The sequence below is a fragment of the Anabas testudineus genome, chromosome 8 (genome assembly GCF_900324465.2).
Source record: "Anabas testudineus chromosome 8, fAnaTes1.2, whole genome shotgun sequence".
NCBI classification, from domain to species: domain Eukaryota; kingdom Metazoa; phylum Chordata; class Actinopteri; order Anabantiformes; family Anabantidae; genus Anabas; species Anabas testudineus.
In genome coordinates this window covers 13,090,306-13,151,253 of record NC_046617.1, presented here as the reverse complement: position 1 = coordinate 13,151,253, position 60,948 = coordinate 13,090,306, and the positions used below count along the sequence as shown (strand labels likewise).

Below are 60,948 nucleotides of genomic sequence, written 5' to 3'. Positions count from 1 at the left end.
ATAACATTGTAGGAGGGTCATTGATTACATGGTTTTCTTTGAAAGAGCCTCCCTTTGACAGATCTTACTTCCTGACTTGCTGGAATGAGTCCAACCCTATCAGTCTCATAGCACAAGAGGATTAGCGCTTTATCCCGCATGATTCTAAAGAAAAGACGTCCATGCCGTAGTATGCAGACCCAAACCATTTCTACAAGCTGTCGAATGAGAGTGATCTTTACCCATGTCACCCTAAGATTGTGTTGTGACCCCTGTTTAACTTCACTTTGCCCATTCCCATGGCAAGACCAAAAAAAAACCCCCAAAAAAACAGATGGAAGCCTGCACGTTGGCTGTACATGAAAAAGCATGAGCTGCCAACATGGAATCCAACCTCAGGTTTCCTGGCTGATAATAACCAATTTAATTCCCAGGCGCATGTAGAAATAATAACGCCCAGGAAACATGGGCAAGTGGGGAAAATAAGGAGAGGAAACCAACCAACACGCTTGTGGCGATGGCCACGTCAGTGAAAGGACACGGCCCCCACCTAATTGTGCTACTCACATCGTCATTGAGAATGAGTTGGTGTATAGCTACAGTACTGTAACCTTCTCTGTCTTTTTGGTCTCATAGGCTCTTGCTCTCTATCCTGCTGCTGGAGCTTGGGCACTCAGAGCCACATAAGGAAACATTTGTTCCCGGTCTGGTTGAATAGAGCCTTGTGTTGGAGGTAGTCAAAGAGATACAAGGGGATAGGACATCCAAACAGTCCAACACAAGAGCTTTGCTCTGAAGCCCCTCTCTGTCTGAGCCGGGCCAGTAATGAATGTCCTTTAGTCTTAATCACTCTCAGAGCACACACTGGAGATATGACTGACTCCATTGTCCTCCTCTCTATGTTTTGTATGCTGAAAGCAGAAGTTGTGGAGGTCATCACTACCGGTAAACTTTAGATCTGTTTCACCGTCACCAGGTGGTCACTGTGCTGCTTGTTGGCAGCCTATGTCTTTTACATTTTACAGTTGTCCGACTGTGTGAATGTGATCTAGTCAATTTGTTTATGCTGGTCAAAGTATCTGAAGCTTTTCTGCCTCCTCTGTATTCTTGTTTCCCCTGGATTCCCTGATGCATTTTTCTTTTCTCCTCCCATCTGTGCGAGCAGTGTTGAAAATGTTTTTTATGCTCTCTGGTTATGATTATCCTTGTCACCCCAATCTGGAAAACATTTGTGCGCGCATTAGTGCATACCTACATACACACCCTGGCATGAGTCAAGACGTGGTGGAGGAGGATGCTCACAAGTGGACACACACAGTGAAGCCTGCAAACGCACATGCATTGAAAACTGAATGATAGTTATGCATTTTAATTTCAGTCTGCTGACAAATAGCTGAGAATAGAAGCAGCAAGGAACTCATTTTATTGTTTACATTCATTACATAGTTTTAGATAAGAGGTAATTATTTCTTAATTACATGTTTAAGGTAATTGATTATTTATTAAACGTGCAAAGAGAAAACCTTTGTGCAAGAAGAGGTCAATTCAGTGAACCTAATATAAATTTTTCATTTCTTTATTTCTTTCTTTTCGGCTTTCTTTCTCTCTTTCTTTCTTAAAAGAAAAAAAAAACCCTTCACACAGCAGTGGTGGCTTAGGAATGTGAGACAGGAATGCTGTTGAGTTACTATAAAGGGGGTTGATCACTGAAAACAATGTCTTTGTGTTTTCATCTCCAGCTCTAGTCACGCAATGGCGTGTATGCAAACCTTCAGCAACTTTTCAATCCCTGCACACAAAAAAAGCCATCAAATACCTGCAATTGACAGAATCGCGTGCAATACAGGTACTCTTGGCTTGTGCTGGAGCGCTGCCAAATGAGGAATGAAGGAAAAGGTGGAATGGATTGTCACCTGCTTAAAGTGCTGTGCGCACTGTGTCTTGTGATTATAGTGTGGTTGAGGTTGATCACTTTGCATTATAAGATATATTATTACAAGACCTTTTATGGTGAAGGGGCATCTGATAATCTTAATTCAGTAAAGATGATTTGAAGCAAGTTCCGTGGGAAAATTCTGCAAGTTCGCTTTTGTGCCTTTGAGTTCCCACAAATCCACTCCGTGTTTTTAGGTTTAAAGGAAGCTATGATCCCAGAAATACAAGCAAGCCTGGAGGTGGTTAGAACATGAAAGTGAACTAAGAAAGACAAGAGATTCATTCATTGGAAGGTGATTCAAAGAACCGACATCCCTGTATCTCTGTACAGCGACAGATGATCATTATTACTCACTCACAATGCTCACACAGGGCTCACACGCAAGCTGGGATCAGACTGACAGATGATGAGTGATTGCTGCTGCATTGAGCTGTGTTCGTGAGATGAACTTGACTGTTAGTTTATATCATAGTAAAAACATTAAGTAACAATAATAATCAGAACCATAAATAATCCTAATTCGAAAACATGATTCTATACAATATATGAAAAATATAATGTGCCGGTGTTTTTAAAAATCTGAGATTTGCTGGCTGGGGTTGGAAGTATTCATTTATTGGTGCACCTTGTGGTAGCACTGCAGTTCTTGTTGAATCTGAAAATGGTAATTTGTATATTAATATGGTCATTTTAGTGTAATTTAAGATTAACAGTTAAACCCATTTTTACCAAAAGAAATGAATTCTGCACACTCCCAGTTATGATCTTTTACCATTATGTTTTCCTTAATGAAATGGTTTAATCAGACCCTTTCTTCCCCTGCGTTCTAATAATTAGCCCCACCAACGTGAAACTCCACATACCGTCATGCCTTGCGCGCCTACGTCGACTGCGAGCCGCATGCTGCTCTGCTCCTCTCAAACTATGGCTCAGTGCAGCGTCGGAGGTTGAGCGAGGTGCATCGTCTGAGCGGCAGAGCTGTTTGGAGTAGGAGCAGGAGCAGGAGCCATCACCGCGCTGGGAACATGAGGACTAACCAGTTTACTTTTTTTTTTAATTCTCACTGGGGATTTTCTCACCGATTCATCTGCTTGATTTGCAAAAACAAAAAAAAAAAGTCCACACAAGGAGTCTTTGGACGCGTAAAGAGGATTTAATTCTGACGTTCCAGCTCTGACACATTTGGAGTTATTCTTGTCATTGTTGTTATTGTTGCTGGTTAAACTAGATCACGATGGCAGCAACTGATGCGTTCACCAGTCCACCAGCTGTGGTCCGTCCTGTAGGATTTAAGAAAACTCTGTCCATGACACGGGATGAGCGGTGTCCATTCCTCCTGCTGCCCCAAGTCCTTTGTCGGACAGACGAGACTCTTGATTATGTCACGCGTGTTCAAGCGTGGCCAGTGTCACGGATGACGCCCTCATATGCTTTTGGAGATTTGTCGAAGTGAATTTTGGCACTAGGAAATTATATTGTGTTTTGGGAGCGATGCTCGGCGCACGTCCAGCAGTTTGGATAATGACAGCGCGCATCTCCTCATCCAGCAGGTATGTGGTAACATGTAGAGCTAAGAAGCGGACTTGGGTTCTGTTAGAATGTCGTGCTGTCAGCTCAGATAATCAATTTAAGTTCTTTATTTTTTTTGTGGTGGAGCAGGGGGTGTGGGTGTCTAACAACACGTGCAACTTAGCCGGTGTCTTCTGTTTGTGGACCCCTGTGAGGAACAACTTTATTTCACCAGCTGTTATTTCACAAATACAATAAATTGTGTGACAGTGGCAGTTTGGACCAAAGGTTCTGTCGTTATCTCCTTTCACACCCACTTGGCCTACATCTACATCTACACTTCAAAGTTACACATAGAGAAACAAACAAACAAACATTTTCCCCATGAGCTTCTTCAGGGCATCCCTTATAGTTAGACAGTTTATGACTAATCTGTAACCGTGTGCTCTGCTTTACGCGTTTACGCACACCTGTTCACTGTTCCGTTATTATCAGAGTTCATTACGCGCGCACCCCCCACCCTCAAAACGGACTAAAATGGTTTTAGTTGCATGCATAGAGCATATAGCATTGTCACAGCATGATGTCTGCAGTGGACCCCCCCCCCCCCCCCCCCCACACACCCACACACACACACACACACCCTCTCTTCTAAAGTCACACCTTCATAGCCTTCCCCAGTTGCACTATGGCATCACCATACACCTGAGGTGCCAGGTGTCCATAGTCCTTTCACAGTGCCCTGACCTGTCATAAGCTGTGAAAGACCAGCTGCAGGAAAATAAATGAGCAGTGGGGATACAGTGTTCAGGAATCCAGTCAGAGTAAATCGGTTAACTTGTACCTCAGAGGGGGCTGTCATCTGTCCAAGCTGTTACTACCTGACACGAGACACGTACAGGAGATCAGATATGTGCTGTGGTGCATGTGATCACACTCACTAGTGACTCTTATATGGCCAGGATAATAGGACCGAAGTATCTTTACCTGTTCTGCAAGTTGAATTTTCCATCTTTATCTAGTGATACTGAGATACAATGTCCTGATCCTGATCAAGTTTTCTGATGAAGCTTCCTCCTTCTTAGCGCTTACTTCAAGTCCATCCACTTCCTTAGCAATGAAGAATTCTATCTATTGTTGGGACAGGGGACAGAGCCCCACTATATGTCTGTATACAGCGTAGAGCACAGACCAAGCACCCCCCACACACCCCCTCCATTAAAAATCTTCTCCAAACAAGACCCCCTTTCTCCACTGAAGAGGGACCCTCTGTCTAATGCCAAGTGACTCTCATGGCCAGCATTGACAGTGGGACACTTGCTTCACAAAAGGCGCTGAAGTGTCAAATAAACTCGGTCAGAGCCCCCGACACACAAGAATTCCTTTATCTGGCACCCTGGGAGGCAGACAAAGACGGACTTTGTGTCAGTGAGCAGGCCTTGACTAAACACTGGGACTTTTTTTAACTCCTCTTCTCACAACTTCTGCCTCTTCTTCCTCCTCCTCCTTTTGTGATTTGAACGGCGGAGCGGGAGCATGACGTGACCCCTCTCGCCCAGCATCTGTCCTGCACACGGCCAACATCACCCCCGTGTTGTGTAGGCGCCATACAAACACAAATGCACCCATGCACGCCCATTTGCATACTTCTACGACGATGACGATGTTAGACATCTAAGCAGCCGTAATATTTCAGTAGATGTCCTCTTGATGGGTTTGTTTATGTCTTGAAAATAGGAATGTGCCTTCTCCCAGGGCAAATGTGCTGGCTAGGCTGTCATATGATATGCTTGTGGTGAACCGCAGTAGAGGGCCATATACACACCAGGGTCAGACTTGCTTAACAACCCTGTATTTACTCCACTCAACATTTCCGAGGAACTTTCTCATCCCTTGCAGTTTTGTGAGTTTAGATTCAGCTGTCCTGTCGTGTGTTTTACACTTAATATATACTTAATATTGAGCATTAGCCAATTTCAGACCTTGAGTCTGTGTCACATTTGCAGTTAAAGCCAGTTTCCATTACCTTACCATGGAAGGTAATGTGCATTTGGGTGTGACAAGCACAATTCAAAATAAACAGGCTTTTTCCACACTAGAGATGCTCTTCAGTGATTCTATAGAGCTTTACAATTCAGTATTACATGTGCTCCGTATGAAAGTGAGCTCAAAGTGCTTGAAAATGAGTTCACACTACATGGACAACTGTGAAACAGCCGCACCACACAGACAATTATGTGGCTCAGAGGTGGAGCTGGTCACAGCGATCAGGCCCCCAGGCATGCTAACACAAGCTTGCTCTGAGAGCGATAGTCCCCAGCACAGTGGTTAAGGTAAACAGATCAAGTTGCTGTGGTTGAGTGTGTTAATGGTGTGTTTATGAGCTTAAGTTGAGTGGTGATTTATCATGTCTAAACTCAGGGCTCACCTTGGCAACGCTCAAACTCAGCATCTACATGTGTGCGTGTGTGTGCATGTGATCTTACACACAGGTGACAACGCTGGCTGAGCAGTGTGACCTCCTGATGAACCGTGTCTCAGTGTCATGACCATTTCCGATCGCTGGGGGGGAACGCAAAGTAACAGAAACATTTCAGTATGCGTTAATGGAAAAATGTTTTTTCTTGTTGCTAATGTGCCCCCCAGCATTACCTCATGATGTCTGCAGGGCTCCAAGCTCGATTCACTGGATAACCTTCTAATGAGCTTCATGAGAAACATTAGCCTGTAAAAAAGCTGTTATATTTTCATATAGAGCACCACTTACACTCAGTCGGTGTGTGTGTGTGTGTGTGTGTGTGTGTGTGTGTTTAGAATAGGCTCTAAAGTTTGTCTGAACAGGAGAACTGTCATTTATTAGTAGTGCAGGAACAATGGGGAGCTTGTCTCTGGGGTGGTGGAGGCCAGAGGGGGGCCGGAGGGAGGCTGTGGAACCAGGGGAGGGTGGCCTGAGATTGGGCAGTAGCCTCTGACCAAGAACAAACCCCTGTCTGATGGAGAGAACTGCTGACCCTTCCTGAATAAAATGGCACCTTTGTTTCGAGGTGTATGTGTTTGGGCCTATGCGTTTATGTGTGTGTAAGAGGGAAAAGGAGAGAGGGTTTGAAAAGCTGGGAACACTGTGTAAAGTGTTTTTTTTTTTCTTGATTTGTGACTTTTTTTCTCTTAGCCACAAGATTTCAGATTCACACAGTATTCAGCTGTCAGCAAAATGTGTCACAAGTGACAAGCTGTATTCTTGTAGCTCTGGAGAAAGACATTGTGTGAATAATATGTAAGCTTCAAGCGTCAACTTTTATTAGTTCAACTTTCCCATAAATGTATCAGGAAGTGGTTTTATTAATAAACTCATTAGCACGCCTTTTATACTACACATAGCTCTATTTTTCTTTGACGCCATGACACCAGATCAACAATTCAAATAAGGTTAGCTGCTTTGTGTTCTCCTCTGGCCTGTTGCCACTGCAGGCGTGGTGCTTTCCTCCTATGCTACAGCAAATAATTGTCCGCTCCCTAGTGATGCTCTGGTGCTCTAGTGATGTGGCAGAGTTGCTGAATTGATGGGAGGAGAGAGGAGGAGTAATACCAGTGCATAATGGCAGCAGATTGTTGATTTCCTACAGGGAAACCACAACTTAGAGGGTGGGGTGTGTGAGTATATGGTTGTGTACGAGAGGTGTTTAATGCTTTGGGATTTTTCAGGAAGTGGGAGGTTTGGAGAAACCATGTAATTGGCGAACATGAATCGAGGGGTTTGCCCTGTGTTTGACCTTTTATTTATAATTTGGTACATCCTGGTAAATCCTGCTATACCTTCTGCCCCTGACCCCCTGTGTAAGCAAAACCTCACTGATCTTTGCAGGAGCACAGATAAAAGCGAGTAGAGTGGAGACGGAGAGAAGAGAAAGGTGTAACAGGGGATGTGCAGAGAACAGGCTCTTTTTTCCCACCATGCCCGTAACACACAAAGAGCAAACAGCAAAGACACACAGTGCAGCACAGGGGCATCTCTGTCGGCCTGGACACAGACAGACAGCACTCCATTCAGACCCGGCCGCAGGAAGGCTGCATGCACCACCCACCACACTGGGAGGACGCTGTGAATCTATGAATGTAGTGAATAAGAGCGGCTAAGAGCAGCACATGCAGGCGAGGAAGACGCTGCAGGAGTTCATGAGATTCATGTCAAATTTTGCCATCATTCAATATATTGAGGGTGTAAATTTACCTGCTGTTAGAGTTTATTTTACTCGTTTCCCTCGGTGTCTGTGCATGGGGAGCAGACCTTCGTCTGTCTGGTTGACCTTTCCTCACGTCACCTTTCTTTTGCAACCCTTTCTGGTTATTCCCTCTCTTGCTATTTTCATTCTTTTGTTTTGGAGGGAAAAATCCCCGTCTTTATGTTCTGCTTTCATAAATGTCACATTCCACCAAACCTGTGACCATGTTCGACCAGGACTTAGCTGGGTGTGGGTTGCCATGGCAGCTTCACTGCATTTCAGTCACACCTACCACCACCAAGTAAACCATCCTCATTCAGGGGCCGAGTCTTTTTTTTCTCTCCCCATTTGATCCATTCTTCTGCTGCTCTTTGCTTTTCTTTCGTCCTCAGTGGGGAGGATAAAGGATACATTTTCAGTGTGAAGAAGAGCGTGAAATTTCCTCTGTGACCTCCCTGGGACACAGCAGACCACCAGGCTCCTCAGACCACTTTGTGTGTTTGTGTTCAATCTTGCGCTTGTGTAGGAGATCTGTGTGGCGCTGACAGCTTTTAGTGCGCGTCTGTTTTTATTTGCTTGTTGTTTGTTTGTTAAAGAGACTGAATGAGGCCAAGTTACACTTATTTTACACTTATAAAAAAAAGTGCAATTGAAGTGTATTGTTCAGTGTCCTGACCTCAGCTGAGGCTGGAGGAGTAGCAGTATATGCTGCTGTGTTAGGATATGTTAGATCGTGCACTTTGTGGTCAAGCTTCCAAAATGAGATCTGACAGACTTAATGAGAAGTGGAAGAGGTGGCTGTCAGCGTCAGTGACGAAGCAAAGATAAGCATACAGAGCTTAAATGCTGAAATGAGTGAAGGCTGTCCAGACATCAGGCTGATACCACAGGGCAGCACTCATTCAACAGGCTGCAGAAAAGAGGTAGACGTTCGCCTTCGAGAGTCGATTTGTTATGACTTCCTAATGGGATGCAGAATTTTATAATTTTATAAGTAATGATATTAACCGATATTATGATTCAGTGAAATGTTTATTTAGCAGAAAATGCCATAAAGAAATCATGGCCTTGTTGTGATGCAGTCACTCCTTTGGTTTGAAAAAGCCTTTGTACATTTCTGAAACTCTGCTGCACCCTTGTGGACAATGAACGCAGTAACAAGAGTGTTTCTCTGTGTGTGTGTGTTTGTGTGTGTGTATGTGTATACAAGGTATCACTCATGTGATGGGGAGCTAAATCTGACTAGACGCTCACTTGTGAAGAGCAGATGCTGGTCCCTACAAGAAGATAATTTAACTTTACAATAATAAGCTGGTTCAGGGTTGCAGTACAGTTTGTGTCAGAGAGTGTCAGTTTTTGTGATAATATAATACCTTTAGTAATGCATCCTACGCATGAATAAGATGTGAAGCTCAACAGGTCTAGTTTGTTTATGTCTTTCACATCTTCTTTAACTACTAGTTAAAAGATAGGTCTTTAAAAAACTAGTTACTGTCAGACTTTGTTGACTGAGAAAGTTGAAAGTCTTGAGGTCAAACTATTTTAATATACAGTATTGATATGATTTGTTTTCTTTTTCTTTACAGCCCACAAAATATCTGTCTAACATAAGACTGCAAAAAAACAGATATCTACTATAGCAGATTAGCATGTCATCACATCTTTCACTTGCTTAAAATACATTATAAATTAAAATTTATAATGTAAATATAAATTTACAATAAATTGTTAATAATACATTTGTAAAATCTCAAATGGACTGATTTGTGTCTGAGTCTTGAGTAAAAATCCGACTGTGATTACAAGTAGATTGCGTCACAGCACATAAAAGTAGTCTTAAGTTCGTCCAGTAGGTGGCGGTGTGGCAACATGACACATGACTTCCTTGAGGAAAAGTAAAAGCTACTTTACATATCTCAGTACTTGTAACTCTTCCTGTAATTGATGGAGTAATGGGTGCTAAAGAGCGTAATTGTTTTCTTATTGCTCCTCATTGGAGCTCTAAGCCCTCTGAAGATCAAAGTTGCTGTGTGTACCAGCACTGATGAACTCTTTTCTGGCCTCACACATTGATCTGTCTATTGAGTCGACTGTTGTGCAGCATATCATGTTTGCTGCCCAAAGCAGGCCAAGACCAAATATTTGACACATTTTCCAGCAATTTTGGGGATTTAATACAAAAAAAAAAAAAAAGAGTTTAAAGAACAATTTTAACAAAACAGTGTGACCAACTTTCAGCAGTCCGTCTGCTCCATCATGATCCAGGAACTTGGCAAGTGTGTGAGCTCTTTGTTGACTTCACTCCTCCACATATTGCAGAACACAGACTGAATGACAGAAACATGTGGCTGAGGTTAAGAGAAAGGAGTGGCAGCTTATTACTGGGTGAAAGTAAACAAGTATAACACCACCTAACAGTTCAGTTCCCACAGGTGTCCTACATGTGCGTCTTACTTCAGGTGTATTTGGACACGTTATGCCCAAACCACAGCTGTAGCTCATAATTATTCTAGTTTATTGTGTCGTGTTGTGTTGGACCACAACCCGTGTTTACAAGTGTTAATAAATGACGGTTTTAGTTCATCTGCTCGTGATTTTGAGTGAATTTCCTTTTGCATATTGAATATCACAGTTTCTGGTGAGAGGTGCGTCGCTCGTTTTTCTAGAGCCAGTGTTTCCTCTCGTCTTGAGCACTGCATTATTGAACATTTACCAATTTGCCTTCAACAAATCAAATCAAATTTCGCAGCATGCAGTTATTTCAGTTGTTGCCATTTGGAGATTATGGGAAAATGTGTCATGGGAAGAAGTTGTAATCATAAGTGAATTGTTCGTTTGTGTAGCTGTGCGCACTGTACTGTAAGCAGCTCCACTAAAACATAATCAGTAGGTTACAGTTGGATTATAATAATGACAGTCACTTTGGCTGACTGCTTTCATGGTGGTATAATGCCTTTATTAATTTTTTCCACACACAAAATAGTCGCAAAGTGGTTTGTATCCAGTCTTGTTCACACCTTCAAGCTGTAAGGGCAAATTCATTTCTTCATGCTAAAGGTCAGAGTTCAATCTCTGCCCTACTCAACAACCTTCTATAACATACAGTACAGAACAGTCCAATATATGGTCAAATGTTTTGCAATTTCCTCAGTGGAATGAGTGATATGTTGTGTTATTTCATCCCATCTTCAAAGTGAGAGCTCTATATTTCAGTTCAAACCATTCTTTAAAAAATAATGTTGAATTTTTCCTTTGATTATCTGTCCATGTTACTACAGAGCTCCACTCTCTTCAGGGTGTGTGCAAAATATTTGCGCTGCAGTTGACCGCTGGTTGTGTTATCCACACGGTGTCTCTCTTGCATAAGACTGTGTGAAAGGGGAGCCAACTTCCTCTGCAGCAGATTGTTCTGAGATTTTGTTTTCTCCAGCATTCAGAGTTGTATTAAAGATTTTTTGTATTTGCATGTCTGAGAAAGCAACTTCGTTATCATATCGAAAATCTGCTTATTGAATTTCTCAATAGCCTTTTTTCCCCAGTGAGTTTTATCTTTAAATTACTACAAAAAGCTGCTACAAATTCAGTGCAGACAAGATTTCTTTCTCTTCTCATGCCATGGTTTGACCACTAGATGGCACTGTGGCAACATGAAACATGGCTTCAGTGAAGAAAGTCAAAGCTGCTTTGTATGTAGCACTAACCCCCTCCATGGAGTAATGGGTATAAATTAACATCACCATCTTCTTATTGCCCATCATTCGAGCTCATCGCCCTTTGAAGTTCAAAGTAGCCGCGTGACTTTGTGTGTACCGATGGTGATAAACCCAGAGTAAACTTCAATAAATCCAACTGTTGGCTTTGGTCGTCCGTCACTCCTAAATCTCTTCTTGCCCTTACAGCTCGGAGTCACCTGTTGCACAGCGTGCTGAGGGAGCCAACACCAGACGTTACAGAATGATTCCCATTTTCATTTTAGCCGTGTGGTACTGTACGTCAGTAACAGGGAGAGAGAAAAACAAAAGAGCTGAATGGCTTGTGAAAACAACAAACAATGTTTTTGTTTGTTTTTCTTTTCTCATTTTAAATAATGATACGGAAACTTGGCAGGAACCTGAGCAGTTTTTTTGGCTCCGCTCCTCCTTTGTGAATAACACACATTGCAGAACACAGAAATGAATGAGAGGAACATACAGGTGGCATGGTTAAGGAAAAGGTGTGGCAGCTTATGATTGGGTGACAGTAACAGCACAAGCATAGTGCCACTAACTGTTCGGTTCCCACAGGTGTCATGTTTATGTGTGTGTGTGTGTGTGTGTGTGTGTGTGTTATTTCAGGTATATGTTGAACGCATTATATCCAGGCTAAGTTCATGGTCATTGTTTTTCATTGTTCCATGCATGTGGATCTAAAAAGAGCTTAAAAGAGGAGTTTTCTATGTGCTCAGATCTGTATTCAACCACTGCTAATTCAACTCCTCACAGCTCCTGATTTAGTATGAATTTTCTTTTTGCTCATCCCCATAGTTCTAGTTTCTTCTCAGTGCTACGTGCTGCTCGCTTTCGAAGGGAGGGCTGAAGTGTTACGCTTATCTCGGCGTGCACACTGCATTGTTGAACGTTGACCAATTTGCCTTCGACAAATCAGATTTCAGAATATGCAGTCATTCAGGTTCTTGTCAGTTGGAGATTATGTGAAAGAGTGTCATGCGAAAAAAAAGTTGTAACCATCAATTAAATGTTCCTAATTGAAACCACTTCCACATGCAATGTATTCTATATTAATTGCTTCATGGCCCATGCATCATCTTGTATTGTGTGATGCACCATTAAGGCCCTATAACTAATTTCAGATGGTTTTCTGAGAACCAAAACAAACTCAAGACTATATATCTTTACCTCTTGTCCCTTCTGTCACTTTATGCAGCTACCATTAGCTGTGAGCTCTGTCTGTGCTAAAAAAAACACTACCTCTTCATCCATGAGAAGTCTCACCTGACTTACAACAGAAGGCCAGCATATAACCCAGGAACATGAAAAATACAAGAAATGCATTTGCATATCAGTACAATTATGTGTGCTTTAAACAAGGGAAACTGTACAGTAAACACTTGAAGAGCTGTGCTGCAGAATTGCACACAGCCTTCTGCAAAACAAGATTTCACACACTGTGTGCAGGTTTCCTCTTATCTACTCTTTGCTCTCGTACCAAAACCAAAATCAAATTCTATGGGCTTATCAGAGGCATTTAACCACTATTTCGGCTCCTGTTTCTTTTTTTATTTCTTTTCTATTTATTCTAAGTGAAAGTGCAAGCCTGTACTGCCCACAGTTTACTCTCAGGTTTTTGTGGAGAGCTTGTTGACATAAGCACCTGCGTCAAATCGTGTTCCTTTTCAGACGTGCATTTGCTAACCCACAACAGGGCAACCAACTGCTGATCTGTGGCATCTCTTTTAAGCTCTCCAAAATTACTCATCTCTTGATAATAATCAATCATCTAAATCCTTCTGCAGCTTTTGATGACAGCTACTGTGGGTTTGCTGATCTGAGAACCTGACCTGGCGTGCCCATGGCAGACAGGCATGACAGGCAGGTAGTGTGGGAGCTCACTTGCCTTTCCATGTTTTTTTTATTTTTTTTTCCTCAAGCTGGTGTTTATTGCAGACAATATGTTGAGACATGGCAGAGCTAGTGGAGTGAGCAAGCCAAGGTGGAGCATTTTTAGAGATATGGAGGAGGAAGTCTGAGTGTATATCTGTCTAGTCAATGCCTCAAGTAAACCTTCGTCTACTGTTCAAGTTAATGATTAACTCTGGAGTTCACTGTCTTTCTGTACTTTACTGGCACCGGGGACGTTAGAAACAACAAGTTCATTAGCTGCATTTCCACATTTTAAACCTCACATTGCATTTTCAGTATATTCCAATAACCACATTTTGCAGCTCTGCAATCAAACATTACACGGTGAGGCTCTAACCGTAGCTGTTTCTTATTGCTCTGTGTCATTGCTGCTTGTGGTTGACGTTAATGGGGTGTTGTTAGTGGCAGCAGCTCTTTTCCAGACCTTCTTAGTGTGCACAGAACCCTCTCCTCTCTCTGCTCAACACTTTTTCACCCTGTCACTTGGTAACCTTGATGGTGAAGCTGGGCCTCCGTGTGCAACACTGGCAACACCCCAATTAGAAACCAGAAGCAACCCTGTGCTCAAGCAAGGAGCACCCTTACCTACTGATGCTCCCCTGAGTCGGTGCTGCAGCTCTATGAACAGTATCCCCAAATGGGATGCACATGTGTTGTGGGTGTGGAAAGCTGCAGGAAGGGGAGCTCCACTTGTAGTGTAGCTGGAGTAGAGACAGAGATGCATGTGCACATAAACACCTTATACTCTGCACAGTGAGGATATTACCAGCGGTACGTGGCTGTTGTAAGCGTAGGTTTCAATGTGGTGTAAGGAGGGGAGCTTGTGTGAGGTGGGTACTTATGTTTGTGTGTGTTCCTCCATTCGTTTACAAAGCCTCCACTCCTCCACTGTGAACTCTGCCAACCTAGCCTCTTCCAGACATCTGTCTCCCTCTCTCTCTTACACACACACACACACACACACACACACACACACACACACACACTCACACACAGATACATGTATGCCTATGGCACCTTTTCATTGCCTTGTGTCCCAAAAATGCTAAATCTGAAAAGGGATAGTACATCTTCAGATATATTTACAACATTTCTAAATTCAGGAAGTACTCCAGTATTCGTGCCTTATGTGCTCTGCGTGGCCTGTAAAGAGGTCAGAGTAGCTGGTCTCATTGAATATTATTACCCAGAGGCGTGATGGAGAGCCTGGTGGCGTTGAGGACAGGGCAAAGGTCAGAAAAACTCAGGTGAGGTTGGATTTTTTCCTCCCCTCCCAGAACAGTGGCGCCATGGATCAGAGTGGAGACTGGCCAGTGCTATGGAAGGTGGAGTCCAGTCGAACCAGTGAAAGAAAGCAGGCAGTAGATTGAGAAAAGGTTGTGGAAAATGTGAGCGAGGTGGTCAGGGACCTGGTGGTTACTGATGGCAAGCGTTCCCCTGCAAGTTGCCAGCTTATCGACTTAACGATGTGAGCAAGCGATGGCCAGTCCCTCTTCCCCCCCGGGTCTCCGTGTCCTTCATGCCCGCCAAGGCAGCGAGAATGGCAGCGGCACACCAATAAAGCCCCACATGGTACTGATTGAGACGTATTAAAGCTCCCTTTCCCTTGCATGCGCTCACTCATTGATGAATCTTGAAGATCAAAGAAACTGGCACAGCCCAGCACGTTTGATAAAGCTCAGCCTACTCAAACTGTCTCCATGTAGGGTTCTTTAATCATTTTAAGAACAGGTTTGCTAAAATAATATAAACACTGTCCGAGAGCTAAGCTGCTTTTCCGATACAGAGTTCAATAAAACAATTAACTTTTATTTATTTTTTGCCTTGTTTTGGTTTGTTAAACCTTGCCCGCGGGGCACTGGAGGGCAAACTATTTTGCCAGTCCCCATCCTACTGTAATTTTCATCCCACCTTCTTTATCACCTTCCACCCCCTTCGGTCTCCTCTGCTCTTTGACGGAGCTGTTTTGGAAGGAGCTCCAGGGGCAGCATTCATTTAAGAGTCAGATATAAACAGGCATTAAAATGTAGCGTGGTCCTAATTAGCTGAAGCTGCTCGTATGTTTGGTGTGATTGTGTAATGTTTATACTTCACTGTGTGTGTGTGTGTGTGTGTGTGTGTGTGTGTGTGTGTGTGTGTGTGTGTGTGTGTGTGTGTGTGTGTGTGTGTGTGTGTGCATGCTGTGTCAGGCCATCTTGCTAATCGCTGTGCCAGAGTTTTATTGCTTTATGCAATACTGAAGTGAGACAAACAGAGGACATTGACACTGGCAGAAGTATGAGCAGACGTCTTTCACAGTGCCATCAATGACTTGCTTTACATATTTGCTGTTTGTTATGTCATGTTATTATTATTATTTTTGTGCCGTGGTGTAGTTTAAGCTGCACAGTGTAAATAGTTTGCGTGTTTGTGCACCAGCACCAATCATCTCCTCATCCTGACTGTTCTCAGGTCTATGTCAAGGCTGATTATGAAATCAAAATAACTCCCTCCTCTTCTGTAAAACCTTCTGTCCCTTTGCTGTACAGTAAAGCAATGACATTTCAGTCATAAAGGAGCTACAAGAGCCATAAAGCACCTTACGATGTCTGGGTTTCTGCAGCCAGGCTATTAAGCTGTAAAGCCTTATTGTAAAAATCTAGATTGAACCGATATAGTTGACCAGAGCGCAGCAAAGATAAAAAGCTCATACTTTCATAAACCTACAGTGGGCTTGGTTGTTACCGGTAAGCACACAGAAAAATTCTTTGAATTCCCCGGCCTCACACCCTAACTCTACTTTTGCCGCCCTGCAGCCAGTGACTATAGCTACATGGGCTGTTTGTGGCACGTCTGACGTCACGGAGAGGTCAGGTTCTCAAATGTGCAAGTTCTTGATTTCCCCATCCAGTTTATAAAGATGTTTTACTTTACAGTTTGTACATTGGACTGAATCTGTAGATAAGAAAGAACAGTGTGTGGGAATAGGGACTCACACTCAGACACACACTTACACTATATTCAGCTATTGCTGTGCAGATTGGCCCTCACACTTCACACGACTGTCTGACCATACTGGAAATCATCCACGTGCACAAGCTTGGACGCACCACCCTCCTGCTCTTTTCCTTTGTCCCTCATTTCCTCTATCTATCTTTTTGTAATTGTGTTCCAGACCCAGACATGTCCATAAATAAACGGGGTCTCCCTCTCCTCAACCAGACCCAAGCTATGTTTATGTTCAAGCCTGTGTTGAGGGGGCCATGTGGACCACTGGGCCTGCCTCACTGCTTCTCTCTGAGCTCAGGTGGAATCAAGATGTGCCACCAAACACCAGCATCTGCTTAATGCTCTAACATAAGCTTAAAACACAGCTGCTGGGTCATTGGAGATATATATTTTTAACTTTTATTGAAGATTAAACAATCTCTGAGTTCAGCCCCACACCGTTTTATTATAACAGTGCAGTCTCACCATAGCACTTACAGTATAAACAATACAGCCAGGACGAGAAAAAAATCTAGATCCATTTGTACTTTTAGTGTAATGTCAGTTTAAAAGTTGTTCCTGTCCTCACATTAATTAGTCCTGTTAAATGTTCTTTTATTCTCCTCTCCTCCAAGATGAATACACGTACACAGTTCCTAGCCAGAATTTCTCACACAAACTTTACTTTGCAGTCAGAAAAGCCCAATCTTCCAGTTCCTGCTTTCCTTTCGCACAAGCTGTAAAGAAAGTGAGAGAACATTTTCAAGACAGACATTGGAGGAAGTTTTTGGTTTATTTACATTACCTGGATTTGGTCTCCTGGTCTTCATTTCATTTGCTTCATGAGCCAGCTATTAAAACTAATGAACACTTATTACCCGGAGTTGGATCCTGAGGTCCTTGCTAAACATCCCCTCTGTAGCTGTTTGTTTTACTTGTACCTGATTATTCAAACAGAGCAGTAAAACATGTGGCTGAGCCTTTGCCTCTGGTCTTTACAGGTTGTCTCATAAACAGTCTGATCTATCGTATGTGATTGGACAAGAGGGCCACAGCTTTTATATGAGCAAACACAGGTGGTCTTAACTTTTCTTCAGTAATCAACTTGGGCCAAATTTGTTATTATTTAGGTATTTAATGTACAATCTGATATCCTCTTCAATCATCAGGATAGTATGTTGTTTGTAAAAAAAACAAACGCTGCTTGCCTACTGGCCAGATGGAAGTCTTTTATTAACTGTATGCATTGTTAAAGGTCATCTAGTTAAAGGGAATGACACAGTTTTGTCATTTGCTCTAATGGAAGTATTTGTTTCACTGTAACTGTACCAGAGTTACTCAGAGAATAATATGCATGCCTCAACCTTACACTTTAATCATTCATTAAATACGAGTTTGCGTTTTAAAAGATATGCTTCATGTTTACAGTGTAAAATCTGCCAGCAGTTTCACCTCGTGGCCTTTTTTTTTTTTTATCACGGTTTCAACACCACCAGGATTTGCTTGCTCGGTGACTTTATAATTGTTTGCTAATCGCCAGGTGTCAGATTGAAGATTACAGTGACAACTGACAGATGCACTAGAGTGTGCGTTTGCGCATATGATGTGCTTGTGTATGCTTGTGTATGCAACGTCTGCAGTGTATCACTGCAAATCTGTAATGACAGTGGAGAGAGCTAATGAGTGACACATAAAAGTATGAACTTCTCTCCCATCCCAGACCGTAATGCTGCATAATTCAGCTTGGAACAGCTCAGGTATTGTTTAAGGAAGGAAAGCGCCCTATCTTCAGACTTCTCTTCTGACACTTGCGGTTATTACTGTGATGTGTGTGTATGGGAAGCATGGTCAAATAAACAACATGTGAGTCTCTCTGTATCTGTACCGACCTGTGAAAAAGAGATGAAGCTCCACTTTCATACCCCCCCCCTCGTATTTTGCTGCTTCGCCACCCACAAAGCTCCTCCCACTACCCCGCAGCCCCTGTCATCGCCAGCTGGAATTTCCCTGGAGTCTGAGTTATCCATTTTGAATTGTTAATTAAATATTGTCAGAAGGCATGCCACTTGTGTTTGCCTACTACAAGATAAAAGAGAAGTGCACTTTGAGAGAGAGAAAGAGGGGCATGGAGCGAAAGAAAAAGCGTAAGCTCTGACAGGATTGAGCGGTAAGAAAATGAGAGGCAGGTTGAAGGTGGGACAGACTGAAACAAAACGTCTGTTTTTCTGCCAGTGACATTACCTCTGCACCCCTGAGGAGGAAGCATATGACTCCTTTTTTTGCTGAAACTCTATATGGTGAGATTAAAAGGTAGGGCTTCACGGGCTGCAATGTCTAGGTCAAAGCAATGGTCCTGACACTCTTGTATTACATTTGACTTAACGTGCTATCATTGTAAAAATCTGTAATTAGATATAGAGCATAAGGCACCACACCTATAAATCTAGCACCATTATAAAAACCTGTGTTGGCTTGATACTCGGACTCCACCTACGTCAGTGGCACAGCTGGCACTTTGTTACTCTGTTACTCTGTGTGTGTGTGTGTACTTGCAGCTATTATCAGTCCCTGTTGTACTTAGTCATTCTGCAGCTTTGCCCTTAAGAGTTTGGAGATCTCACAACAGCATGGAGCCTACTTTTACAACCCTTTTTTCTTTCTTTGTACTGAAAGTCAAAGACTATGCAGGCAACTTAGCAAACAAGGGTAAGAACAGATTAGGACATTACAGCGTGGCTTGATGGCAAAATGTTTAGTACACGAATGGACCCAGGGCAGCTTTGTAAAGCACCATGAAGAAGCAGGAGAGATGTGGGCTGAACATTTTATAAGAACATTAAAGACAGAGTGGACAGAGTGTCAGGTCCTCAGGTTGTCCTGATTGGAGCTACTAGTGGAAGAAATACTGGGTGCACCCCAATTCCCTTAATTACATACATGTTTCCCTTACTTGCATATTTTCCTTATGTCTAACTCTGTCCCAGTAAAGACGCATGGAGAAATGAGAGAAGAGGAAATGGGTTTTTGGAGACATGAGAAGTCCTTTTCTTTGAACTGTCATCTGCCAAAATGTCTGTTTGTGAAGACGGCAGCTCAGCTGGATCAGCTGTCAGTCAGACTTTTCAGATTTTTGTGTTCACTTTTGTTTCTTTGTAAATTGTTTTATGTATAAACATCTGCTCATTTATTAAAACCTGCATTCTGTATTTTCACTGTCATCAGTTTGTAATTAGACTCAGATAGGGGGTGTGTCGTAAGCTTATGAGTTTTTAATAACAAGCTTGTTTATTTATCATTTGCATTGCATTCATTGGTATTCTGTCTTTGAATTCATCAATAATCCAGATTATGCAAATTGTATGCATTTGTAGAAATGCATTCTTAACTCTTTCAAACAAATGTAAATGATTATATTATAGGCTTATAGGCTTAATTATGGGATTTTTACCCATGTTCAGGCACTTTTGCCTCAATGACAGTATTATCCATAGTAGGAAATTACAGATGTTAAAGAGAAATAGCCTTTGTCTAGTGTGTAAAGTAAGCTGTTTATGGCTTCTTGTCACTGAGATCTACAGATCTACATGATCCAGATGATGGATCTGAAAACAAATAAAATAAACCTCTGGGGCAAGTCATGATCGAGAAATGATTAGTCAAGGGAACTGGAATGTACCCACTGAATCCTCACTACGGGGGTCTTCCTCTGTTCTCTCCTAGATAGAGGATGCTTTTTGGTGCCTGATAGCAAATGTTTTTCTTGGATGCCTCACAGAGTCTTTGCTCCTTTTCCCCACACATCTGAAGATGTATTTTTATCACAGAGCAGACAGCAGGGGCAATCCTTTGGTGTTGTGCCACCCCCTTAGTTGACCATTTACTTCCTCTTCTTGTTTTGTTTTGCCTCTTTTTCTTTACCCACCTTTTTCAGCTAAACCCCTTCTGTATTTCAAAACCTACTTAGTAGAAAATTAGACCATTTTGGATGTGTGGAAATGCACATTTGTGTGGCATTCGTGTACCAAAGACCATGTGTTGACCATGTGCTGCAAAAAAAGTTGAGACTAGAAACCTCACATCCCCGGCTGGTGTTGTTACACGAGTGATTCTAGAGAGGGATTTCGGACGTCACAATCAGAAACTTTGGTAACTGTAGCATAGCTGACCATGGCATTCTTGACCTTTGTCTAGGGTGCAGAAACAAATAGCACAGCAGCATCTTGTACAGCAAACACACACACACACATACAAAGTTTCTGATCTCCTTACGGAGATTAGACACAAATAACCAGGCTTATGACGCTGCAGAAGGGTGTGATTAACATCCATAGAATAATGGTTTTAAAGCTTTTGGCCATCTATTTCTGTCTAATTTGGGAAAACATATTTCACAAGACTAGTTAAAGTAGTAGGAGCCCTGAGTTTTTCATCTACCTTAAACTACTTGTTCAAGTTTAAGAATTGTTCTTGAGTTGTTGCCCATAATATTGAGTTAATATGAGTTGAATTTCTCTTCTATCTAAGGAATTCAAACTCAGCACGCACTCTTTCAGAGGTACACACCCTAACGAAACCGACTACACATCTAATCCATCTTAAGTCAAATGAGCGGCAGACCATTTTTGCTGTGAAGTTTGAGATTCAGCTGGGGGTGAAAGAAATGCTTTCTGTGTACACAACACGAACGAGATGTGCTCTGGAACAGGCTCCATGCTGTGCAGCTTGGAGAGGAGAGAAGAGGTGAGGGAGAGGGGAGGAGGGTAATTGCCACATTAAGGGGAAGGAATTCAAAATAAATTTAATCTCTCAATCCCTTTCACCCCCCAAGAGACTTACAGTAAGCATGCTCCGTCTTGTTATGAGACACAAGGAGAGTACAGAGGCAGTGAAATGGAGACGGTGAGGCACTGACCGAGGAAACTGACTGCTGAATAACGAGAACGAGGTAGAGGAAGGTTCACACAGAAGGGGCACAAAAGGTGAAAAGGCTCTGTATCCATGCCTGACTGTGTGATGTATCTATGAAGTAACATTTATGGCCTTTTCTGTCAAAACCACATGTGAATCCCACAGTGCCTCATTTTTTTTTTTCCAACTAGGGAGTTGGTCAACCAGTTGCTGTCTTGGAAGATTCATGCAGTTCTTTATTATGAAAATAACTACAGGTGGGCAGATTCACCTCAAGCCACGTTGAGGCTCTGACAGCTTGTGAGGTGCAGAGGCAAGGTTAGAGGTCTACTGCATTCTGCCGTGCTGTATGTCATCGTGTGGTTTGGGCTTTCTCTAGGACATATGGTGCGGCGTGTTTTTATAATGTAATCATTACTTCTCCTGCATCAACACTGTTAAAACTTTCTGCATGCTAGGGCAAGAATTCAGTCAAGAGCCCTGCTGACCGAGACACAGCAGAGCATAGACAATGAAACTAAGGCCTTGGCAACACACACACTGCACACGGACACACACCGGTACACATATTACTCCACACAACTTTTGTCAGTACCCAAAAGCGGTTTATTTCTCTCAAATTGCATGACATTTTCCCTGGATTTGTTAGGCCAAAGAGATGTCGTTTATAACTCTCAGTGTCTTTATATAATTAGTTCAAACATTGGTCAGTGGTGCATATATGCAGGCCCTTATGAGTGCTTTTAATAGTGTGGTAGGTGTTTACTTGGCCAAATGTAGCCTGTGGTTTTCTGAAGTGAGTCATCTTCACTGTTAAGAAGGGATGGTGAGGTCACCTGGAGGTCTGTCTTCTAGGAGCAGTTTAAGTGACATCGTATTGGCTTGTAGGCAGTAAAGTTAATACATTTGCACAAGCCTGTAATTATGGCCTCTCCCCATGCGTCACTGATGTATATGCTCGATTTCTACACTTATTGACTGTATCTGTAGTTGAAAAGCAGGTCACTGCTCTTCTCGTGACTTAAAAAAAAAAAGCAGCGGCCAAAAAAATATGACTTGAAATAAACAGGAAGCACTCACACGTTGCCTTTTTCACTGAAAAGACAGATCCCCTATAATTATCAGCCCTTGTGTCTGAAAAATACTTCCTGCAGAAATACCACCTAACCTGCTGCTGTGTCACAGGAGAATTGACAGCACCACTGAATGGGATTGTCTCTGCTGTATCCTCTCGGCTCGTTAGGGAAACACCAGCTTGGGTTTCACTATGCTGACAGGCTGATTGTGTGATGGGGGCACCCTGCGCATGAACATGCTATCCCCTCGGTTGCTGAGTGAACACTGTGCTTTCTGTTGATGGGGACGACGGGCACGCAGATCACGTTTCCAGCAGAAGCAGGAAGTGAGGATTGGAGGGTTCCTGCTACCAGGCCCCTTCTTTCCTCTCAGTTCTACACGGAGCCAAACTCAAACCATGTGTGTTCTCACCCTGTGGACATCCGCATACAGCCAGTCTGGTGGGTTGGTTGGCAAGTGCTGTGGTCTTCTTAACAACATGTGATCTCAGGAAACATTCAGCCCCTCCATTTTGCCATTGTTATTTGAATCCCACCTCTGTGTAACTCCTGGGGTCTCTTGGGGAAAGTGGTAAGTGATTCCTCTCCGTGTCCGGTCTCCAAAGACACACCCCCTCCCCTTTTTGCGCTTTCATTCAAGGTTAGGCACACGATGGATGTGATTGGGGAAGTACAGTAGTCTGTCCTCAGGGATAAAGGTCATTTCCTGATACTCAAGCTGCCATGGGTTAACTAGGAGCAGATTAAGAAAAATGACTTAAACTCACAATGACAATGGAGGAACTAAGCCTCACATAGGTGCATAGTTACACAGTAATTATATGAATTGTTAAGTACTTCTAACTAATATTAAGCCTGTGGTGATATAATCAATACAGTTGAATTGTATGTATGATTTCTTTTTCATATTGGAAATAAGGTCTTAGGCTCTTCTAACATCTTGTGCTTCCACTCCACTCATCACTCCTTCAACATGCACTTAAGTGATTAACAGTAGGAGACAATATGGTAAAACACCTCACAGACTTAGCTTCAGCCATCTGTTTCAATACAAACACTTTCTATCTTTGACAGCATCAAGCATTGAAGAATATGATAGAAATGTTTTCATACCTGATTTTGTGCAGTGTCGTCAAAGTCTGAATAATTTAGTCAGTTGTGGCATGTTCTAGCATGGGAATGCCCCTAAGATGAGCTATTTATGTTGATGGAAAACAAGGGTATATAAGGCTGATTAGGTGAAATACCTGTGTCTGCTCTCAATCCATCCATTTCAAAATGGCTGTTTACAGAAAACACTGACTGTAGAAGGGATAATCTGTGAAAAAATTTACGTGCCACTTTATTCTTTCCTTTACTCATTCTCTCCCCTATTCTTCCTCTTACATTCCCAGGACAGAAAAAAACTAATTTAATGCAAAAAATACTTTTTGCATATTCTTACAGGTCTCCTGTGTAGGCATACATGCTGCCCATTGTTCAAGGCCGTATTCCTGCCTCATTCTTTCCGTCAGTTTCATGTGAAAGTCACTCCCGATCCACCTCCTGCAAGCCATTTTTTTCTAATGAGACACATTGTATGGACACCTGTGGGCTACCATTTCTATTGGAGGGGTTATGGGTGGGGGCGTGGCAGCATTGCCAGCTTTTAATCGAGACTCGTTGACTAATCGCCCAAGGATTAGGCTCTTAGACAAGGCCTCTTTCATTCTGACACTCCATATACCGCAAAGACTGAGTGGAGATGGAGAGGGCGGGGGGAATTTTTCGGGGGAATGGGGGAGGGAGTACAGATGGCATACTGTACCTGGATGTGCTTTGTTTGATCATGCCTGAGCCCTCTGCATGAACACACACACACACACTTATCCTGAGGCTGGATCTTTCCCCAATTCTCTCGCTGGAGACACCTCTGCATATTTCTCACACCAATCACCTTCCGTGTTTCTAACCGAGGAGCGATTTTAAACAGTAAAACAATTGTATCATTTCACTTTATGCCTTTTGAACACAATGCTCACCATACAGAACGAAGATGACATGTTTTTTGGGAGCCTTGCCCTTTCTTCAGGCCACTTACATACAAACATCACTTGTTTGTAAGTGGAAGTAATACATTCGTGCACAGATCCTCTCTGACTGAGATTGAGTTTAGCATGCCGTGAACAGTTTGTGTATGTGCATTTGGGAGTGGGCTGTGGGCCTGTATATTGTTGTATGTAAATGAAGCAGGGAGACGCCATCAGCGTTCTGTGGTGTAACACTGTCCTGATGTTGCCCAGACCCCTCTGCTGTGAATAGCAGGGTTTGATGAGGTCCTTTACAACATACAGTACACATAGGGAACACCCGCAGACACAATTTTAGGCTCTGAAACAGAGAAAGAAAAAGAAAACACACATGCACAATGCCCTGTTTTAAGCTATGGCACATACAGTATATATTTTTGAATCTGCATCTATATTTAGAAAGTTCAATTAAGGATTCATTTTTGCTATGCTATGACCATCTAGCATCTCCTCAAGTGTTAATTAAGTTTCCAGTGTAGATGGTGTCTGATCTGATCTCCTGCTGCAGTTCAAGGATATTCTTTCATGTTCAAGGTCCTTTGCAAAAGAATGCCTAGATTTTCCAGATAATTTATTTCTAGTTTCTGCCAATCAAAGCTGGAAAGGTGTGACATGCAGTTTTTCTGCATTCTCAGTTTGCACAGTATGCATCTAAAGCCTGAGTGAGTTTCAGGTTTCACACACCTCTCGGTGCAACCTGCTACACACTAAGCCCTCTTTGAATAGAACACGGCACAGAGCAAGCACAGGCCCAGGACAACTTTGTAACATGACAAAAGAGGGCAAACAGCACAGTGATTCTTGTCTTTTTCAAAGGCTTCTGCTGGGGTAGCACGTTCCAGAGGTCCTCCATTGTTACTTGATTAACTTTGCCTCAAGTGTCTGTTTGCCCTTAGTGACCTTAAACTTGTCAGGATCTTCAGAAGTTTTTCTTGTGTCTGATTTGTTACGGTGACAGCTTTTGTAAAGGTCACGCATGTGTGGCAGGTGGACCGGGCTCAGGTGTGCAACGTCAGTTCCATGTTTGCTTAGTGGTCTTATGTGTTCTCAACTGTGTACACTCTCAAGTAGCCTTGGCTCAAGCAAACATGGACGAAGAAACGTACGTGAGGAAGCCATTATGATTAAATATCAGGCTCTTAGAATCATAATCTGCTCCCTGAACCTGGATTAGGAAGTTCCTTTTCTTTTGTTGAATTGTACCGTTCAACTTCTGAGGATCTATTTCTCTGTGTTTGTTCTCAAATACGTACCATGGCCTGTTGTTTGTCCAGTCACAGGAGCAGCCCGGCAGCGGCTGCCAACCTGGCTCGGCAGTTTGTGTGCTGTTTCACTCAGCTGGTGTGGAAAACGATAACAAAGGAAATAAATTAAACAGCACTAAGGCATTTGTGGTTGAGGAGATAGAAAAGTGAGACATACTTTACAGAGAATGGGAGGGGCAAGCTAGAAGCTGAGACGGCAGGATATGAATAGGTGTGTGTTTACGTGTGTGTGTGTGTGTGTGTGTGTGCATGTGTGACTGTGTATGTTAAAAAGCTTTGTTTACGAAGCACAGGGCTGGGAACTAAGTGCTGGGCCCTCCAGGTGTGTGTGCCGGTGGTTGTTGGGGCTTGCGAGGCCCGCTGCAGAGGTGGCTACGTGACAGTGGTAATGATAGGTTGTGGCGGGTGTAGACATGAGTGCATGTGTGTGCTGCCGCAGGCAAGTGTTAGCTTGGCTCCTGATGACATACACGCACACACACACACACACACACACACACACACACACACAAGCCTGTGCACAGAGTTTACAATGTACCTTAAATCAGACTTCACGCCCCACGCAACACGAGCAATTAGGTGCATGACATCAAGACAAGTGAGCACTTGCCAAATGAGGAGGGCCAAGTTCTAAAAGGCTGGGGACACATAATCCTCAACCAACCAGCTCCTTTCTAAAATGCGGATGCTTCAATCAGATGACTGAGGGGTCAAGTTCAGGTTGAGCTGTAACCTAGCAGAGAGGGTCAAGTGCCACGGTCTTGTCTGATTGCGTCTGACCTGTTGACGTAACAAGGTTGTCTGAGTTTTTAGCTCCTGTATCCCAGGTATGAACAATTGAATTAGTTTGTATTTACTGGTTATATGTGCTGCATCAGGTCATTGTATCAAACTGTCACACATACAGCTCAGACCCATAAGTCCCTTAACTACCAATTTATATAATGATATTTGTTTGGACGTATAACCTATAGTTTCAAGCCTAGTTTTGCTTTTCAGTTGGCAGTGTGAGCCTAAGCAACCTAATAAAAAAATGCTGCAAGCATTAAGTTTATTAGTAAGATAAAAGAAAAAGATCAACAGTTCTAAATGTTTTTTTTCTTCTAATACATATACCAACTTGTTAAGACATATTTAAAATAGTTTTTGCACTTCTCAGAGCTAAAGTACAAATGGAAAAAAAATTGTAGCACCAGCCAAAGATCAACAAGTGGATGCTTTTATAAAGGCACATGTGCTCAGCTCTGCAGATGTTACAATTAGTTTCTTGACAAGCACATACCTGGAGATCATTAAATGGGTTCTTTGACGCACTACCATCTCCTTTCATTTACAGTAATGCTTAAAGATAATAGTGCTGCTTGACAAAGATGCTCATTGTTGTGGCTTGCAGCAAGGCCTTGCATCTTGGGGAAATGGAAGTATAGCTGCGGCTAGCCGCCCCGTACAATAAAGCTCTCAGGAGAAGCCTTTCAGAGCTGAGGCGTTCCGCAATGGTCTCACCACTGCAGCCGCATCCGTTCGCCCAGTTCTGTGCTTCTCTGTTCTGTGATACCGCAATATGCGAAAACACATACACACACACACACACACACACACACAGAGGAGAGAGATAGAGAAACAGGGGAGACAACAGACAAGCTATTGTTTTGTCATACATACTATGAACGACTCATGTCTGAATGTCTGATCTTAAAGAATGAACTGCAGTTTTGTGTTTGACAGTTGAGTCACTGCTACATGCTTTATGTCAAGATGACTCTTCAACATTTCAGCAACAATTAAAAGAAACATATAGGTTAATGGCATGGCAGGCTTTTAGAGAGTACCCAGTCATCCTGCCTGGAAATGGCATCTTGCCACATATCATAAGAGCAAAGTAATAAAAATTTACTCCATGACAGATGAGCAGTGGGAACCCACGCGTTTTGTTTGGTAGCTTTTGTCCACAAAGACCGGACCCCACCGTCAGGTGCGCCTGTATAAGTCCTCGTGGGATTATTTTTCTATTAGATTTTATATTCTGAATTGAACTCTAATAAGACTGAGTTCAAAGAAGTAAAGAGGATATTTCCTGCTGTCTCAGGGCTTAGTGCTAGTTCAAAGATATCCAACTGTTGACAGCAGCTGGTCTTGACTGTATAAAGAAGCTACTACTGAACCGCTTTAGTCGATCCCCAACAGTACAACACTAAAGATCCCCCCCATGCTCTGTAGTAGAAGGCTTTATGATTTAGACAGTAATAAGCTGTTTGGAGGGGTATCAAAGCTACTTCCATTTCTGACTCTTGTTGTTTCTGTTGAGTTTATTTCATTTTCAGAGACACCAGTGCCCAGAGGCAGTGTCAATGCTTATATTTGTGATTTTGTTGGCAAAAGAACAATGCCTTAGTTTAGGCAGTGCATTCCTGATTATTGACTCACTGTGGTATGGAGAAGGATTAGTGAGCGCTTTGGCTTTCTGATTCTTCAGCTTTGGCTCGTGAGCAACACCTTGTTGTATCTATGACAACAGGCATCACAAGGAACAGCGATTTCACCACCAACTGGTTCAACAGAAAGTCTGTGCTGGTGCTTGTGCAAGGAGGGTCACTTAAGAGTGGAGAAGTGGGAAATGTTTGCTTGACATAGCTGAATGCAGCTGAACCTTTGCATTGAGTACTTGCAATGTTTTTTTTTTTTTTTTTTTTCCCTACTGCAGAATGAATTCAGAAGTTAGTATCGTGTATGTTCAGTAGAAATTGTTTGATAGGGTAGAGAGATGGTGGTTTATAGTTTCTGCAAAAGGAGCTGGTCCCATTCTGACAGTCCAAATCACCTGTGTCCGGCTAGCCCACATGTTGTCTATGGTGAGATGGCCCGATAGCTGGGACTGAGGCAGCATTGTTGATGACCTGCTCCTCAATCTTATCAGCAGGAGCCCACAGGACCCATATCAAGCATCCTGGAAAAGACTTGCACTGACATCATAGCCTCTAGGGTCTACCCTGGTTATATTTTGAATCTTGGGAACATGCCTCTTGGTTTCACAATGTCGCATTAAGAAAATGAAACAAGATAATCTTACATAATCTTGGTTTTAATTTGAACACTTTACTAGCTGTTTTGAATCTAACAACTAAAATGAAACCCAAGGTGTAAGCTAAGGCTTACTTGGTATCGAACGTCATATCAATCACTATAAATAAAAATAATAAATAAAAGTTTAGGGCTGCTAAATGTTGGATTTTATAAATCATTTTGGATATAGAATTAGCTCAGACTCATCCTATTGTAAGGATTATAGACTCGGCGCTCATTTTTTAGTAAGTTCTGTCTTTCTTTTACATGAATAGTCCAGTGAAGGATGTCTGAGTTTGATTGAATGCTGCATTCGGTTCAGCATGGTTGCGTTGCAAGTTGTTAACTGAATTTTGTTGTTGAATGTTGTACAGTATGTGGGAAACATAATGCTCGCAAGCTCTGAAGCAGCGGTGTCATGTTCGGCATGTCATGTTTAGGATTTCTTCTCCTAAAATGCTTCCTAAAATGCATGTCTCAGCACTGGTGATTAGTTGTCAAACTTACTTTTCAAACTGTGTCACTAACAAGCACTGATAAGTAAGGTATTTAGGGCATTTAACAACCCTGTCATGTGTAATTAAAGGTGATATAGCTTGGCAGGCCAGACAGCTGACAAATATGCCAAGTGGGGGAAAACCCATCAGTTTGGAGCCATCAGAGTTACTGAATGTTTCCACACTCCTGTTCACCTATTGTGTGTTGTAAAAAATAATAATTTCCAGTGATCTGTGTTTTGAAAGTTTTGAATTTACTGTACTTTTGACTACAAGTACTGTAATGTAATAATCCCACATTCAAAATGTTACTTTAAATGTTATCTGCAAAGTAAGAAATGTAAAAGTACTCATTATGCAGCAAGACTCATTTTCATAATAATTACATTGTTTGGTTGTAGTAACAATAAAGTAGGCAGAAACAATAACACAACAGCTATTTTATATGTACAAAGCTTATAGTACAAAATATTCATAAAGTAAGTAAAATAATAGTAATAAAAATAGACCAGACTCCTGAAAGTAAGCATGGATAGCTGCTAAAAATAGTGCATAACTGGTGAAAGAAAAAACACCAAATATTCTTCGTGATAGCTGAAAAGTCAGGGGGACGTAACGTAACTGGAAATGACAGCTGAGTCGATTGTTGTGGAACTGGACCTGGCCTTTTCAGGCGCCCACAACAAGTGGTTTTGTTTGTCACTGTCCCTTTGTTGGCACTGTCAGGTTCTCATGCCTATTAGGTTGCTGTAGACGAATGGGCACTGCCCCGTGTTGTGCCATTGGCTGGCACTTGTCAGATGATCACCTGCTTGCTCGACGGGAATCTTTCTAGATTGCTTAAATAGAGAGACGTGCAACCTTTGTCTTTTTACATTATAGTCTTACAGTGTCAATAGATTACATACCTGTTATGTTTGTCTGCGGTCACACTAACATACCAACCATATTTTCTTTTGGATTAATGTGAATAAACATTCATTTTCTGTGAGAATGTATTGCTGGGAGTGTAGTTGGATGTGTTAACCCTGCCATGCTCATAAGGAAGTTGTATATATTATTTTTCTGATGGCTCATCCCTGTGTGGGCACTTGGATACTGGCTCTTTGGAAACAAAATTTCCCTGCCAATAATGAAGTGCTGCAGGCTTTAACCATAGACTCATGGTGTAAGGCAGCGTGGGAAGTTTGGTGAACTTCCTGACCCCACGCACCACCACATCACATTGACCCTCATCACGTGACAAAGGAATGTTCCGCATCTTTTGTTTTAACGTCCATGGCACTCATGGAGTTGAGAGCAATTTTACATACTATAGAATAATCAGTAGCATGGCATTGTGCCTCCCCATTCTGCTCCAGTGTTGTTCCTAAACAGGATTTGCAGGCAGCTCTCTCCTGCATCTTTTAAATCACTTCAAGCGCTACTGAAGCCTTTTTCAACCAAAGCGGGCACCAATCTAATGGCATCATTTGGGCCTGCACGCATCGAGAGAATCAAACCCCTTTTTTGCAACGCTTAAGGTTTTGTGAACAGGGGAAAACAAAAGGCCGGCCCAGTGAAGCGCATCTCGGCTGGCGGGCTGAATAGAGGGGCCCCTTTCATGGCTGTTTATGAGCACCCCTCTTCAAAAACACACATACAAATCAAATCCAGTTCTCCCAGTGGCTCCTCTGATACATGCATGATAGCAGGGAGAGGAGGGAGCAGGGTGCCTGTGGTGCCTCTCTTCCTTTTCTTTCTAGATTGCAGTTGATGGAACTCGTGAACTCACCTTTTACTGTCCAACCCATCAATTTGTTTTGGGTCTATCTATCCAGTGAGAAACTGTTTTAGCTCAATCTCTTACACAATTAGTTTCACTAGATGTTTATATTATAAAGAAAGTCTAGTATAGATGTAAATTTCCTGATTACTTTGTGTAAAAGTGTGCACATGTGCACGTTCAGGGTTACCGGAAAACAATGAAAAAGAATTGATGCTTATGCAAACGTATCCATGGGTCAGACATAGGAGGAAAAGAACTGACAACATTTGAACAAATTGTGCGTCATTCCACCATGAAGTAGATCTTCTGGTAACTATACCTTTTCCGCTCTGTGTCATATCTTGTTAAACAGGTAGGGTTTGATGGACAGGAGGAATTTGTTTGTAATGGCAGGCTATTCTGTGGGTGTTCTTAAGCAAACAGTGTGGTGCTATGTCCTGTTTTTATGAGTTTCACACGTCACTGTTCAAACTATCAAACAGGCTGGTCCCCAAGAGTACATGGAGGAGAGCAAACAGTGTATTAATACTTCACCACTCTGACCTTCTGCTAACTTTATACACACATAGACAAACACACACACACCTTTAACTAATGCATACTATGCTGTGCAAAACATGTGTGAGATGCAACTGAAGAAAATGGTGTTGCTGTAAACCAAATCCAACTTTTGTTTCATATTAAAGTGCCTTAGCATTTGAGGGTAATTGATGGGAGCGTGTGGAACAAGCTGATGCTATAGTCCAGCTCAGTTTTGCTCTTAGTTTACAGCTTTAACAATTAAAAAAAATATATATATAAATCTCTTTATTGTAGTTGATGATGTTTCATTGTCATTGCATTGCACACTGGGTAATGGCATTGCTTTTTTTAATGCAACACAGGTCTCATAAACATGGCTGCTGGGTGCTGTGTGTCATGTTTAAGTAGCATATGAGTGCCCCATTTTAGGCTTTGTGTGCTGGACTAATTGGGTGGGAATTCTGTGGGAAACTTTGAAAGCTCGTAAAAAGATGTATTTTCAAGTGCTCCCCCAAATTCCTGCAAAGCGCGCTGAAACAGTACAATGTCTATTTTTATTAATGGCATGGAATAATATAGGGGAAACGTGTAGCGTTCCCTGGTTGGTGCAGAGATCAGTGTGTCTCTGGCAGATTTAGTTTATGTAAGCATGTGTAATGTAGTTAGTACGTGTCTGGACTTGTGTGTCATTTCAGCGTGCCTTTACAGTACTGCCAAGCTCCCTGCCATTTTGTTCTATTATCCAAATATAAAGGAACCAAACAACACCTACTGCTGCGCGAGATCCCTCTGCGATCCTCTCTTTTACTGTTCTTTTCTTTTCCGCTTGTTTTAAATCTGTCTTCGATATATGAGGCATTCCTGTGCGGTTGTGTAACATGATTTGAGATGAATAGGGAAAGCAACTGAGACAGAGAGAGAGAGAGAGAGAAAGGGAAGAAAGACAGAGGGAGAGAGGTTTGTCTTGCTGGGTTTCATGTCCTACAGTGTGCTCATATTTCTCAGCCCGCTTTACAGTTGTGAGTAGTTGGCTTATCGTTGGCCTCCTCAGCTCTTTCCGTCATGCATGGCCTACATTAATCTCTCTTGTGTACTGTAAACCACCCTTAATAACGCTGCACACGATTTTAGCAAACATCTTAATAACGGCCTCCCTCATTATCAACCCACACGGGGAAAAATTAGTGATTGCAAGTCACCTCTGTAGCGTGGTTCACAAATAAGTCAAAGAATAAGACGACAACGACGACGAGTGTATGCACCTTTAAAAAAATAAACTTTTTTTTATTAATGAAAGGATGGACAGACTATTGGTATTCTTCATGGATTGAGTCTAAAGAATCTGCCATGTAAAAAGTGTATGTAAAGGTTTCTGCAGCTTATGCAGAGACAGCAACGATGAGAGTTAAGCGCAGGTTTGAACATAGGGTGTTGCTCTAGAGGGTGCTGTTTACTGAGGAAATGTGCTTGCCTCCCCCTTTCCCCCCAATACTCACTTTGATAAAATCTTAATCTTTTCACTTTCTAACAAGCATAAAGTCTTGAAAACATACTACTGTTAAAAATCTATGAAGGCAAATCTGTTGGTTTATATTTTTTAAGACAGTCAGATAGAAATCTAATAAATAAAATGACATTTTCTGCTATAAAATATTTTAAAGAATATGTGGCATTGCGCTGCAGGGCCTCTTTGACATGACATTAGGCTGTCCCCACTATAATCCCTCTGTGTGTGTGTGTCTTGCTCACCTGTGGCTCCCATTCCACACACACAACAATGTGCAAACGCCTGAAGATGTTTACACAGATTTCACACAGCCAACAAGGGCAGATGATGAGCTGTCAGGCAGATCTCCCCTGGAATTGAGATGGGGAAGAATGTGTCTGTGGCGATAGTTACACCTGTGCTGTCTGTGGTTTCCTGCGGCATTATTGCAGAGTGTAATCCCTAACATCGCCCGTGTTTATGCTTGTGTTTTAGTTACAAGCCCGATAACTTGCATGCTTTAGAGCTTAGATGGGACTTCTGCTTCACCTACTCCTCAGTCTGGCCCAAGGGCATCCTCCCCAGCCTGCCACACACAGTCTCCACCCCAGTATGTATGGATGCAGTATACAAACACAATAGTTTTGAGCGTGTGTCATCAGTTACTCACTATATATTCACAAGTAAGCATGTATAGAAATTAGGAGTCTTACAAGTCTGTGTTCTTTTAAAGGTTGTTATGTAAAAGATGGTGTTCAAACTCCGTTCTAAAATTAGAATGTGCAAAGCCATATTTCTGTTGATTTGGACTTGGATTGCCGTAATAGGATCATTTACAGGGAACATTAAATTGGGGTTGTTTCCTGATGTACTCTGAATATTTGAGGAGGTCCTTTTTTGCGTGTGTGTGTGTTGTTTTATATGGTTAGTATTTCGTCACGAGTGACGCCGGCTGCACCGCTGAGGTCATGAGTGGGGAGGAGAAAGTTCCAGTGCCAGCGACTGAACTCAATTTTTATTTTAGTGAATCTGCTAAATTTAGAGCCCAGCCGTGGCCAGTAATTCGTCCCGAGCTCCCTGAATGACACACCTTTCGAGAAATGACTCTTAACATCTGCTATTTTTATCATGATCCAACATTTCCCCTTGTTTTTCTCCTTTTCTTTCCTCTCTGTGTTTCGAAGAGAGGCGCTGTAAAAGATGCAGTTCTGTTTTTCATTTATAAGATTTGTTGGGTGGATTATTAAAGAGAGGATCCTAATTCCCACTAAAGGACGGATATGCTTCAGCTGTGTTTATGAAAACACTGTGCTCTGACGTTAGTAGCAGTAGAGAACCAGTAACAGGTCCTCTCTGCTAACACACCCTCCTTACACCACTGCCCAGTGAAAGGTCTGTTGTAATGGTGACATTTCAGCTCTTCAAAGTTTCATGGCCAATTGCATAATGACATTTGGTTTGGAGCAGAACAAACCATGACAGTGCATAAAGTTAGAAATGACAACATGTGCTGACTAAGACATTACATAAAACCTAGCCTAACATATGAACAGTATTGAAACCTTGCGGTTCTTCTACAGTCTGATGTGACATTGATGAGATCCACCTGTCGCTCGGCTGTTATTTCTGCCTCTGACCCATTATTGTCAAATGGCGCGCTGCTCCACCGTTAAGTGGCCAGTGTTTTGGATTCTGGTCCTGTGGGTTGAGGCTTTGAACCATTTTCCATTCATACCTCATATTACATGCTCCAACACCGTTTTACCTAAATGAATCCAGCTGAACTAATGGAGAATGAAGACTTAGGCAGATTTGGCAATGGAATATTATATGTACGTGTGTGAAGTGACATTTGTCTTCTTTTTTTCAGAGTTAATCCAGATTCTTGGAATGAGACTTCGACCTTCTTTCCATGGATCCTCTGGTGAGTATTTATTTCTATGTGTGTTTCAGTGCTACAGGTCTGTTTTCCAAACCTCTGCTGTGTACAACATCTTCTTAACAATGTGTCCCTGTTGTTGTACCTTAATTGTCATAAGATGATGCTATGTACTTATCTATCTTGTTTGTCCAGTATATTTACTGTATGCCATGAAGTCTTTGTGGTTGTCCACACGTGGGCGGATCCAGCCAGCCCAGATGCACTAAACACTTTATCTGTAACAAGGTGGACATGTTCCAGAAACGTTGAGTGTGATTGTGGCTTAGGCTTATAAAAGTGATGCAACCGCTGCGTTAACTGTTGGCACAACTCGTAGCCAACTGCTCTTAACTGTTTAGCTGGGTGATGTTTGTTGTGGTGTACTTGAAAGAGTGCTCTCATTCTCAAAATGGCATCTGAACACAAATAATTTAATTATGCTTCTCTACAAAGCCATCCATCCATCACTACTGTTTGTAACTGTGCTTGTGGTACTGAGTGTACTTAGCCACTCTCCCACATCCCATCACCACACTCCCTCCCTAGTGGTGCCCCCTATGTTTTACTCCTGCTTTCAGCTGGTTCATCCACTACCAACCAGTGTGTGTTTGTCAGCATGTCACCCCAGGGTGATGCCCCTCTCTCAGCCCCTTGGGGCCTTTTTTGACTCCACAGCACTGTGTGTTTGCCCAGTCATTTGGTAGCCGGATACTGGGTTGAATTGTTAACTACAGCGGGTCAGCCTGTGCCCCACTACCCCCGGCCTTCTCTGCTCTCCCCCAACCTGCTGTTTCCTAATCTCCATGGCAATGGGTCAGGAATTTGTTTTCTCCTATGTGCCCACTGCCAGCCACGTCCCCGCCGCCCTCCATCACCACCGCTCCCTCTTCTCTTCATCCTCTCCGCCTCTAAGCGTCCAATCGTAAGGCAGCTAGACTGTGTCACATGGTCAGGAAGTGTTGAGGGTGCATCCCACTTGGTGAAGCGATATCAGTGGATCGCTGCTTTCCTCTTGCCGGGAATGAAAGCTTAAGGGGTAAATGTGTGGGATTTGTTTGGTGGGAAAGTGAGTACAGTTGTCAGTGATTTCCTGACACAAAGGATTTTTTAACATTGTTATACATCTTCAGAAACTCACATGCACTTATATAGACCCAGGTTTTGTGGAGGCTGCATTGTGTTTGTGGGAGCAGACCCACATGTGGTTTATAATCTGCAACTTATTATATATTCTGTGTAAGCTGCTTAAATCATCCTCCTGCAGCCATTTCATCATCATCATCATCATCATTCCACTCCTGTTTATTTTTGCATTGCAATAATTAAGAGAGGTTTAAAACAACGAGGGAGTATACATTGTTGTTGTGTACCAGTCTATTTCCATGCATCACATTGTACTGAAATGCAGCACAAAGGGAATGACATATCTTGCATTTCTCCTATGTTGGTGACACAGTTCTTCAGTCTAATTCCCATCATTGTCACAACAAATTAACAAGCTGTGTGTGTGTGTGTTTTATTCTTTACATGTGTTATTAGCTTAGGGCAGGTGAGTGTTTGCCTACCGTTCTCCTTTTATGAAGTGTTTGTCTAAGGAATGCACCACGTCCGATTTGTCATTGACTCTTATTGTTCAGCTCATCCAACTAGTGCCTTGAGTTTGAGTTGTGCTGAGCCTCAGCAACTGAGAGATATGTGCTTTTCTGACTCTTCTCCTTCCTTCTGTTTTGTTTGGTGTATTTACACATGTTCTTTGGTGGAAAACTTTTAAGGTTTGTGGCTGGATTCAGATGAAAAATGCTTTGTGAAAAGTGAAAGATGATTAATTAAATATTAGAATGAAGAATTAATAAAGGTTTAAATAAAAGCTAGAGCTCGAGCCTGGCTCATGATCCCAATGTGTAAATATACAGGATGGAAGGCTCTTGTTTTTGACTGTGTCAGTTGAGATAGGACATTACACAGCTTGTGTAAGGAAATCGGATGGAAGTACAGTTGACCAGACGTCATCATCTAGATATACAAACTCTGATTAGCAGAAAAGTCTCTCTTGTTTTGTGGTAATGAGGAAGACTCAGCCAACTAATCCATCCCACTGCACTTGATTGTGAGCACAAGCATTATAAATGTCAAGTGCAGGTTTTATGCTTCTCCCCCCTCCCTGCCCCCCAAGTTTAATTGTTTGGTATTTAGCATCCTGACTACAAAGAATTGCGTTGACCTTTCAGTCGTTATTTGAGTAAATGTCTGGATATCTGTGTAAAAACAAGTACAGTATATACATAAGTACAGTAAATTGTAAGTATGTGCAGCATGTGTGCCTGTGTGTTTGTGCGGCTGTCATCCTGTGCCACCATCTGGGTGGTCCTCACGGCTGGTTTCATGGTAATCCCCCTGTCCCATAAATCAGTGTCCTGGCTCGGGCCGGGAGCTGATGCTGTGTGACCACTGGAGCAAGGGGCTAGAGGCACTGAGCCGAGACTCCAGCCGCTGTCCTGCCCTGGCCTGGCCACACGTCAGCTCTCCACACCACCTTTAAAATAACTCGTTACGCATGGATAACTTTGGGAAACGACCTCAGCTCCATGTACACACGATCCCCCAACAATGCAAGTCACAGTAGAAATTGAGCGAGCTTTCATAAACTGTAGCACCCAAATATATATATTATTTAGTTCCAACCTCAACGCTGAACAATTTTCAAAACTTCTACATTATTTTTTCTTTTTGCAATTTTCAAATACCTGCTAATATTATGCATTTGTTTGTTCTGGCTAGTGGCTATCAACCTGAAGTGACTTTTGATAGCCTTCTAGAGTGGTGCTCTCAGTTCAAATGTTTCTGTCTGACTGAAAGTGCTAAGATTAAAGCCATATCTTAGTCTTTGTAGGGACCGTACCTCTGACTGAGAATGAGGAGGGAGGATGAAGGCCTGTCCTAGCTGTCTGGCTTGCATATAGCTCTCCACTGAGCTTTTATCTAGGGAGATTGGTTGCAACTCTGTCCAGACCTGGCTCCCAGGGAGTGCACAGTCCTGAGACCTGTGGCATTAATAAAGATAATGCTGTTTGGAATAATAACAGTCAATTCTGCCCAATAGAGGAGAGAGACAACAGACACAAGTGTAGCAGAATACAAAAGAAGCCAAGATGAAAGGCTGAAAGGCAGGCCCGTGCACCTCTCTGACTCTCTTGTGGGAAGTGATGGAACCTATATCAACAGACTCACACACAAACATATTGAGAGGAACCCTATGCCAATTTTGACCTTCGGGTGCCATGACGCAGAAATGCAATTTGTTCTTTTGTTTGCCAAGATCACAGAGGGAGAGCACTGACTTGTCTTTCTTTTTATTCTTACTCATTTTTTCCACTCGCTCCCCTCCTTTTCATTCTCTGTCTTCCCCATTGCCTTCAGTGAGTGCAATTTAGTTTGAAGAGCAGGTGGTCTTTTTTGAATTTCACAGTGCTTTTGGCTCCCACCTCAGGCGTGTGGGGCTTTCAGTTGGAGTCAGTCATGTAGGCCAGGATTAGAAGGGTGGAAGAGAAGGAGGGGGAGCTTCAGTAAGAATCTTGGTGTTGGCGACCTCAGCGTCCTGCAGTCAGAACCATGCAGAGTGCAGATTGAAAGAGTTATTTTGTTGCTAAAGCCCTCAGTCGCACCCCAGATGGCTTTTGTGCTGGCCAGGGACATGCTTGGGGATGGGGTTAAAGCAATGGAGTACTTTTGGACTTGGTGAGTCTCTGGGCTCAGCAGGTAAAACACAGAATGAGAAGTCAAAAAGGTTGCAGTCTTGGCACTTTTCAACTTCAATTCTGAACAGTGGACTGAAACAAAATAGGTGGATTAGAGCAAAGGGAAGACTTTATTTCTCAGCACACCCACAAACATGCATACACACACACACACACCCATATACAGTACACAGTGAGCTTAAGGCCTCTGAACATCCACCCATGTTAAGACTTAGTAAAGCATTTCATCTGATGTCATGTAAGACAAACAAATGGGTAGAAGAGATGGAGGGAAATGTGCTGTGTCAGCTGTTTCAGTGGACGTTTTTTTCTCCTCTTACTCACAATTTCCTCATTGCATAAAACTGCACCAACCATATTATGATTTCATTGCTTTACCTTTGATCTAGGTTTCATCACATGCTGCTAATTAGTAACCCCGTTACTTCTTTTTATGGTCAATTATTTTTATCTGTCCAACTTTCTCGATGGTAATGTCTAGACAAGTAATCAGTAATTTGTCAATAATAATAAAGAGATATAGTGATAGATGTGCTGCATTTCCTGTGTCATTGCTTGTATTGAAATACCCTTGAACATGAGAACTTAACAACCTGGTTCCTATGAACTGCCCTATTTTTCAAATTTTATGATGAAGTAATAAAAATTAAGTATGGCACTGGAATGGTGATCGGCTAACTCAGCCTCAGTGTCGACTTGAAATGACGTAGGGGTGGCTTGGATATGTCAGTCACTGGTATTTGGCAAAGGCAAAATCAAATCACCCCACAGAAAAGGCCTGACAAGAAGGCCATGTCAGAGTGAATAATGGTGTGATAACAAAATGATCGTTTCAATCAGAAAATCAAGCTATGGTCTGTGCTGTAAATCAAAGAGGGAGGAGTGATTTGGTTGGACTGCTCTGTTTGCCATTTTGGGTTTGTCCCCAGAGTGTTTGTCATGGAGGTTTCACAAGTGGCCACTTCTACTCGCACTGATAAACAGCAGGGATTGGATCCAGACCTAGCTGGGTTCTAGCTGGAGCCCCGGGGCTTGTAACCACACAGACTGGGAATGTTGCTCATTTGTTTATTATTGGTGATATTTGCTTGCTCGTAATCCCTTGCCGGATTAGCCTTGATGTGTTCTTCATCCCACCTTTTTCCGCTGTCGCCATCTCTGACATTTGAATCAAGAGTTATGGTGTTTTGTTGATATGTGCACTAGCATTTATGCACATATGTGCATGCACCGGCATTCTTCTAGTGTGTTGATTCATGAATGGACAATGAATGCTCGTCCCAAAAAAAAAAAAAAAAAAACTACCTTCATTTAATCCTGTGGTCGTGGAAAAGATGTTAAGGAAGTTAATGTGTTTCAGAAGGGTAAAATTATTGGCATGCATCAAGCAAAGAAAACATCTAAGGAGATTTCTAAAACTACTAAAATTGGGAGAACTGTCCAACATATTATTGAAAACTGAAAGAATAGTGGGGGACCATCATCTTCGAGAAAGAGATGTGGTCAGAAAAAAATATTTTTCGTTCGTTTTACGTTCAAGTGAAATCAAATCGTAGAAAAACAACAGTAGAACTCACGGCTATGTTTAGTTCAGGTTATTCTAACAATGGATTTTTTTCTTCCCTGATGGCCTGATTCTAACGACGTATTAGAGTGTGTGACTTTTATTTTGGACGGGCGGTGTATGTTACTGTGTGTGTCCCATTACACGTGTTGCTGAAGGATGTTTGTAATCAACGGAGTTTGACACTTATCCCCACTAACTACATCCCATGTAACCCCCTGATCCGTGTCAATAGGAAAACTTTGTTAGTGTGGCTGATACTTTATCATGTGCCAGGACATCTTGCTCTGTGGCCGTGTTTTTGGCTGCAGGGATGTTTGGACTGGAAAGTGTTTTTTGTCTTTTCTTTTTCAAATGGAACACTCTGAAAATCCTGTAGGAACCAATTAATCAAAGACGGTGGAGGTCAGGGTGGCGTCATTAGGAAATTACTGATGTCATGAAGAAGGAGAAAGTGGTCACAGTGGTGCTTAAGTGTCTGCAGCATGTTTTGCGAAACCACTGGCCAAGAGTCACCTGGATCGAAGATGGAACAGGGTTTACTGCGCAGGTCTTACTTGTTCAGTGTGACCTTTAAAGAGCTGATCACCAAATGCTCCATAAATCTGTTTCCAGTTTCAAAACAAGACCATGCACCCGCTCATTATCATGCCGCACTCTTTCACCCACACAGCCTTTTGATGGGTAAGCAGCCCTGCAAATCTGCACAAACACTTAGGCCCTGTACTGTACACAGTCCCCACTCCACCAGTTGCTCCCACAAGCATATACAGAAGCAGATACACCAACACTGCATGACTGACAGACGTATAGCATGTAATTATCTATGTTTATGTGTGTGGGCTTTGAGGCCAAAAGGTTATGAAAGACAGCTCATAATTTTTGGAACACTTGACTTGAACTTGGATCAGCGTGTACTGGACCTAATTGGAGGAAGGCCACTCCTTTTTCAAGTCGTTTAGGGCACATTCTTGTCAAATCATGAAGAAAAGGGTTTTCATGTTTAACTGATTTTGATTGTTTTAGATAACAAAGACATAGTCTTTTCTCTAGGCCTAGTAGTTTCAGTAACTATTTGAAGTCTATAGATACACAAGGTCTATGGATCACTTGTGTTTTTTATTGTGGGATTTTCATTAGGTTAAACCCAGAGAGTTCAACGTTTCAAATCTGAACATAAGCTCAGCTCAGCAAAACCTCAAACACCAGAGGGCTATCAATCCCTTAAACCACTCAATAAAGACACTTGGGTGAGACCGACAGGCTGAATGTTTGACCCTCCCTCTACAAACTTTCTTACCCTCCACAGAAAGTTGTTTTACTCACTGCACATGGAAGCCCTCCAACTGAAGCAGTCACAGCTGATCTTCATGGGGTGTTTGTTAATTGGTAGTTTTTGGTAAGCGTTGATATGCTCCGCCATGCATATCTTCCTCTGTGTCCCCTGCATTATTTGCCTTTTTTAAGTGTCCTTTAATTGGCTGCACAGTCACAGTCCCCTGCTTTAACTGTCCCCTGTGGAACCTGAATGTGGCCTATTTGACCCCGGGGCCCCGGGGTGAAAACCTCATATTTGGCGAGCAAAACTAGCAACCGTTAACTTTTTTTTTTTTCTTTTGTATTCATGCCAAATTCTCCCTTCAACTTCTTATTTTTTTCTCTGCCCCTCTTTCTGTCTTTAATGTGAATTTTGAAGGTGATCTCTTTTTCATAGGGACACACTTCCACCTCTGAAAACTAAAATCAACTCGTTTTCATCACCTTTTCATAATCCTTGCCTACCTCGTGTTTGTTTGACTGCCTGCCAGCCTCAGTCCTGCAGTTCTGTCAACATGGTAACATGTCTACCTCCTCAGCCTCAGATTCAGGCTCTGAATGACCCTGACATCTCATACATCTGGCCATGGCTTCTCCCTATACCAGCCACTTCCAACTGGGCTGCATCAGCAGTACTGAAAGACCTGAGAGTACTGTGATCCCAGCATGGGGTGTATGGCTGTGCGGCTGCACTACACTTTAATCCCCTTCCCTTTTAACCACAATAGGAAACACGTGCTTACTCTGTGTAGGGTACAGGCCCACCATGGGAGAAGCTGTTTACCTTAACTGTAAAACTAACATTTCACAGCTCCTGTGACCACTCCTGGTCACTACTTCTGCTAGGTAAAAAAAGGTGAAAGAAGATTACTGGGTGACGTTTTAGTTTTAGACAAGATAGTAAGTCACTGATGTCGGTGCTGAATAAATACTCACCTTGTAAAGTTCAGCACATAAAAGTGTTTTTCCACAGTATGGTCACAAAGAGAGGAGAGTTAAATGGTCTAATTTGTCTTTTTAAAGATCTGCTTGATGTAACTTTATTATCCTCTTAAATTTTCATTCCAAAAGTGAGGTTTTGGTCAAGGTACAGCAATGATTATCACACTTCTGTGCTTCTTGGTGAGAGAATTTTAGGATTTTTATAGATGTGTGGAGTAAATCTCATTATTTTTCAACACCCACAACAGACGTCTAAGGTCATGGTCCTTGTCGCTAAAGTTCCACGTACCAGGTTTCAGTGGTAAGACAGTTGTTTCTGTGCAGGCAGAGAGCTACAACAGAGCGATGCAGTGGTGTAAAACAGGAACCAGCAGCCATATGCCAAGTCGGAGAACAGGAAATAAACTCCAGATGAAGATACTACATACTGTGGTTTATTTTACCGGTGTGTGTATGTTGTCAGAAATGTGTGCTGTTAAGACTGACTGTGACTGTCTTTGGACATCACAGCATTTACATGTACACTAAATTCTTAAACATGCAGCCGATGTACGTATTTATCTATGAGTTGAAGAACTCAGTTTATATGCTTGTCTCCTTTTAAACATTACACTCTTCTTTTGTGACATGTTACTATAGCTTAATAAAGTAAAAAGGCTTTCTTGCAGCAGATGCCATGGTTGCATTCATGTATTATGTAGTCGCAAATTACTTACATGACTATCCAAAACACCATATTAGACATTTGCTAGGTTTGTGCATTAAATGTTCAGTGACTGCATTTCAAACCTTACTTCAGGATGTCCTTCAAAGCATCAAGAATGACTTTACAAACAACAACGTATTTTTGACATGAATGTTGAAAAGTTTATGCCATTGGGGACCAATTCCCAACTCCTGGCTGTGTAACTTAATCAGATGCTGGACTCCAAAGGTGTGGCAGGTGATCTGAGGGATGAGTGAGCTCTTCCTGGTGTAACAGTAGCCTCGGCCAGCTTTCCCACTTGCCTTGCCCTACTCTGTCCTTTCCTGTCTTATCTGTGCATCCAGTGCAATCTACCCCAGGATGAAGCCTCTCTGATCCTTCATTCCCCTCACTACCAGTCTTCTTGGCTGGTCTTCTCAGATGTCACTGTGGAGAGAGAGTGGCCTGTTTGAGTTGAACTTGAGTTAGGCAGACTGACAGAGTCCTGACACCCCACTGTAGACAACTGTCTAAACTTCCTGCCACCCACAACTTCCCACCCTCTGACTTCTAATGCACCAAGGGTAAAAAGAACGAGATATTACGCGGGTGTATTTAGGAACTGACACTAGCACACCAGTGTTTCTTTTTTTTCAAGACTCAACAAAAAAATCTATAACTTGTAAATAAAGTTGAGACTTGGTTGTTGGTTGGGCCACGGGGATATGCTGATGTAGTTGAAGGGCTGAATGCATATCCTCTACGAATGAGACTTGTACTCCCTTCAACTTTGTTTGGGTTTTGTTTTACCCAGTCGAACAGCAGACAACCACCTCCTTTTGCATGTGACTTAGATTCCAATAGTTGGATTACAAGTAGTATTTATATACTCACTATGTTTATCACTCTGACTGTGCTTTATCAACCATTTGTTATCTGCAAAAAAAAAACAACAAAAAAACAATTAGGTTTGTAAAAGAAGCTATTTTTACACAAATTTAACCAGCTTAAACACACCAGTGCTCGTGAACTCAAATAGGACTTGAATCATTTGCTAATCATCGAATTTAATTCTTGCCAGAAATACTATAAACATGTTTGCACATGTGCTCATTCCATCGCAGAACTTCCAAACAGCAGTCAGGCAATGCAGAAAGGTGTCTTATCGACGCCCTCTATGATTTTCTTTGACAGAAAAAAATGAAGAAATACTTTTATTGCATTCTTATTCAAGGTTATCTGTGGACTCATTTTAGTATACAGTGTATAGTCCATAGTCCGTACATGTCGTATATTTACTGTATCCTGCAAGTTGTACAGTATGCACATTTGAGTCAGTATTTCCAGGTCTGGCAGTTTGTGTATATTCACAAAAACAAGAATGTTTGTCAGGCACAATCTGATTATGCTGCAAGCATGTCTGTGTGTGTGTGTGTGTGTGTGTTGCACAGACTTGAATGTCGAACTTTAAATGTGCGTGTGGGCTTACAGACCTCAGCTCAGAGATGTAATCTGATTTGTACAAAGGAACGGGTCGTTTCATATGACTGGTTTAAAGGACCACTGGCCCGAGTTTGTGCCTTGTGTCACTGAGTGGTGTGTGTGTGTTTGTGTCTGTCTGTGTGTAGTAATGCATGTACCATATATGAACTTGCATGCTTATACAGTTTTAATAAGTATTTATTAGGTTTTCACCATGTACATGTCTATAGTTTTTACAAACTGAGCTGCAGACATGTTAGCATTTGTTACTGTAGGCTCTTATACAGCACAAATAGAAAGATGTTCAAGTTTGCTTTGTGGCTGGACAAAGCAAAATACGGCGTTTATTCTGTTGCTTTTGGTTTTAAATAAGATTTACCTTGGAGAGAGTTAGATGAAACTAAGGCCACTGCTAATTAAACATGGATTAAAGTGCAACTCTGCCTCAGACTCTGCTGCAAGTTTTGTTTGCAACTGCATCTGTTTACACATCTCTAACAGCCAGCTTTATTTTAAACTAATGGACCATCAGAAAATTATATCAAATAATTAAAGTCATCTTATAGCCTCAGCCCTATTAAGAGGACTGCCCTATCCCCTGAAAGCCTTGCCTCTCTGAATTTAACATTGATGTTTTTTCAAGGGTGGAGATTCTCTGTTGTTTTACAGAGCTGGAGGTCGTCCATCATGGGATTTTCATTGGAGAGTGGCTGCAGGAGATGACCACAGTAACAGAAAGTGAGCTTGCGTGAGCGTGTGTTAGTGTGTCATCTGGTCTAGTTAGTAAATCCATTTTTTTTAACATCTGGGGGTCATCAGTTGCAGTCAAACCCCTACACAAGTGAAAGAGGTCTATCTCGTCTCGCCTTTTTTTTGAGGCATTCAAGTGTGTGTGCTTGGCGTTTGGCTGTATGTGTTGTCTTTCATGTGTGGAGAGCTCATAAGCCGGACAATGCAGTGGACAGGAAGCTCTGATCCCATCAGGAGTGTCAGCAGGGGCAGTTTTTCATAAAGTAGTAATCTCGCCACACAAAGGGTTGTCCAATATTAGAGAGAGCCCCTACCTCTGAGGTAATCAAGACCTGACCAACCCTTCTCCTGGATTGCCAGCCTTGTAAACATTACTTCATCTGAAGGCTTAGCCTAGCTGCATGCAGCGCCAACCTGCTAGTGATGATAACTCACTTAGCTCAGTGTGATAGTTTGAAAAAAAAAAAAAAAACGGAAATATAAGAAGGGATAGAAAATAAATGAGACCGGCATACAACTACCTATGGTGCCTGATGCCAGGGAAAGGTATTTTAAAAGGGAGAGGAAAGAAAGAATCATTTTACCATGTCTTCCAGAAACTCTGGGAAGCAATTTGCCAGTATTCAGTTTCTCTCCCTGCCGTCCTGTTATTGCTGTTTTCCCCTCAACTCTTGGAGCCTTCAAACCTGAAAGGAGGTTCTTCAGTTCATGCTTTGTGTCACTCGGAAACAGTGCATTTGTTTCCACGGTAACAAGTCTGGGACAGTGAAACTCAGGAGCAGAGAGCACCTTTGTCTGTGAATGGATCAAGAGGGACCCAAGCTGTCAGTGGTCCAGAGAGCACAAGCTTCAGTCTCGAACATGTTCGTGTACGGAAATCTGAAAGTTTCTTAATCCAATATCTACTTCAACCTGTTGGCCTTATAAATTAAATCCACCACACAACCACACATTGTAAATGGTAGACACTGTAACTGCTTCATTTTTCTGAACTTCCAGGTACTGCAGACCTCTAATGAAACCTTAGATTTACATAAAACAGATCTGAGATGATCTATGTCGTTTGACTTTTTTAATGTGCTGTGAAGATACTGGAGAAGGTCTGAGTCATATGGTCATTATAGAGCAGTTTGGATTGTGAGCAACGGACACTTTTTTTTGTCATTTTATATTGTTACAGTGTGCAACTTTGACATGATTCATTAACCTTAAGCACTGTGTACATGTGGCCCATGCCTTCACTTTTTGTGTTAGGGTCAGGGTTAGCATTAACCAATCAATATGTCGCCCTGTTTTGTCTGACTAATGTTCTTGTGAGATTTGTAGAAGCAAAATAAGCAAGTCTTTGACAGGAAACAAACAAAAAACCCTATAGTCCAGTTTTATGAAAGCTATTTATATGTCTAAATTTGACTAAAACATTATATGTGACCGATACCGTTACCGCTTACCTTTGAATGAGTCCCTGTGTGAATCACTTCATTTCTCCACACTATCTTTTTCAGATTATCTCAGGTGAACATCAAACAGGAGGCTGACTAATGGAAACATGATCTTGAAAGATTAAACAGGTAGGAATGACTCTGTTTTTTTTTTTTAATCTTTATTCTGTGGAATATGTGGTCACACACAGTGTATATCATTAGTTGCTATAAACAACCAGAGTGTCTTCTATGATTAATTTGGACGTGGCAACGGTAGTTCGCATATATATCTATATAAGAGACATGATCAGGGTGGTGGCACTGGCTTTGTGCCCATCTTCTTTTATTGTGTAACTCAAGTCATGACAGCACAGTAAAGAATGCAGTGGCACAGAGATATCACTTCAAACACGGCTTCTCTCAGGAGCCTCAGATCCTTTCATTGCTGAATGAAGATATGCTTTGATGGCCCACCACGGAGTCTGTGTCCTTGAAAGGAACCTGTTGATGGGGTTGATGGGGTTGTGTGGGGTGGCTGAATGAGTAGTACTGTATATGTGCGTCTGTCAGCATAGCTGTGGGGGTTCTCGGTGGAGGTCAAATATGCTTAACCCCAACATGAGTCGTCTTTTTCTATAGATTTTAGGCTTGGATTATCTTCATTTTTCTGTTCTACTAGGTTCTCTCAGTAAATGAAGGGGAACTGTGTGTGTGGATGGCAGGGAGCCAGCAGACAGGTACAGTAGATGTGCTGATGAAGGAAGGAGATAGGGGCCGGCCTCAGTCGCAGCCGCAGGCACAGTCAGGCGTACACAGGCAGGCTGAGACTCAGAGGCAGGTTGGGGCCTGATTTTCTACGCTGATGCTGCTCTACTGGCTCAACTCCAAGGTGAGGCATAGGAGACAGACGTGGGAAGGGAAAAACTAGAACAGAGGGCAAAAGAAAGATAGAGAAAATCAGGTAATGGGGAGACTGTTGAGAGGTGAAGCATAAAGAGCATACAACCAAAACTGGGGATAGATTATACAAGCGTTAACAAAAGGCACGAGAATGTATGTAGCTTAGGCCAGGTGAAGCAACCTGGAAAGGAACAATAATGTGTGAGGCCCAGAGAGAAGGAAAGTGCAATAGGAAGAGTTCGAGAATGAGGCCACATCCTGTACGTGACTCCTCGCAGGTAAACCTGCTCAGTGCAGACAGGCAGAATGAAGATGAGAAAAACTGATGGATGACTTCTTATCCATTGACATGTTGCTCCTTCCTTGAGCAACGAACAGGCGGGACGAGCCGGTCCTGCCACTTTGCTGCCATGACAACCATAACACTGAGTGGATGGTGTGCGGGGGCAGACATGGTAATGTCATTTTGTGGGAGGTTGTGCATACACAGGTAAAACAAAGTATGGGTTGTCAAGAGGTCGCCTACCTGCATTACCTCACCTTTAACATTTCCTGATGTTGTAAAAAAAAAAAAAAAGCAGCACTGATCAGCACTGCTGTTACACTCATCATGCTGTAAAACAACACAAATCCTGATCTTAAACCGTGTACACACTCACATTCTCGACAAAATGTGACATTTCACTTCTTTAATAACAGACATGACACAGATCTTTGTAATCAGGACTTTTTTTTTACCCTGGAGTAATACTTTTGTGACATCTTAATTCTGGTATTCGACTGACAAATAGCTAGCTCCATCTACTCGGAGCAGGTCTAAGTGATTTGTGTCCACACTGTTGGAAGCATAACACACAGCCGTTTGCCACCACTCGTAATGTGATAATTTCAACTGCGGATGAGGGTTTGGGTGGTTCTGCAACTGCAACTTTTTAATGCCAATTTTAATCCTCGAGCCTTTTTTTTGTGTGGAAAGTTTGCAAAAGCGGCCAAAACTGTTTTTCTAAAGCAATCGGCACAGTGGAGGTTTGTGTTAATCAGTTTTGGGTGGTTCTCTGGTTAATTGTAGTAACATATTAAAAGTTAGCTTTTAAATTAAAAAAACAAAGTTGCCAGAAAGGCCTGTAACTTTCTTTATTACGGGGTATGAGAAACATGTGTCAACATTTAAGTTTCAAGTGGTTTTTGGCCTCAGTCAATCATTAGTTTCTGTATTATGTTTCTAGGATCATACTAAATCCAGGTTTGGACGGCGGATGAGAATCTCCTCCAGCAGATGTTTCGTCCTGGCATGGCCGCTGACAGCCTGAGCTCCATCATTGACAATCTCACTCTGATGATCTGGTGCCAGAAGCTTGACTCAAGGAAGCTGTGACACAAGCTCAGCAGGACATTGGAGTGTATTCGGCTGCCCAGACATTAGAGAACACGTCAGTCCAACGTATCTGGAGAGATGCTTGACAGGAACTCTGTCAACTGAACCAGGATTAATATATCCCTACATATGCACCTGCTTTTAATATTCTTTGTTTATTTACACTGTAGTTGTGACATTGACTGTGCTGTTTTGGATACGATATCGAAAAGTGCAGGAACTGTAAATGAAAACCGCCAGATGCTATTTTAATTTTTATGGAAATGGTATGGAGAGAGTACCTACACCAGTCAGGTGTCACCTGACCAGTCACCAGTCATATATATATAGTATAGTATAGTAGAGCTGTAGTTAAGACCACTAATGTCTCCTGTTATGTAAAACAAATTAATACATATTTGATCAAAATTCCTCAGAAGGGTTACTGACATCTTCTAATTGAGATTACAAAGAAGCCTTTGTCATCCAGGTGGTGATGAATGCAAAGGAAAACTCTCCTATTGACACTACATTTTACTGTGACACATTGGCAGCTCATCTCAATGTTGCTGTCAAACTGTTTATTCCCATGATGATTTATAGCCTCATAAATTGTGTTGTGTCTGTGAAATCCTATAACCAGAAATAAAAAAAATAAAAAAAGAAATGTAGCCCAGCTGCTATCTGTTTATTTTGTCAGTGAAGCTGCAGATCTATGAGGTTGATAACTGATGAGAAACTTACGATAATTACGTTCGTTATGTGTCTGCAAATATGTGTGCTGTTATTGTTTGTAACGCTGGCTTCATTAGTAGTTAGACCAGTATCTGCCAGTCCTTAGTTCTATCACTTTCTTTCTTTCTTCATATATATATATATATATATATATATATATGTGTGTGTGTGTGTGTGTGTGTGTCAGGAAATCACAGGGCTTTTTAATACCAGTCTAGGTAATCTGTCACTTTTGAAGGGATATAAAAATGTATCATACAGCAAGGCATTATTTAGAAGTTACACAGATTACTGAAAATATCTGTGACATCATGGGAAATGTGTTGTGTGCCTGCTGAGTTTAGTCTGTAATCCTTGTACACACTGTAGAGAAGTGCTTAATGTCATAGAGCAGGTCAAAGTGTGTCGAACTGCAGGGAGTTTTCGACATTATCTGAAAAGAAAAAAAAAATCCCTGCAGTTATTAGTAAAAAGAGATTCCAGCATACACTACAGATGTATTTATTGTTTTCCACAGTTGAGTAATTCAGCAGTCACTTTCTATTCAACTGTCTTTCACTGTCAATTTCAGCTGTGATTCAATAAGGTTTGGCTCAGGGAGGAAAGCTGCAGGCTCCACAGGGGATGGGACACTGGTGCAGGAGTGCGTGGTAGCAGAGTTGCTAAGGGGGTAATTATTCCTCAAGGGGTTGCTTATTGTTGTCTTTCTCTCTGCAGTAAAACAAAGCCGACCAGGCTAGGCTCCATTGCAGTGTGCTCAGGCTTTTATTCTGGTGCTTGACAATGTCCTGACAAGTTGTTCAAAGCATCATAGGGATCATATTATGAATCAAATTTGTGTGGGGCGAGGTCAGCGCGGTCTGAAAAAGAAAAGGGGTATGTGGCTCCGGCGCTGATGTTCTGGAAGTTGAGCTTCATGACATCTTTATGGCGCTGCTTACGGTCAACAACATTAGCATGTTGACAATGCACTTCCCCGCCTGCCTGCCTCCCCCACTTTTTTTCCCTCCCCTTTTTCTCACACACATACACACATACACAGTTCAGGGGAAAAAATGACCTCTCTGCAGCTCTCAATTCACTGCACTTCTATAGGCCTGAATGGACCTGCTCAACAAAAGGTGACATAATTTTCTCAGGGTTTGATTGGCCCCCTCCCTGCCACAGGATGACATCATGTAAACCCTCCACCCCCCCTCCACAACCAGCACCAGCACACAACCAACCCCCTCTTGTGTTCGTGGATGCTGGGTTGCCAAGACAACAGGGTTCGGGGCAGGACTTGGCAGTATATTGTGGTTTGGCTGTCCATAATGAGCTCGGGCAGCGTTGCGTTTGCTGTAAACAGTCTTGGGAAATGCTTTGGAGAGATGGGAAGCTGGGGGTAGGGAGAGGATGAGGAACACTGTCTTGGATGCAGTTCCCTGTTCATTCGCTTTCTTCTATAGGGAATCGTGATGTAACTTTGCATTTGTAAAAGTATTCCACCCTGAGGTGTCAAGCCACAAACTTTTAATGTCAAGTTTTGTGTCCACTGCTCTTAGTTGAAACTATTTTTAGTGCAAGTTTCATTGTGTCTCACTTTCTCTTTCATGAGCTTCAAGAATGTAGTGCATGTGTGCTCATGAGAAGAGATATGTGGTCTATGAACGTGGAATTGGAGAGCATTTTTGCACCATTCGTTTTGTGTGTATTAGTATAAATATGTAGTTATTATTCTACCTTTCCCAGATTAAATTTAATTTAAATAGTGAATATTGAATTCAAATCAGTTTAAAACTAAATCGCAACAAAAATCTTCTCAATGCACTTTTCAAGGAAATATTTAAAAAACACATACAAATATAGAGTTATGTAGAAAACCCCACAAATTCCACCCTTGACTAAGAAGTTTGAAAAGAAAAAGCCAAATCAAATTCACGCATTACATGTTTCACAGGAAAAAAAAAGAGAAGTAATTACATTATTCATCAGTAGCTAACATCTAGTAATATGTTCTCACTTGCTCATGACATGATTAGCACAATTCACAAGACCCTGACTAATTAATGCCACTTTTGTACTGATCATCTGGGGCTATTATACACCAGACTGCATACACCGAAGTATCACACACATACAAATGGCTGTTTCCCCTTGTAATTGTTGTTAATGAAGATCATTTGAAGTGAGGTTGACATGCAGCCTGGAGCCAAACCTTGTTGGTTCCAAACACTCCTGCTGCATAGACGCCTTGAAGCCTACTCCAAACCATTTCCTCAAATTGGAGCTGCGTCCAAAGAAAAAAATGACACACTTACCACTGGGTGTTGGAAAAAGTCCATGTTTCATGCTGAAAGAAAGAGTAATGTTTGTTGTATGGTAGTGCTTGTACTGGTGCATAGTGGTTTTGATGGACAAAATAAAATAACTTTCTCCTTTTACTCGTCCTACACTTTGACTTTACTCTGTCTACTCCATCGTGCCAAGTCTCTTACCCACTTTAAAGTGCCCCTGTCTGCAGTCTTCATGTTTGCCCTGTGGTGTGATGTGATTAACTGTGGTGTGTCGAGTTGGCCCCTCCTTGGACTTCCTTGGAAGAAACCATAGCTTTAGTGGGTTTTTGAGCTTGGATGAGTGCTCCCTGGGTATCGGTTACCTCTGGCATGCTGAGGGTGCGTGGGCTCCCAGTGACCATGACGTAGATCCACTCAGCTCTGCTTGCGCTGGAGAAATGGTGGGAATTCACTCCTTTGCCTGTTCTCTGTATTTTCCACAATTGTTCTTTATAGAGGTAACCTATTTTCCAACAGGTTTTCACTTTCTAATGTGTCATGGGACTCACCTTGAGTTTATTATGATCTTTTTTCCAAAGTAAGCACTTTATCAATAAGTCAACATCAAATTGATAGTGACATTAGCGGGATGTACTTCCAAAAATTACAAAATGCACCCCAGTGTTTCTGGTTTATTCGTGGTGACAATCTTGATTGGCAAGGTGACATAGATGAGGCCGTTGCATGGCAAACCATCCCTCAGTCTGGGCAACCACCCTCACTCACCCTCTCCATCTCTCACCTCTCTCCCACTCGCTTAATCCCCATTGAGAAGGGGAAGGGGAGAATCTGGAAGTAGGAGAGGATGATGAGGAGGAGGGGAGCAGGAGAACAGGCCAAAGGCTCCACTGACATCCATGGGAATCTGCAGATCCATTCAGTGGTAATTATCAGCATCAATGCAGAGAGGCAGTGGCAAGACGAGGGGCGGGGGCAAGGGGGTGTGGGAGAGTTTTAGGGGGGTACGGTTGGGTGGGATGAGGAGGAGGAGGCGGCATCAGTCCAATATGGAAATCATGGCATGGCAGAAGAGCAAAGAGAAAAGGTTGTAATGAGAGTGAAATCGAGTGAGGTGGAGAGGTGGAGCGAGGGTTTATTTTCAATTATGGTAAAGATGATGTGAGCTTGACCTTATGAGCAAGCACATTTTGATTCAGAGCAGCATTTCCCTTTTCTTTTGTGTCTAGTATCTGGAGAAGTGATTACAAGAAAAGACATATTTATAGACAGAGGAACTAAATACATCATCACAAGTCAAATCAGTGATCTTGAACATTTCACTTATTTATTTAACTTGTTTTATCCTTTTTGACAGAGTGACTACGTGTTATTTGCTCTTAAGAGATTCCAGTTTTATTCACAATAATTCACCTCCTAATAGCACATTTGTAATGCAAGTTATATCATATTTTTTATTAATGACTGTGAGACAGTAACCTTCAAAATAAATTCAAATGCATATGTGCTTCCTGCTTGTATTTCTCAAATAAAAGGGCATGGTAGACGCTGTCCAGGTTTAGGATGAAGCCCTCCATTCTCGCCACATCATACATCACTCTGACAGACTATTTCACTCCTGGATTCAGAATTCCAGCTCGGAGACCACCTCAAACAGACTGGGTTGTCCCTACTTGGTGAGAATGTCACTCCCAGCTTGCTGAACACCACATTTAAACTTTTGCCGACCAGCTGCATGGCCAAATCTGTGACATATGATGATTAAAAAAAAAAAAAAAATTCTCCCCTTTTCGTTTGAAATCAGAAAACTTTCCAGCAGAGGATGAGTCAGCATTATGCCATTAGTGGCTTGACCTTTAATCACTTGCAAAGAGGAAGAATCAGAGTTAAATGGAAGACACTAGCATAGGTGCATTTTCCCCAACTGTGTCGGCTGCTAATTTCTTCTGTCTGTGTAAGAATAAGGTCAAGTCAAAGGTCAGGTCAGTACTTGTCCTCTTCTATAGAAGGCCTGGTGATATTCTGGAGTTTACCTTGGGAAACACTCAAAAAGAGATGTCTCATTATGCCTCTGATGAATTTAGGCAGAGGGTGTCAACCTGTCAACTGCAGGGATAAATGATGTCTTCATGTGAAGCTGTCAGAAAGAAATGTCTCAATAGGTCAGCCACAATCTTTGTGTGGTGGATGCATTTCAGTCTCTCAATAAAAACGGCTGCTGTTAACTAAAATTTCACCTTTCTGTATTTTAATTTTAAACAAAAATATGTTAAACTATATTTTCAAGATGATTATTAGAACGATTCCCCTAAAAAGCAGATGTGAAAATCAAATGCTGACATTGTACTACAGTAAACTATATGCATATGTAAATGTATGACATTTATAATACTTCCTGTTTTAGCAGTGATCAGTTCACATAACCTCTAACATATTTCATATTCTCAGTTTATCCACTTCATTAAACTATAGTTTTTGTCATAAATATATCCCTGATGTTTGTCTTTATATTAATTGTAGACAGAACCATCTGTTCTAAATCACTATTATAAAAGAAAATAAAAAATAGTTATAGAAGTTATTGAAGCTCCTGAGCATTCAAACAAATCTACACTAATTTACAATGTCTTTAGAAAAGAGACAATGTGTCCTCCAGTCAGTATAATAATAAAGTAGTAACTAGTTTGAGTCTTTATAGTGTGCTTTTGGGAATTTCAGTTTAAAATGATTGAATTCCCAAACAGAGTTTTTTTTTTTACTTGCACCTGGTGCTGTCGCTTGCAGCTGCAAGTAGCAGACTGTTACTGGACTGTACTGAATCAAGTGAACAGTGTCTGTGTTTGCCATTTGTAGTTATATACTGTAGTTATGAGGTGTGATTACACTGTATACAGTCTTATATTTATGTCCTAACAGATGCAAAAGTTTGCTGCCGCGTACCCTGCAGGAATCCTCTGGTCAGGGAAATGGGTGACCCCTTGACCCCCACACACAAAGTTCCTTTTTACACGCAGCACTTGAATTTCGTTTCCTGATGTGTAGAGCTGGCAGCAAGATGAGGAACAACAAGAACTTGCACAATCATTTATCACAATGATAGCACTAACAAGATGGTGGTGCTGTGTCACTTATGTCTCACCAGTATGTGCAATGTGCATGTTTCTTCTGCATCTTCCTGCACAAAGTGTGAACCTATTCCTACAAGGATTTGAACAGAGAGTATCTCTGTGTGTAGTTATACACACAAATAGACACGTATCTCACATGGCCAGTTCCATTTCCAGATAAGACCTGTCATTCCTGTGTCTGGACCGGTCGATAGCCATCAGCTCTCAGGGTAGACAGGCCCTGTTTACACAGCCAGTGAGGCCCTCATCACCAACACACACTGATTCAGATAATTCACTCCTGTTGCACATATATCTACTCCAGGAAAACTCTTTGACTGGCATATTTGCACACAGTCAGGGACATAGGGACACATTTCCCACTCTCTTTTAACCATTGTTCATATGTATGTAACGAAAACTAAGCTACTAACCAAAGTAAATATTCTGACTGCAAGAAAAAACAGTGCTGTCAAGATTTGATTAAGTTTATATATAAACTGTGCATCCTGTAGCGGAAACCTGAGGAATCCAACACAAAATTAGACCGGCTTTTTATCTTGAAACAGAGGATGATCAAAACACTGCAGACTCAGGGTTATTCTTCACTTGTGTTTGCATTTCAAAGGTTTTGTGTCCCTGCTCATCGGATTTGAAATGCAGCCCAGGAAGTTGACGGTGTGCTACAGTATCTTATTTGTGAGCCCAAGAATGTTTTTGTCCTAGTAAGAAATTTAAAATGCTTTTTATTTTTAAAAGCTCAGAGGTCATTACCTTGTATAATACATTCACATATAATCTATTTTAGCTGCATTTATGTTGATGAACAGTCCATTACGTAATTATGACATTCACAATTTTTAGTTTTTCAGATCCATTTTGAGACAATCAGAATCTTTTTTATAGATTACAGATCTCTTTGTCATAAAAGAACATACACCTTTTCTATTTCCATGTTTGTCTTGTTAAATGTAATTTGAAACTATTAATATGATGACGTCTAAACCGTTCAAATGATTATGCTAATTTCAAAGCCAATCTAATTACAAACCGTGTTCTGGAGAGTTCCATTACATCACTACAGTATAAGGTCTTTGCATTTTAGTAATTACATAAGTGTCTGGACACAACTCAGCAAGTCCATTTACTAAAATAACACAGTAATTGAGCCAAGCTATTCCCCGGAGATGTATTTCAGTGTTTTGAGAAACAAACATTAATTAAAAGGGATTTTATTTGCGATTAAAAACGCATTGCACTTGCTTTTGTCCAGGCAGAACGAAGACTGGAGGAAAGTGCAGCAGTAGCATCAAAAACGCATGACACTATGAATATGTTTTGTGTGGCACACTCATATGCTAAGGCACGTTTAGATTTTCTGGGGCCTGTAGGAATACAGTACATGCCAGTCGCTGACAGTGAGTAGGGTTTTGGGGGGAAGCCTGATGTGACTAAGTCAAAACTGTGCAAAAATTTCCAGTGGTTGCCTCCGTGTGTGAGAAGCGGATTAGGGGCTGTGTGCCTCCCAGCCTCTTTTAAAAAATCCGGTTGCAAGAGTCTTGTGCCAAAATACTGCCCACACCGGCTGCTGCTGGTTCTTTATATTGTTCGGGTTGAGAAAATGCAGGAACCTCTAACTGAGCATGTGTTGATTTGTTTGTGCGTATGTGTCAGGTGTGTTCCTTGCATGGTATGAGTCAACCCTTTCCACCAAACCAAATGTGAAAAGTTTCATTGTTTTCCACTAGTCGATTAAAAAAAATAAATAAAAAATCTTACATTGAAGTTTCCTGAGAATAACCAGAAGAAAATAAATCGTCCCACCTCCCACTGCAGCAGTTTGAATAACATGTCGTCATTGCAGGTGAATGTAAATTGGCACCTGTTGGGATCGGGCTCAATTTCTAATGGGATATAAAACAAATATGTTCTGGTCTAAGTAATTCATTAGTCATCTCATCTCTTAAATCTACACCTGAAAGATGTAACTCATACCAATCCCATCCCACTGTACTTATACCTACTGTATACAATATTGATGTACAATGACAATGACATCATGCAATTCTCCTTAATCAAGTTAAGCTGTCCTTCCTGTTTTGATGCAACCTTTTTTGTGTTTCACTCCCTGCATTCATCTAAAGCACCTGGGAAGTTCCCCAAGAGAGGGAAAGCGAGAGAGGGAGTTGTTACAAAGGGAAAGAAGGAAGTGACTTTGTGGTTTAGTCGGGGGAAACAGAAAAGAGACAGAAGAATCCCTCTAGCACAGCAATGAGCTAGGTTTTTGTTTATGTGTTTACAACCAGGGCATGTTGGAGTCAGTCAGTGAGCCGATGGACATGGGTGTGAAGCTGTGGCTTCGCAGCTAGAGCCAAGCTTCACATATCACATGATTAGAGCTCTTGTGATGGCCATAATGACAGTAGTGGTGGTAGGGTTACTGAGAGGTTAAGACTGGCTGAGGAAGAGCCGCAGTTTATCACCACTGGGGGGACCAATTAACTGTCACACCACAATGTTTTTTGTCGGTTTCACATTCAGAAATTATTCAAAAATTGGTGTAATTTAAAGCCATTTAAATACATTAATTATAGTTGTTTTATAAGAGTACATGAAATGTTTTAGCATTTTTGTGATTGGGTTAAATAGTTTTGAATGAACATAGAAAGTTTTTGGTATGATTGATAACAAACACACTGTGGGATGGATGGATAGGAGTGAAAGTGTTTTGGGACTGGAGCACATCCTGTCAGCTGAGCTTTTACTTTGTCTGTCACTCCCTCATTCCCCACGTTACTCCTTTTAACAGCTGGTGCTCCCAACTTCATGCAGAGTGATGTGTGGGATGAGGGGGGACTCTCCTTAGGGTCTCCAGCTGAATCCGTGCTTGGCCTGGATCATTGCTTCTGGGTTACCTGACCTTTTGACCCCTGGGTTAACTCCTCAACTTCATCTCTCCCCAGGGCCAAACGCGAAACCATACTGAACACATTAACCCACTGGCCCCATCTGTCCCACTTATTGATATACTGGACTCTTCATCTTTGCTCAGTAGAAACAATAGCTATTATTTTATGTCTCGAGACACTCATTTGCAAATAGTGTGAAACTTAAAATATGAGATGTGATGAAGTAACCAAGAGTGTGGTGACCAGGAAATGGAAGCTTTGAATGTGAGAGAAGATTTAGAGCATATTAATGGTAAGAATACAACAGCCAACAGCATGCTCAAAGTCTGTTGAACCATATTTAGCCATAATTTTTCTGCAGCTCCAGATCAAAGCTGACGGCTGAGTCTCCAGGCCTGTAGGTTACAAGGCTGCCAGGCTGGTCAGGTGGAAGGCTCAGAGGCTGGGTGACTGCCACGGGGTAGCACCACTCCTCCCTCAGTCCCTGATCTGCCCAGCGTGCACAGGACTTAGGGCAAAAGCTGGGGATTATCTCCACTGCACTTCCACCCCTACCACCCACTGCCTCTTTACAACACAACGCCATGCAGTACTTTGCATCCTGTCTCCCTCCCTTCTACCCTGTACTTGTATCGCAGGACACACATGCACACACTCATTTATCTGCAGAAACAACAATTTTCTTGAAGTACATCAATGTGTATCATGCCGTTCAATCAATTTATCTGTTGCATTTGTATAAAAATTTAGGTCAGTGTTTGCCTTCCTCTACTGCACACACCAAGAGTCTGATTACCTGGCAGCCTTCAAAGCCAAATGCCTTCTGTGACATGAATGGGTGTTTGCTAAAGGTGCAAGAAGGGAAGTGCTCTGTTGTACTTTACCTATGTCAAACTCCCTGTGACAGACGGGCAACATTACTGTTCTTCTAAAATCTTTCTTAGTTACTCACCAACACTGTCACTCATCATTCACTAATCAACACAGGCAGAGTTTGTAATGAGACATAAAGTAAGAATAACATATCGACATGTCTGCATCTAAGGTCTAAATGTTAGAAATGTCATTTTTTAGGTGCTATGTCATTCTTAAATTACTACAATATACCTTTACCTGAAACTGTTCAATTTGTGTCAACATGAATAAACATGAATAACGTTGGTGCTCCATTAAAATCACTGTAAGAGGTTATTTTGAGATTAGCAGCACAACATTATAATGTTGTTATATGATTAGAGAGATCTTTGTGTTTGTTAAGGGTTAAGGATAGATTCCTGTTGAGAGAAATGACAGATGCACCAAAGGCCCAAAACTTTGTTCTTTATAGGGTTCCTCTCCACAGGACATGACTCTAAAAAGGGAGCTTATGTTTCATTTCCCTGTAACTCATGGGTTACTGTGAACTGTATCTTTTGCCCTGTATCTCTGCTTCACTTTCTATCGTATACACAAATGATACAATCCTACTACCCTAACATCTCATCCTCTAATGAACTGCCTGCCACTCGTGATGTCATATATAAGTGCTGACAAGGATCATGTCTCTGTGTGGGTTGAAAAGCAAACAGTAGCTGAATGTGATGACTACTGATAGAGACACTACAAAAAAAATCTGCATTCACAGTCAGATGACATCAGTTACCTGTGGCTGACCCTATCATGTAGCAACAAAAGGCTAAAAAGATAAAACCCCGCAGATTTGATAGACTTTTAGTATAAAGTGAGGAAATTACCTCATTTTGCTGATGTAGAGATACAGTTGGTAGCCTGCAATCATTCAGTGGTTCACTTATACTACTTTTTCCATATTTCTATGTTTGTCTTAGTGTTTTTGCGCTACTAAAGTATGTCTTCGCCTCCATTTCAAGCCAAAAGCTGTAGTGTTGCAGCTGTAGGGTGGGATCATCTTGGCACTGTGACACAATTTTTGAGTTAATGCTGATATTAAGGAGATGTGTACCATTCCCTGTGCATTTTATTGTATGGTGTTGCTGCTATAAAGTGATATCAACAGCTTTGTGAAGTCTCTTCTGCTCAGGCTTAGACAAGCTAAACAGCTAAAATGGCCTCCAAGAAAGTAGATGTGTGGGGACATGTTCTCGCAGCGCTGGCTGCTGCAGGATTTGGCTCAGACCTCAGAGAAGAGGTGGTATTGTGTGTGTGTACTCAGTGTGTGTATACACATGCTTGTGTCTTTTAAAGGGGGGTGGGGGAGTGGCAGGGAGCACCAGCAACAAAATCATGGGCCTGATGCCAGGTGAGATAATGACACTGCCGAATAGGATTTTGGGTAATGTGGGAGATAGTAGCTGTGGAAACAATGATGTCATCAAGGCAATGGGTGCTATCTAGAACCACTGCTTTCATGGAAGGTGGCAGCTTTAACTTGAGGAGAATTCAGGAGAGAGGGAGATAAGGGTTGGAAGGTGCTCAAGAGCTTGTAGGCGAGGTTGAAGGGAGTTTAAATGAGCATATGCATGCAGAAAGAACTGTGATGGACGTGATAGGGAAGGGATTACGTGTTGTTTCGCTTGTACTTGGTATGCACTTGTGCATAATGCGTATGACATATCTATTTGCACATCACGGTGGCATAGCCTACTGTACTGTATAGGAGATTTTCCTCAGTCCTCCTTCCCTCTATCCTCAATCTTAGCCAGGCCCCAGTAAAACCATTGTGCAGATACATAGCCACTGCACCCCTCCTTTCACCCGCCTCTGTCTGCATTACCCCCACACACAGCTGGCAAATGGCCATAAAGTGTGCAGACCACATTGGTTAAATGGCGGGATACCCACACCGGATTGACTATTGAGGCTTAAGGTGGTAGCGAAGTATGAGGATCAAAGTAGCAACTGCAACTACTTGAACACTATGATAATCCATAATTTGAATGATTATATTGAAGACAAATATGTAGCTTGCATT

General features: G+C 42.0%; 1 long non-coding RNA gene across 1 annotated transcript; it reads left to right on the top strand.

Moving 5' to 3' along the window:
• The first annotated feature begins 2,745 nt into the window (after positions 1 to 2,745).
• Positions 2,746 to 49,675, top strand: LOC113159704. The gene is made up of 4 exons (XR_003298637.1): positions 2,746 to 3,465; positions 34,772 to 34,825; positions 46,823 to 46,888; positions 48,868 to 49,675. It is a non-coding gene; the product is annotated as an uncharacterized LOC113159704 (long non-coding RNA).
• Positions 49,676 to 60,948: the final 11,273 nt, after the last annotated feature.